Here is a 71615-nt window from a genome sequence, read left to right on the forward strand (position 1 = left end):
GAAGTAAACCTGAGTACTGTAGAGATGGTAAAGCCTCTACCATGAAATAAGTGTAACAATATATTAACATAAGGGTTTTGTTTTGCTTCCATAAGAAGCTCTTAGGCTATTATTTCCTTCTATTTCAAAAGCCTGGTAGGAGCCTATTGCTGTGGAGAAAACTAAACTATGCTGCCAAAAAGGCCACTCTAAGTTGCAGGAGTTGTACATTCTCCAATAGTGGCAGATTAAACCTGTTTTCAGGTATAAGAAAGATGGAGAGTCTATTTACAGGGGCATGTTGTGTCAGCACAAGGGAGAATGGTTTTAAACTGAAAGACAGTAGGTTTAGATTAGCTGATAGGAAAAAATTCCTCACTGTGAGGGTGATGAGGCACTGGAACACGTTGTCAAAAGGGTTGTGAATGCCCCATCTCTGGAAGTATACAAGGCCAGGTAGGATGGGGCTCTGAGCAACCTGGTCTAATGGAAGTTGTCCCTGCCCATGACAGGGATGTTGGAACTGGATGATTTTTAAGGTCCCTTTCAAAACAAACCCTTCTGTGATTCAACATTCTTGGTTCTCTCATTATGAGAATCTTTACCTCACTGAAGCAAAGCTTCAAGGTTTTGGCTTGGAACTTTCTGACTTCCTTTTCTCATACTAAACATGCTAATTCCTAGTTGCATATGATGCTTTTCATCTATATATGTTTCGACCCATTTTGAGAGCAGTTAAAAAGAAACAAAGGTTAGAAATAACTATTTATTATGAAAAAAATGTAAAAACATTTATCTGCTCCCTGAACTATCAAAATATACAACAAAGACTTAATTCTCTAGAAAACAAGGAAAAGTGCATGGCAGCAGACGAAACTGCTTGTGTAATATACATTTTTTGTATAAATATTAATAATCTTCAAAGTCTTGTTGAATATCATTCAGTGCATGTGTAAGTCGTCTTATTTTATTTTCCATGGCTTTTTTATTGCTTGCCATTTCTTGCAGAAGCTCCCGCATTTCTTCTTCAACAGAGTAGACCTGAAAGAGCACACAGAGATGAAGTAGAATTCTTGCTTTTCTTAATACACCTACACCCATATAATCTTGGCAATTTTTAACACTGATAAGCAATGTAAGATTATATGCTTAGGTTTGAATATGCAATGCATTACTCTTGATACTGTATGCAGAAGCAGAAATTTTTCTTTAAAAAAATATATTAATCTGCTAGGAGGTAGCAAGTACTGTATCAATACAGAAAACTTACTATGGAAAAAAGCACCAGTTGTCATGTTAAGGAAGAATGCAGTACACACAGAAACAGTAACAGTTAAGGTTGGCATAGGTGAGTTAAATGGATTATCTGGCATAGATAATCATTACTCTTGCCTGTATGGATAAGGAAATGTTTAGCTATTGATTCGTAACAGCTGCATAGCATGGAGCTTCACTTTGCTTGAATATAAAACATTACAATGGCACAAGTCTAGAGATTTTCTTGCTGTGCAAAGACTGAATACTAAATCAGGACTGTTTCCATCCAGTCAGCCTGATAGATTCAAACAGGAGGCTTCCAAGCACCACTCTTATAGCACCTGTAGAATAAAAATGGAAATATAATAAATGTATAAATTGCATGTTAAAATTACTTTTTCATTTGCTGCTTCAATTTGTTTTTCCTTTTCATTTTCCAGGTGCAAAAGTTCTTCCTGATGTGCTGCCAACACTGACTCAAGTTGTTTTCTGAAGGCATTATCCATTTTATGAAGCTTTTCCACAGCAATCCTAAAAAAATAATTGAAAAAAAAATCAAGGTCCTGCAAACAACTGAAGTGTTTTTGTTTGTCCAGTTCTGCCTTTGATAAGGTTTTAATAACTTAAGCATGAAGACGATTCTATATTGGCATCAGAAGTGCCCTGTTTTCTCAAGTACAAGTTCTAGCTTTATGCACTGTGTTTAGGACCTCTAGCATTCTCTAAGGAGAGGCATTTAATCCCTGGCAAAGGATATGAAGGTTAGGGCTTGCTACTGTCAACATGGACAAGAACTCTACCTATTTTCAAACATCTCCTATGCTTTTGGTTCCCAAGAAGTGAATGAACTGTGTGATCCTGTGAACAGCTTATGAGCCTGTGTCTCACAGAAATAGAGAAGTGTGTCCTTCACCATAAAGAAATGTTTCTTTAACTCCAAGCAAATTCTGCTTATAAAGGATAATTCTTAAATATGTGGGAACAAAATGCAAGGCAATTTTATACAATTAATTTGCAACAAAATTCTGAAACAAACCAGAATTATTTAGAACAAAAATTTCAGTTTCACAGTTGATCTTCTGACAGTTTCAAACCCCAATACTATTGACTATTTGAAGTAGTTAGTTTTGTTTGGCTTTTTATGTTATTGTTGTTTGCTGTTGATTTGTTGTAGTTCTGTTTTTTCTTTTTATACAGTCTTATTAACTAGCTGGTATTTTCTCAAGAATACTTGGGACAAAGGAACAAAAACATGAGAAGGGAGCCAAAGAATATAGTAAAAATCATCAGTTTAGCAAATTTCTCCATCATTCCAGAAGCATATGAATTAAGTTTTCAGTTTATGAGTACTTGTTTCTGTATCATCTCATACTAAACTACTAATTGATTGAAGAAATGAACAGTAAGAAGAACAAGAAAATAAATTTAAAATCTTACTATTTGTATGGGAAAAGAATGACAGTTAATTTAGAAACAGTCTGTCACAGACTGAAATAGTGATTAACAGACACCAAGTTGGGCAGGAATGTTGATCTGCTGGAGGGCAGGAAGGCTCTACAGAAGGGATCAGGGCAGGTTACACTGATGGGACAAGGCAAATTGTATGAGGTTATTTTCAAAGAAAATTAAAATAAAAAAGTTCAGATGCTGAATGATGTAACTGAATGCCAATTCCATGAAGTAAGTCACCTATAAAGCAAGAATTCCTTCTAGGCCCAGTTTGTACACCAGGTAGTTAAAAAGGTATTACACATTCTTTCACCACATAATCGAGCATTTCTGTGCAGTTATTAATAGTGCAACTCTACAGTAATTGAGTAGTCACAAAATAAACTATTGAAGTGGTCACCTTTGAGTTTGAAGACTTTTATTTCTCTCTTCTATCAGCTTCTTCTCTTTGAAATCAAAATTCTCCTTCATTTGTTTAACCTGCACCTCCAGCTGGCTTAATAGCTCTGCTTTACCTTGCCACCTCTTTTTCAGAGCACTGAAAATAAAATGCACATATTTACAATGAATGTAAATACCACTTCTTAGGAAGGCAGAAAAAGTTTCTCATACTTCCATTTTTCCTCATTTCTGTGGTTTTTAATAGCAAGCAAGAATAACTTCAGAGCAGTGTTCCATACAACGATCCCAAATAAATATTGTGATTTGTATGTATCACCTGTGTGCATTCTTAATGTCATCAAGTTCTACTTCTTTTTCTTCTAGCAGTTGCTTTAATTCCTCTTTTCTTTCATTTTGCCTTTCTAATTTTTTTATTAGCTTTTCACATTCAGCAGCTCTTTCATCCAACTCTATTTGAAGCAATTTCTGAGCTTCCCGATTTTCTTCATGGTGTTTTTTGATTTGTTTATCTTTTTCTTGTAAGCCCTTTAGAAGATAAATATTTTAGAATACACAAACTGGCTTAATTTTATTACTACCCCCTTAAGAGTATGTGTTTAGTCTATGATGGAATAAAGCAGAGAACAACATAAAAATTTACTCTTCTGAATATATGAAGAACACTTAGTAAAGCGATAGTCAGTTACTTAATCTTCACCTGAAAGAAGTCTGAATTTTAAAAATAGCCATCAAAACATAAATGTGAAGTTGAAAGCAAGATAAGAAAAAAGTTATTCTGAATCCTTATTCTACAAAAGAGTTAAATAAACAACTTATATGTAAGTCACTGAGCTCACAATCTGTGTAACAATGACTAATGCATCTAATTTTGACATAACATACTATAAAATTTTGATTATTAAGCTAAAGTTTTAGTCTGTAAATTAGATAAATGGAATTATTGGGACAAAACATATTACTTCTGCTGCCAAAATACTATTTTACAAGAACAAAATAAATTTTAAATATTTATGTTGTAAAATGAATGAGAGGCAGACTTTAAAATAAAAGGAAAAATAATTTTTAAAACACTCAAGAAGAATTATGCTATCCTAGTTTCAACTCTCTCACAATCATTATCAAGAATAAACTGAAGCAAGGCAAAGAGAAGAAAATCTGTACATAAATATGGCTCAGTGAGAGATTCAAAGAAGCATCACTGTGCATCTATTTAATAAAAAGCCCTCTTCTGCTCTCGGTGAAATGGATTGCCACTAACAGCCTGATTGTGATTTGCGAGTTGAAAAACTACAAGTGCAGACCCAGCTTTTATCAAAGGGTTTGTGACAGCCACAATTAAGACTTGCAATTAAAGTTAAGCACACAAATTGTTAGATATGGCACTTACTTCTTTTAGTCTCCTAATTGTTTCTGTCTGATCATCCACTATTTTGTTTTTAATTTTTATGGTATCACTGTCATGTTCCTTTTGCTTTTTTAATGTAACAATCTCATTTGTTAAAACTTCAATTTTTGCCTCCAGTTTCCCCCGATCTTGTGCAAGATGAGCTCCTGGACAAAATAGGATATTGATTTCAAGATGTGGAATGTTGGGAGATTGGGCTGGGGGAAGCAAAGGTAAGAATCTTACAAACAACAGGTTTGACTGTTTTGCCCATTAGAAACACTGTAGGGATTTAATCTGTGGGTAGGTAACACTTAAGAGGAAATGCAGAACTGAAGGTCTGTTTTATCCTTTTTGAAAACTTCTCTGAAAAATAGTTGACAATAATTCTTACAGACCTTTAAATACCATAACGAGGTGCTGAATCACAGGAATAGAGAACAATGCTCAAATTTTTTTTTCCCAGCATTTAACACTCTTTTAAGATATATACTGAAATTTCTATATTAGATTTCCCTGCTAGATAAGAAGCATTACATAACATTATTTACAGATCCTTGTTTTTCTAGTTTCACGTCTAAAAGTTCTTTGTATAACTTCATGGCATTTTCACATTTTCAGGAAACAGATAAACTGTATTCACAGCTGACTCCCACAGCTGCTGTTACAGATCCTCTATCAGACCATGTGCTATTTTTGCACAACATCTTTACAACTGGATAAGATCAGGAAGGCATCCAAGGACGTTGTCGGGATTAAAACTCTGTTGGGATGTTTATTTGAAACATAAGATACTGAACACCATTTTTACTGCAAAAGAAAAAACCCCACTATTTTACCCTGTTCTGCCAACTCCTGCCCCCATATTTTTCTTTCCATTTTTAATCCATCAATCACAGATTCCTGTGCAGTCAGCTGGGAAATAAGTTTTACATTTTCCTTTTTTAGAAGTTCAACTTGAACAGCCTTTTGTTTGTCTTCCTCAATCACAGCTTCAAGTTCTCCAGTTCGACACTGTACAAACAAACAGGAAAAGACAATAAGATCATTTACAAAAAGTGCAAAATTTCAAATCAATACTAAGGGGTTAGGAAACACCAAATATATACACCAAATTAAGTTAACTGAGAAATATCTTGCTAGCATTCAGGGCTCTATCTGCATCTCATTCCAGTTGTGAAACACAAATGTTTGATTCAAATAGATATACTCCAATCCCAGAAAACTGTAGAGATGACTTCCAAATACTGTAATCATAAAAATATGTCATTAATGTGATCATAAAAACCTGTTTAGAGTTATAAATGCACAAGTCAAGAAAAGCAAAAGATAAAGATATTTAAAAACTGAATCAGAAAACAACAGAAGCTGAAATGTACTTTCACTTCCAATGATAAATATGTATCTTTAATTATCCAAGCTACATTTTGTTTTACAGAGTACAGCCATTTAATATAGGTATTTTTCAATATTGTTCTTAAAAGTGTCACTGACTGGCAGAATCATATTCTGTAGAACAACAAAATGTTTGGGCACCCCAACAACAACATATAGAGGAGAGATTAGAAACAGCTGTGTAGGGGTTGTACCTCACCCAAGTTTTAGCACAAAGCTGGACTGGATCACACAACCATTTAAAAGTTATGCCCTTTAAATTTAAAACAATTATTTGTAGATAATAGACTAGTATTAGAATATGTTACCACAAAGCAACTGTGCCCACAGTACTGAAGATTAAAAACTGCCACACAGTAGACAATGAATAACGCTTCTAATATTATACAACTAGGAGATACTAAGCTAATAACTACACTGCATTATTTGTTCAATTACAGTTTTATCTTGTATAAGTGACCAATGCAGAAGCATGTTCTACTTCTTTGAATTTATAAGGGTCAGGGCTATTAATGTAGTTTTAATTGACCAACTGATATATACAAACTGCTACTGCTCACAGAGCAAGGAGTGCGCTTTCCAAAACATGAGTGAGTCAACATTTTTCTATATGGGGAGCAGTGTTTGTGAGAAATGGAAGTGCAAGATGCAAGAATAAAGGGCTAACACGCAGTACTGGGTTTTAGTGCAATAGGAAACCTGTGTCTTTTAGTTTATCAAGCTTGTATGGAGTCATTAACTTCTATAGATGAAACATCACAAAAAATAACCTATGTAGTTGAAATGTTTTGAAACAAATACCTTTAGGTTTGCTGTAGCTTCTTCGTTTGATTTTGTTAATTCTGCAATTTTTGCTTTCTGTTCTTCCACTAAATTTGTCAGGTCTTGGATCAGACTTGCCATGTCTTTTTCCCTTTGTTCCAACTCAAACAGGTCTTGTTTGTGTTCAGCTAGATCAGCAGAAGCTTTTTCAAACCCCTGTTTTACCTAAAATGTTATAAGACAAGACTTGAAAAATGCTAACATTTGGTAAAAAAATGTGCATATATAAACATAACTGACATTTAAATTTCAAGTGAAGACAAGAGAAATTAATCAACTCTATAGGAAATTAGTGAATATTTGAAACCAGTTTTCTCCTGGTTTGTTCATGAAACTGAAAATTTAAAACTGGTTCTACCCATCTGCATATTTGTAAAGAAAACCCAAACCCAGCAAAACATAACAAAAAGCTCCAAACAAACAAAAAAACCCTCCACACACAGAAAAAAAAGATCATGGCTGGGTGGGACAGAACGGAAAAACCATAATTGGGAGCTAAAAACAATGCCTTGATATAAATCTCATTGTTAAAACTGACATTAAAATTGCAAAAGAAAGAAAGTTAATTCCAGATTTTTTTTCTTGCAACAGAAAGATTTGAAGGGTAAAACCCCTGTCTTTTCTTTCCCCTCTCCTCCCATCTATTTAAAATCAAGTTTAAAGACAACCAAGTTTAAAGTGAAGAATTTAATATTTTATTTTACAGATAAAAAAATGTAAATACTAGCCACAGAAATAAATTCTCTAAGGAATTTAGCAAGCAAGTTTTGAATTTGAGTATCAAAATGTATATCCAAAATTAAATTTTGAAAATTTACACAATAAGGAACTATATACCAAATACACTTGTATAGATATTTAACAATAATCTTATCCTAACACAAACCAAAAAAGAGGTTTTAATGTAATTGAATATATTCTAATTGAAGGTCGACATAAAGGTCAACATATTTTAAAATAAATTAATAACATCAGATAGAAGGGGTTTGTTAAATTTCTTTTGATCAAGTTCTACATATGAACAAAAATGCTGGGCTTTTTGAATGCTGACTTGGCATTTGCTGTCATTGTTCTAATCACTGATATTTCAAACCTTTCTACCAGTATTTTTGCATGAATCCTTGGAGCAAAGACCATAGGGATAAAAACCAACCCAACAAAACACCAAAAACCACACCCAGAGTATCTGCCCAAACTCACACATTTAAGAGAACTACAACCCCTCCCAGTGTGAGATGAAATGTTCTCTTAGTCTTACTTCTTTAAACCTTTTTGCTTCGATAGTTAAAGCTAAACGAAATTCATCTTCTAACTCCCTGTACTTCTGGTTTGACAAGTCAATTTTCTCCTGCAATTCTCTAACACACTGTTCATGCCTCTGCTCCTCTTTAGCCACTTCTTTTGCCAAAGCATCTTGAAATTCAGGTCCATTTAAAGCAACTCGGGTTCCAAGTTCTTTCCTGAAATTACCAAGCATACACTTGAGACATGTACTGCAGGATGTCATAATGCTGTTTTAATTCATTTCCTTGGTCTCACTGCACAAGGATAATGAATTACATAATAAATTTAATAAATTCCTTCATCTCATAGATAGCCTTCAGTTTTCTCTGACAATGGCCCCATCATGAGGAAAATTCCATTGACTACTGTTAAAAACACCCAAAGGTATAGCCTTACTTTTCAATTCAAACATTTGTAGAAATTATTCAATTGTGCTTTTGCTGTGATTTAGCACTTGTTTGCTTTGCTGTTAATAAACATCTGGAAGTGACATTGGAATTGGAGAAAAGCCCTGTACAGCCAGACACCCACTTCTGTAATCAGTCATTCCTTTCACACTCACCCAACAACTGTAGCAGGGACCTAAAAGGACAATGTTGAAGCAAATGTACCCTGTATTTCAACACTACTCTGTTCATCTACTTTAAAGCAAAAAAATATAAAACAAAATATTCACTGTCCTTCACACTATATGTTTTGGAGCTTTATGAGGTAATTATTCAAAGTTCTCAAAACAAAGCTGTAAGAGTCTTCCCATCTAAACCTGCAATTTTCTTGGTAGCTGAATACATTTTCCCTTGTACAATTTAGCAAATGTAACCAGCTTATTTTATTAATAACCTTCCTTTACATATAGTATTATACTGTAGTATTATATAATGCTATACTTCATGGTATTCTTGATATAGTTTGCACACATATTTGATTGCATTAGCTGAACACCACAGAACTTAACCTCAGGTATTCTCCAAAAAAGGGAAATTTTCAAAGAGGAAAACAGCCAGGCAAGTAACTCACAATCCACCCAACAAGCAAGGTACTGCAGAGGCTGACCAATTTTTTTTAGCACTTTGTGTTATTGTAGCATATGCAGCTCTTCAGACAGTAATTAAAATATGATTTTATTTTTATCTGATTATTCCTGGGTTATGGATCAAGTATTTAAAATAAAGAATTCAGTCATACTATAAGATAAAAACTTTCACATGAAAGGCTGGAAGTTGCCTACATGAACTTATGAGTCAGGAATCTACAAGATATTTTTAAATATCTTGTAGAGATATTCTTAAATAGATATGCTTAAATATTCTTAGCAAGAAAATGTGTGGGAAGACATCTATGTTTTTAAAAAGACCACCTCTTCCACTAATCAAAAAATACCAAAACAGACCAAACCCAAACAAAATCACATCTGTACTTTAGAACACATTTTAAAAAAACATGTTGGTAACACAAGCATCTCTATTAACTTCTGAAAAGAAAATAATGACCCCATACCTTTGCTCTTGCTCTCTTAATACAAAAAGCTCATGTAGTTGTTTTACCTTCTCCTTTTGTTGTCGGACAGATATTCGAAGTAATTGTACTTCTCTTTCATTTGCTGATGCTTTAAGCTCTGCTTCTTGCACCTGTTTCATCTGTGTCATAAAGACAAGAGCAAGATTTCCTTAAAACTGTGATTTAATCTTCATGTTTTATACTAGAACACAAAGGAATAGGTGCTTTCTATGAGTTTTTTGTTTGGTGTTTTTTGCTTGTTTTTTTTTTTCTTAATATATTTTAACACTTGAAGAAATTTAAGACAAGTTTAAAATAAAGCCTTAACTTTCTACAACTCAAAAAGCAACCTGAATAAAGAACAAAGGGCACTTACTTAATTTGTAAAGAACTTCAAAGTGCCCTAAAGAAGTGGAAGAAATGCATTGGCAGAATGATTTCCTCAATTAGAGACTTTTACTGTAATACATTTTTAGATCATTCAACATTACCTTCATTTTTTTAACACTTCGCTTTATAAAAATCTGTCTTTCTGATTTGTACTGTTTAGAGCTGCTGAACGGAGCTGCTTTCTAATCATTTTACAAAAAATGTAGAATCAGTTTAAACACCAGATGGCATACTCCTCTTTTTCCATTCAATGCAAACTTTTATGAGTAATTCCCTTTTATAGACTTAAGCCTTTTAAATATTAAACTCTTTTCTGATTCAACATGAAGAAAATATATGAAAAAAGTTATAAAAAAGGTTTTGATTACTCATTAAATAGTAATTCAAAATCAGGACTCTTCAGAAGGCTAAGTTCTTATCTTCTATGTTAAGCGTTTTCATGAATAGTTTAATGAGTAAGTTTTAGACACATCACACTGTATTTCTTTGCTTTGTGGAAGAAATGAAGGAGTTCTCTCCTAAATTGAAGCACTTAAAAATGTCAAGCAAGAACATATTTTGACAAAAATGTCAAGAGAGAACAAGGGAGTAGGGTACACATTTAGATGCATAGTAAACTTAATCATCTTTAGTTCCTTCAAGAAGTCATCTAGTAATGCTGACTGAAGGCCTTAAATAGTGCTTGCTACATGGGGTAACCATAATTTAGCACTGAAAATAACTGCCAGGATATATAATGAGAAAGCTTTATGAAATAGTCTAGAATTTCTTAATCTAATCTTGGAATTGATAAAATAGGCCAAAGGTATATTAAATCTGAACATTGAAAAAGAGGATTTAATTTTGAGAACATCATGATTATTCTTTGAAACATAATTATTAAGGAGTATTTGCTACAGGATCTTAAAGACAGGAACGAAGACCTTCCCTTAATAAAAACAATGTTACTACCACCAAAGAGATTACTTATTTCCACAAACTCATTGAAGGAAAAATATAAGCCTCATACATCAGTAAGGTGTTTCCATTCTTACAGGACAGAAAAACCACACACATATGCAAATCCGACTCTCCTGCTCCCCAAATCACTAAATTTAGTACTTTTCAAACTGACAGGCAGATACCTGATTTAAACTGAAGGTCACCTGTACATTCTATAATAGCTCCAGGGTATCTACAGCTAAGGAAAAAATGGAAGAGCCACTCAAGTGCCCAAACAGGAGCCTAAAGTAGAAGGTGTCTTGGATGGTACTTTGCAGTTTGTCAGGACACTCCCAGATTTTCAATCCTTTCAGGGAACCTAAACAACAACACTTGCTAGAGTACCACACTATCAGTTCAAAGACTTTTCAGAATGGATGTGTTCAGATTCATTTTCTCTATGTTCAGTGACACAGTAACGGACTAACATAGGAATATAAACAAACAAAAGGAGTAGATATTGGAGGACACTGAAAATTCAGCAATTAATTTCTCAGAAAGAAAATAGCGGCAGTATCTGGTCCAGCATCTTGATCTTATATATTTTTACACTCAAAGAGCCTCTGACTACAAAAGCATCATTATCTTCTCCAGTTGTAAAAACAAAACCAAAAAATCCCAAACAAACACAAAACATCACACAAACTAACCAGAATCTTTAATGTTCTCAGCAATTACTGTTTTGTTCTGGTTGCAATTAAAAGCATTTAATTCTTCAGACCAGTGAAACAAACAGAACCACTACCTTTCCAGTCGTAAGATGTCTACTGATTTTAGCAACTTAAAAAATTTGCCTTTATCACTTTGTGCTTTCAGAAAATATCAACTCAGTGTTAAGTACACAGGACATGTTCTCCTTTATCTTAAGGCCACCATAAAATTTATATTCATATAATACATTAATTGACAAATAAAATGGATACCCATTTTTAACTACTACTACGCAGAAAAAAGCCCCAGGTTTTACTGTGAAAAAGTCAGACTCAATGTTGGTAAAATCTACTATTTCTTTGTATTCAGCACTATGGTAGCCACCCTGCTGCCATGGCATTATTTACTCATGAAAAAAATTTACCTCTGCTGCTCGTTGCTGCAATCTCTGAGTCTCCATCTTGGACAGTGTTTCTTCTAAAGCACGCATGGCCCTCTGATATTCTGCTTCTTTATTTTTTGCCTGATTTAGCTCATTAGTAAGTCTTTCAGTTTCACCTTTCAACTGTTGAACATCTGCTTGCAATCTTGCTTTGGCATTTCTCTCTTCCAATATCAATTCCTTTAACCTGAGAATAAACGTAATAATGTTGTATTATAAACATTTTACTTACAAGTTTCATGCCAAATAGATTGAGAAAAAGGCATTAGTAGCTGTTGTAGCAACATACCCTCTTTTTTACTGAGTTTTACTATTTATAGCAGTGTCACATTAAACTGTTTAAAAAGACGTAAACTATTACTTAAGTCATGTGTAGCATTACTATATGGAGATTCATTTAAAAAAATTTCAGATGGAGACAACCTCACAGATATATCTTTTAAGAAATGACATTCCAGTATTACTTTGCTTTACAGGAATGTCATAAGCCTCCTATAGAAGGCAGTATAAATGTAGATGGGCATAAAATTAAGGTTGGAAAAGTGAACCTAAAACAAAAAGGGAAAAAAGGGAAATATTCACAGTCAGTCATGGATGGTAACTCAGGAATCATGTAGCTTGGTTTTTCCTAAAATAAAGAAAATACAGCTTTGATAAATACAATACAGTTAAGAAAAAGCCAAATAGAGCAGACATCTCCAAAAATGACATCTTTTTTAAAAAAAGGCTGCTGCTCAGAACACACAAGGATGGTGACAGACAGCTCTCTGAAGATGTATTAGGCCTGCCCTGCACAATACATTGCCTATGGGGCAGCTCTAGCTTGCCACAAACATTTCTGTTCTAATGTGCTGTGCAGAAAAAAAGAAAGAATGCCTTAGGTGTATGTGGAAAGGGAGATCGGGACACAGAAGGCAGAAGTATGATATGGGACAGCTACTAGAGCTTGAACTGAAGGTATAGTTATGATACAGATTGTTTGGAAAGTAATGGCTAGAAATGGAGGAAAGTGGCATACTGATACTGTTCTATGACAAGAACAAGAAGAAAGCTGCAGAAGGGAATTTCACTTGGTAATACAGAGAGAAATTCTAGCACTGCTTCTTGATGCCATATTTTCCAAGTATTTTAAAGCTGTCCTTGTTTCTTAAGCTTATGAAATGAATTACTGGAAACTAAAAAAAAAACATAATAAACTCTTATATTATAGCATTATTTCCCTACCTGTCTCTAGTGAATACAGCCATACTCTGAATATTCTTTTCTTCTTTTGCATGCTCCTGTAGCTCACTGATATGCACTAATAATTTCTTCTCTGCTTGTTCTGCTTTCCATCTCCTTTCTTTCTCCTGATCCAGTTCTTGAATCAGTGCCTTCGCAAAAATGTGATAAGCATCTACTTACTAGGAAACGTTCAAACATAGCCAAAAATGACAAACAATATTTATAATTGTAGAATAAGACTTTTTTGTCTTTCTGGAATTCATGGATGACAAAAGAAAGTGCAAGTGACCAGGCCAAAAACTCCCATAAAAGTGAAATGAAATACATCCTCTCCCAGCTGGCACTACAAGAACTGCACTACTTTTGATACCATCTAAATGCAATTATTTTTGTCACCTCCAGTTTTAGTTTGACCAGGAGACATGCTTGGCTTCAGATGATGATATATTTAACTCGAAATGATGTAAAACCTACTTGGTATGTTGATTCCTCTATGTGATTTGAATTACATTCTTCTGCTTTTTCCATATTGCTCTGTCTTCCAGTTAGTATTTCAGCTTTTCTTCCCACTACTTTAAAATGTGAGTCATTCTGACTGGAGCATGGACACTTTGAAGAACTCTTCTTCTCTTCCCTATATGCAGAGTTTAAAGAATAACAGTGGACACTTTTAAATGAAAAAAGATTTACAGTTCAGTGCAACAGCTAAATACTAGAGAGTTCAAAATCATTTAGATAATAATTTGCAATCAGACCACAGAAACAGCTAAATTCAAATATTCAGCCCTAAAAAGAAACTTACAAATACTAGATGCTGCCTAAAACCATCTCATGATCACATAGACACAAAATAATTTTAGAAGAGTAGAGTAGCTATAGCACTGCAGTGGCCGACTGAACAAATATATTCCAACTTTTATTGTGTTCTACTCATGACTTCTGGTATTTACTATATAAATCAAACAAATCACTATGGCATCCTCAGCTTCATCAAGAATATATATTCTTAACCATTGTTCTGACACCATGAATATTTTATTTTTTAATTACTCAGTTCCATTTGCGGAGAATTCTTTTGCCACCACAATTTAAAATAAAGATGGAAATTCTGAAAGTGTTTGTTTTGGAATTCTCAGTTCAATTTCCTTTTCACCTTAAGAAAGAAATGGTTCATATGGAGAAACAACTGAAGGAAGCCTCATTGTATGTGGAAGCCTCATGAGTAGCTACTCATTTTCAGGGCATTATTAACTGAGCTGATTTACTCAACCTACCACTTTCAGTGAAATGCTTCAAGTTAAAACAATGTTCATGCTGACAATATTCAGTTGAATTCATTTTGGCTTTGTATAGTAAACACTGGGATACCTGACAGTTATTTTCTTCTTTAGATGACTTGCATGACCTTTTGTTGATAAGGCAGGTTTACGGTAAGTGGGGATCTTGCTTCCTTTCATGACCTTTCTGTTGTTCTCTTTTCCACTCTCATTTTCACTCTCAGAAGTTGGATCTGTGTCCCTCTTAGCTTTGAGAGCACTTGGAGCAGCTTCCTGTCTTGAACTATCAGATACCTAAGAAGAGATCAAAGTTTTAGATACAAATTTTACAATTTCTGATTAGCTAACACTTATTCAGGTGTAATTTTTAAAAAAATTCACACAAAATAATTTGGACAAAAACTAAACAATTGCTTCCAATTCTTTACTTTTACAATCCCTTCCCTCCTTGCTAAAATATTTTGTTGTTTTAATGCCAAAGTAAACCCAGGATGCTTGAGAACAGATAGTTGTTTCCTTTTGAAATACCTGAAGTTTGGTAAAATCCTTAGGCAGCTGGTGAAAAATGTAAAACAAACACAGCATTTATAACCAAAAAAGCCTTGCAAACACCAGTACCAAGCAAACCTGACAAACTTATGTTATGTATGTTAACAACACAAACTATATTGCATGACAAGCATATCAGACCAAGTTGACCTATTGGTGAAATTAATTTTCACCAACTGCATAATCCAGGCAATTTGGTGCATTTCATGCTTTACTCTGTTTCAGTTAGTACACTGATGGTTTCAGGATAAAAAAAAAAAAACAAACAAAAAACATAAAAAGAATTTTCTAATATAACATGATCAGATAGCTCTGCTAGTCCCATACATTACAATTTTTATTCTGTACAGAATGATTCGTGATACAAAGTTCAATCTTCAGTTTTAAAGACTTGTTTTTATTTTATTCCCATCTTCTCAAAATGATTAAGAACACATTAGCACAGTTAGTCCATAATACCACTAGAAATGCTCTAGTCTGATTCAGCAAATTTTTCATTATCAGAAAGGTACATCTTAACTTACAAACAAAACCTGCTGTGTAATCACAGAAAAATAAATCACCTTTTGCAGAATCTGTAAAATCTGTTCTTCTATTCTTTTAATCCTCATCTCACTGTGTATTTTATCAAGCTGGTTCTTCTCAGATTCAGAAGATGAGACAAGCTCTGTGGAGGAGCTGGTGGCACCTTGCACTGGTATCCTCGTACGCTGCCGAAACTGAGCCAGCGCCTGGTCAATGTGTGGTGTTGCCAGTGGCAAGGGAACGTTGTTCTATCAGAAGAAAAGACAACTCCTATAGCATTAATAAATTGCATGCAATATAGAAATAGCATGTGTCAATTTTAAAACCAGTACAGACAAATTATGGCACCTGATCTCGTGTGGAAGGGCACCCAGATGAAACCAAAGAGCCCAAAATGTCTTCAAAACACTGAAAATCTGAACAGTTTTCTTCTGCCGGGTCCACTGATTCACCAGAAATATTTCTTCCATCTAGAGCTGTTAGCTGGGGTAATGACTGAAGAACAGTTTCTCTATAACCTTGAGAGAAAGATCACATTTAAATTTAAATCAACCTTACAAGAAGATACCTGATATATTTTAAGTACCTCATCATCTTAAATGATTAATTGCATTTTTAATGTAAGAAAAAAAGTAGTGAGTTATCTACAATTGTCACACCTTTCCCCACCCAAGGCTTTCCAACAGACAACATTACAAATTAACTCACCTGGAAAGCTGCCTGCCTAGTCCTGATCTACACAGGGATTTCCCAGCCACCATCAGCACACTGCAATTGCACAGAAAACCTTTCAACATCAGCCTAGTGCACCCAAACAGTTGTAGCAAGTGGAAGGGCAGACAAATGTAATGGAAAAGCAAGTTCTGAAAAGGCTTAGTCAACTTCACCCTTTGTCAGTGAATGAAATAAAGCATTATGAAACTGTAAAGCACTGAAGTTAGCACTTTTAATTTATTAGAATTTGGGCTGCTGAACACTGCAGTTTTGAAAGTGCCACCACAGACACAGGGATGAAGAAGTACGCAAATACTCGCAGAAGAAAACTAGTGACATTTTCTAAGTTAATCAGATAACTTTAATAGTCCTGTTACTGTTTCTCTAGAGCCTGAATGTATTTGTAAAACATGATGAGTGCATTAAAAAAAAGTGCTTAAAACCTTATTTGGCTTTCCTCAGTAACACCTGATGTTTCTTTTTAACCATACATACATTACACCTGTATCAATTGTATGCCCATGATATGATTGCTATTTTGTATGGTTTTAATTCCTACTGTCCTACTCTGAAATTACCTTTGAACTCTTGCAAAAGCATCAATCCTCTACTTCCACCTTCTTGTAAGATTTTCATCTCTTACATACAAAGAAAATAAAAAAACCTACACCAATATAAAATGCTACAATTTAATTTTTTTTTGAACTTAAGAGTGTAACATTTTAATGGCCTGAAAAGCCTACCCCCAAACCAGAAGCTCAAATGCAACTGAAAGGGATGTATCCATATGTATTCTCCAACTTGTCTCCCAGCTGCCTAGTCAAACACCTGACACCTATTTGGATGACAATGCTAATTACTGCAGAAGACCCTAGAGTCTGCCACTGCTAACCAAAGCAGGGGGAAAAAAAGGAAAAGCTGTTACTGATCTTTCTCTTGCAGTCTCTATCAGTATCAGACTACCTACTTCCTGTGCCTGCCCTCTGCAAGTCCAGTATCTCTATGTACATTCTTTGAGTTCTCCACTTTTCCAGCTTATAAATATTAATACACCTGTCCTTCCACTAGACCACGTGGCTCAGATCCCCACCTGTCCTTGAACACTTCCAGGAAAGGGGTATCCACAACCACTTTAGGCAACCTGTTCCAGTGTGTCACCATCCTCACAGTAAAGAATTTTTTCCTAGTATCTAATCTAAACCTATTCCAGTTTGCAGCTATTCCTCCTTGTCCTGTCACTATATGCCCTTGGGAAGAGTCTCTCCCCTTCCTTCTTTTAGACTCCTCTCAGGTACTGCAAAGACAGAATTGGGTCACCCTGAAGCCTTCTCTTCTCCAGGTTGAACAATCCCAATTCTCTCAGCCTTTCCTTGTAGGAGAGGTGCTCCATCCCTCTAATCATGTTGGTGGCTCCTCTGGATTCATAAGTGAAATTGTTGAGCCTTATCAAAGTATACTATTTACAATTTTGAGAATATGCTGTTGGAAAAAAAAAGTATTTTTTAAAATGGAAAATTAATTCATTTTGACAGAATTTAGATTTCTGTGGGCTGACCAGTTTACACATGAATTTGCAAGCTTCAGAAAACGGCTCACAGCTTAAAGGGAATCACTGAGCTAATGAGCACAAATCATGTAGGCAATATCAGATCCATACCTGCTACGTGGCAAACTGGATTGGCTTTTCCGTTTCGTTCCAGTGTGAGGTTTGTCAAACAGCGCAGCCCTTTCGTGCACTGAAGCAAGTGATTAATATTGCTTACACAGTTGCTGTGAAGGTCAATGTGGCTGATCTTATGTCTGGTTCCATGAAGGGATCGAAATCCTGGCAATTTCAGGAAAAAAAGCAAACAACCACAAAATAATGTTTTCTGCTACAATCCTGTACTATGGGGTTTAGAACAAATGGCATCTTGTTGAAAAATATTCAGTAAATAATGTATCATAACTAAAAATGACGGAACAACATTTGTTCCATAACCTTGTCTACATGTTAATTACCTATGCTACTCTACCACCAAGTACAACACTTAAGCTACTATATGAGTTAACTTTAAAGAAACAGATTAATCTCCAGCTGTTAAAAAGCATGTAAAAATAAACCCTTGAAGTTTTATTTTATAAAACAAGCTCACTAACAAAATTGTTACTAATGTTCCTTTAATTTTCTATTACAAGTTCTCTTGATTTTGCAGCATGAAATTGTAAGAACCACTCACCATTTCAACAGAGATATACGAGAGAACTTACATATCATATGTAAAGTTGAAGTTTTGTTCTATAAAAATGAAAGATATAAGTATTTTGGAAGTAAGTATGAAATTTACTGTACTACTTTCTGAACAAGCTTGGCCTCACCAAACACAGAAGTATATATTCCAGTTCAGAAAAATCTTTGGTGTTAAAAACTTTACAGCTGAGAAGAGCAGAAATTGCCACCTATATTTGAATTATTTAGTGAATTGGCACTTGAAGTGCTAGAAACTTCTCAAAAGACACTTGGTCATTTTTTCAAAATTAAAGTGAGACAGATGCTTTGTATTCCACAGCACATGACAACATCACTTACCAGAGAGATCATGTATGCGATTATATGACAAGTTCAGCATAGTTAAATTAAAGAGTTTTTCCAGTCCTAAACAAAATGAGGAGAAAAAATAGAAACAGTAGGATTTTCAGAGAATGCTTTGCTTTCATGAAATTCAAAGCTTGCAAAGTGAACCTTTAAAGATCATAACTACAAATTATGACATTAATCTATAATCATATTATAAAAATCATGGTTTTATTCTAAATTAAGGCATTTTGCTCTGATAAGGCTTACAAAGACTATACATACTCATCTTAAAATTTACTTTATAAAATGGCTAGCATACTATCTCATACTAACTTGGTATAACCTTAATTATATTCAAGCATTCCGGAAGTAAACCTTAAGTCGACTCTTAGAAAACCTTTGTAACTTGCTAAATGGACAGAAATAAACACTGCAGACCCTCCACTTTGGTTAGCAGGTTGCAGGACAAGCTCAGGGTGCGCAGCTTAGCCAGGGAATCGAGCCCCTCGATGCGGCGGATCTGGTTTGATGAGAGATCCAAGTGCTGCAGATTCCGGAGGTGGTCGAGCCCTTGGATCCTGGCGATGAGGTTACAGTGGGCGTTGAGCGTGTGCAGGTCGGAGCTCAGGGACACATCCTTTAGGCTGCGGAGAGGAGCCCGTGGTCAGCCGGCAGCTCGGCCCTACGCCGCGGCCCCTCTCCCCGGCCCGGCCGCACTCACCTCTTAACGCCCTTATCCATGAGGCTGAGCTCGCCGGGCATCCCCGCCACCCCGCCGGGCCCCCGCGCTGACCGCATCTCGCTTCAATCCTCCCTCGTCTCCCACGGCAGCGCTGCCCGCCTTAGGCCGGGACAAAACGCCTCAAACGCCTCACGGCCCCGCCTCACGGCCCCGCCTCACGGCCGCGCCTCACGGCCCCGCCTCACGGCCCCGCCGCCGCCGCGTCCCGCTCCCGCCGCGCTCCGCCCCGGCCGCGTCCCGCTCCCGCCGCGGGCAGGCGGCGCTGCAGCGGCTCGCGGGGCGGCGGGGACGGGCCCGTGCCTCGCTGCGCTCCCGGCCGCTCCCCTGCCTGTCCCTGCCGCTCCCCTGCCTGTCCCGGCCGCTCCCCTGCCGCTCCCCTGCCTGTCCCGGCCGCTCTCCTGCCGCTCCCCTGCCTGTCCCGGCCGCTCCCCTGCCTGTCCCTGCCGCTCCCCTGCCTCTCCCTGCCTGTCCCTGCCGCTCCCCTGCCTGTCCCTGCCGCTCCCCTGCCTGTCCCTGCCGCTCCCCTGCCTGTCCCGGCCGCTCTCCTGCCGCTCCCCTGCCTGTCCCTGCCTGTCCCTGCCGCTCCCCTGCCTGTCCCTGCCGCTCTCCTGCCTGTCCCTGCCTGTCCCTGCCGCTCCCCTGCCTGTCCCTGCCGCTCCCCTGCCTGTCCCTGCCGCTCCCCTGCCTCTCCCTGCCTGTCCCTGCCGCTCCCCTGCCTGTCCCTGCCGCTCCCCTGCCTGTCCCTGCCGCTCCCCTGCCTGTCCCTGTCGCTCTCCTGCCTGTCCCTGCCGCTCCCCTGCCTGTCCCTGCCTGTCCCTGCCGCTCCCCTGCCGCTTCCTACCATGGGCCCAGGAAGGGGCCGGGTTTAGAGCCGGACTGCTTTGCATTCTTTCCGAGGGGACGCGGCGGGGGGCTTTGGTATTTTTCAGAGCTCACCCGGGGTTAAGAGTTTCAGAGAATCACAGAACATCCTGAGATGGAAGGAACACACCGGGATCATGGAAGGCCATCGCAAGAGTCGCACCGTGTGTCTGAAGCGCTGTGACCACCTTCTGGGGAGCCTGATGCCGTGCCCAGCCACCAAGGGATAATGTCACTGAGGTTTTCTGAGATGAGGCAGCTTTGTCAGAAATAAAAAAAAAGGTCCTTATTAAGATGCTGTTTGGGAGATTCTGTGAATTTTTTTTTGGTTTTTTTTGGTTTTTTTGGTACTAGAAACCGTACACTAGGATGATTACTGAAAAAAGTCAGTTGCATCTGTACTTCAAGATTGAATGTCCCATTGATTTGTTCTATGACAGTGATCCAAATCCAGCTGTACATGGCAGAATACAGAGAGCTGGAAGATTGCTGGATATCAAATAATATGTGTGCATTCACAGAGAAGGAGACTCAGAAAATAAAACAAGAAATTACTTATTTTAACCATGTAAAACATATGCCATGCTGAATTTCCCAATCATGAATACTAGGTAATTAATATTTTAATTATTAATTTTAATAATGAATGGGAAATGCATACTTAAATACATACTGCAATTTATGAAATTAATAAATGCAATTTAAAATGTATGCAAATTTTAGTAAGTAGATGTGTGCTTCTTGTAAAACTACAATTTTTGTAGTCTGTACAGTGAAGGTATTTAGTGAGTACTGCAAGGATTTGGAGAAAATGGAAGAATTTTCTTATTATTAGAAACTGCTCTGGGGCTGTAGATTCTGTCACTGACCAACCGTGCTGCAAAGCTTCTGTGTGGTGAAGGAAACCCATTTGAGGTCATTGAAACAATTAAAAGAACAGTCCGTGCACATGCCTATTTTAGCCAAAGGTTTCTTACATGACAACATATTATATAAACTAATTTTCAGGTGAATTTATATTGTATTTGAGTGGACATCCTGCTGTTCAAGACTGGTGTAAACCACTGTGTCTTTCAAGTTGACCCTGTAAAAGCATGAGTTTTGTTCACTGCACTGCTGAGCTTTGACTTGCAGGCCAAAACTGGTTCTGCAACTTAACTCACAAAAAGTAAGAACTTCACAGTTATGAGTCTGGGCACTTACACAACCAGTAGGGTCTATGCTGAGCTTCTTTTCAGTTAGTTTTCTTCTTTCTGCCCGTTTTTCTCTACATCTTTTAAACTAAACTATTGCATGTTTTGTACAAGAGTCATTTGTTTATGATACATTCACATCTGATTGAAGAGGAGCTCGTAACACAAAATATACAACAGATTGATAAGTATGTAGAAAAATCAGCAGCTGCACCTTAAAAGACATATGCCACATCAGTGTGAACTTCATCCTTCCTCTTTCTGTTCCACAGCCCCTGTGCAGAAATGAAAATTATGATACATCTTTCCCTCACAGCAGTGTCCAAAGATTAATGCCATCATCGGACATGCTTGAATACTAGTCTAACAATGAGTGCTCAGAAAAAAAACTAGGAATAAAACTTGTAATTTTCTTTCTAGGGTAGTATTTAATGAGTGAAGTATAAACAAGCTCTAATATACCCAGTGACTGATGAGATTTTGGCAAAACATACTAGTGAGCATTGGTTATCACTGTCCATTTTCTATATAGATGGTAGAAAAATAGTGCCAGGATGTCACTGCCAATAATATATGGAAGGTTGATTTCTTTCCTCATGCTGCCATATCATTCCTCTTTCCCTAGAGCTGATGTAGAAGTCACATTTACTCACCTTTGTGGTTGTCTCTGAAGATGTGCCTAAAATAAATTGAAATCTGTTGATGAAAATCGTCTGAGAAATGAGCATTTGTTGTGCATTAATTTTAATGTTGTTTTCTTTAGAAATACCTGCAGACCTTAATAATTTCTGAAGTACATATTAAACCAACATGTACATGATTTGCCAGAGTTTCTTGAAGTATTTGGTTAATTATCTTCACACAGGAGACATCAAAGCCCAAAGTATGCTCTCTTTTGCTGAATGATTAAGCCAAGCTTCCCATAACATTTCACCAGCAAGAAGGACGATGACAGACTGTTAACAACAAAGTAAAATCTGCTGTGGAAAAAAAAAATCACTAAAAAATGGGAAAAGAAGAAAACAATGACCCCAAAGATGTACAAAGAAAAGGAAAAGCCAAGATGCAACTCAAAAGAAATATAGGTTATTTTGATGGGGTAAGTTTTATTATAGGATCAATTGTCGGAGCAGGGATCTTTGTGTCTCCCACAGGGGTGTTAAAACATTCCTTACTCAATGTTGGTGTTGCTCTAACGATCTGGACCGCATCTGGACTGGTTTCTCTGATGGGTGCCCTCTGCTATGCAGAGCTGGGAACCACTCTGCCCTTCTCCGGAGGAGAATACAGCCATATTAAAAGAGGCCTTGGATCCCTACCCGCCTTCATGTTTATCTGGACATCAACATTCAACAAGCCAGCATCAAATGCTGCTCGAGCCTTGCTATTTGCTGAATATGCCACACAGCCGTTCTATGGCATTTGTCCTGCGCCAGATGTGCTGAAGAAGTGCTTGGCCTTGGCCGTTCTCTGGTCTCTGGGGATTTTGAATGGCCTCAGCGTCAAAATGTCTGTGTGGCTGCAAGCAGTTTTCACTCTGCTGAAGATGATGGCCTTGTCTGTGATTGCTGTCGGTGGCATAGTTCTCCTCGTTACCAGGCAAAAGGAGAGTCTGGCCAGGTTTGAGGACATGTTTGGCTCAGAGATCCCCAACACCTCACAGGTTGCCGAAGCCTTCTTCCAGGGGCTGTACGCGTACGGCGGCTGGTGGTCCCTCAACTACATGGCAGGTATTCTGCTCCTCTCCTTGAGATTTCGTTCTGCAGTGCTCATTCTTGTGTTCCTCAGCTTGTTTTTGGAGAACTTGACTCTGCTTCAAGACCACAGGGTCCTTCTCATTTAACATGAGTGCTTGTTGGAGCTAGTGGAAGACATGTTATTCCTCTCTAGGGAAAATTCCTGTGTTTTGTTCAGAAACAAGCTGAAACTTTCAAGGAAGTACAAGAGAAATCATAATAGTTAATTTTAAATCTCATGCATAAACAGAATGTTTCATACCTTAAAAATTTGCATTTACTATGGGTGCATAGATAATTTTGGTTTAAATATCTGTGCCTTAGCTGAGGTTATGCAGCTGGTTTGAACATGGACAAATTAATTTTGACTTTGGTTAGAATATAGTAATTTTATGGGACATATTTTCTGGGAAAATAGACTTTTGAAGTCTAATAGAAGGTAAAGAGAGGTCTATGGAAGATGATATAATTTTTTTCATAGAATTTGTACTCAGTTTTAACATTCAAAAGGTTTTTGAATATCTATTTACTTCCCTAATCTGTATCTGCTGACATGTGGTAGTAATAAATGAGTATTTTTTTCATGAAAGCTACAGAGAAGAAGTTCATAATGTTAGGTAGTCACATCACAAGTTAAATCAATAGAGTTTTATAATATCATAAGATTCATGAAATTACATTGTAAGCAAGTAGATATTGCTGTTATATCTTTAACCATTTGTATCTATTGACCTCTATCATGTAAAATATTAAATAAATGGAATGTGTTAAATGCATACCACAAAGTTCAATGGTGAGGATAGTGTGAAAATTTGGTTAATGTTTAAAAACCTGACTATTGTCTTTATAATCCAGGTACTCCAGCTTTAAAAATAGGCTGCAATTAAAAAAAAAATAAATCAGGGAAATATGGTTTTGAAAACTTGGAGATTCTGTAAAGACAAGCACTTGGCTTTGTATGCCTGAGAAAATACAAGACTTCTGGTAAAATACTTATTTATTCTGATCAGTTAGCAGTACTAATAAATGTCATACACTGGGCAGCACAGCTGTTTAGACAGATGTAACCTATGAAATAGTTCTGAACCGAATTGAGTTTCCTATGCTTCAACAATAACTTCATTTCTATGAGCTTCAGCTGATGGATCAGGTGCCAGCTGGCTGGCAAGACTGCAGTAAGCAACAAAACAAATGGAAAGAAATTTAAATTGGAAATTTTGGTGATTATCCTCTTCTGAGCTCAAAATTACTAAGTGTATTTTTTATATCTGAAATAAATCCCAAATTCTCTGATAGAATCTGAATTCCACTATTGTGGTCCTGTATTTTTTTCTCTATGCACTACAGCCAGCACAGGGATCATGGCTCAAGGCTGATGTCCTGAGCAGAAGATAGCAAGCACATGTGAAGGAGGAAGCAGATTTCTGTCTCTTAAAAAAGAGTTCAAATGAGCTGCACATTTCACTTTTCACTTCTTCCCTCTTATCAGTTATTTGCTGGTAATACTCAGGAAATTGTCTGTAAATGCTGAGGGAAGTGGGAAGTGGTAAGGGAACAAGAGGAAGGAGTGAAAGAAATGAAAAAGAACCTTTCTGATTGAGATGAGGGTGATTGAGATTAAGCTTCTGGAAACCAGCTCCATCTTTTGCTGGGACTATGAATGCCCAGGAATGTGTGACAGTGCCTGAGTTATTCACCTGCAAAATTTGTTTTTTTTTCTTATTTGATAATAGTAGTTCTAGGCTATCAGGCTTTGTACTAAACAGTTTTTCTCCACCATCTTTGGCCTGGAAAATATGATAATCATTAAAAAGGGGGGGGGCATCTGGGAATGGCCCCCTTTAAAGCCACTGCATTATTGCTCTTATGTCTATAGCTTCGGTCTTTTCTGATATAAGAGCAAAGAGAAAGGTTTTGAGTAGGAATAGGCAAATCAGCTCAATAAGTTTCAGATCAGGATTCATGAGGTGACATAAGAATAAATAATGTGACTTAAGAGTTTCATGTTTAAGCTAGTAATTTTCAAGTACAGCTACTTGAAAATTTTATACCAAATCACTTTTCTAATGTAAGTCAAATATGTGATTAATCAAATCAAAGGGAAATTATTACTCATTTTCTCATTTTGAGAATCAATCAGCTCTTCATCCGGCCCTCCTTCCAAAATAGTTAAAAATAGCTAAGTAAAAAAGTATTGTTTAAGAATCTTTGATATTAGCCTATTTGAGAACTGTAGGACTTCACAAGCAGAGAATTTAGCAGCCATGGTTAGGGATTGGGGCAGGACTTTGGTATCAGGCTTGTCAAACTCTGCACAGCTTCACTACTGAAAAACACTTGCAGAAGCTGCACTTTTTGCTTCATTTGTTGTTTTAAATTGTATTTTTCAGAGGAGATGAAACACCCCAGCAGAAATATCCCCTTAACTGTGATGACTGCTGTTCCTGCAGTAATTGTTTTTTATTTACTAGTGAACATCTCATATCTGACTGTCCTCACACCTAAGGAAATTGTATCCTCAGGTATGTATTTAATAATTTTTTAATTAAAAAGGACTGGCCCATTGACATATCCATATGATGTCAATGCCCTGGGTTACTTCTGCTCACCTAACTTCACAGTCCAGAAATTTGTGTTAATTTTCTTTTAACAGACAATTCTTTAATTTTACTGTATGACACAAATTGGATGAATGCAGGCAGATTGTTGAAATTGTTGGCTTTTCCCTGCACTGTCTGAAAATAAATCAGATGTGTATTAAAACCTGGAAAATAAGGTGAAAATCAGGTCCTAAATATAGAGACGATCTTTGTTTTCCTGTAGTTTTAATCTTATCTCCTCCTCCTCCTTTCTCTATCTTATTGAGTCTCAGACTAAAGCCATTACTCTTTAGGAGGTGGACTAGTCAAACATGTTCAGGAGTATAGAAAAGGCTATGGACACAAAAATGTATCGATTTTGGGTGTGTATTATTCATGATAAATATTGTGACCTCTCATAAGAGCCTATACAAAATTCCAGTGTGTGTATAAACCCTGTCTCAGATCCTGTACCAGTAAACTGGCCATGTAAAGCACCAAAGAGAACAGTATTTCTCCTGGATTGTCCAAGCAGAACATTTTAAATCCCACTGTAATGACACTGAGCTGTCAGACCTTGCCTACAGATCTGACAAAAACTAGACCTTATTTGGATGGATCAATATTTTTTTTCCTATGAAAAAAACTCACTAATATAAATTAGAACAGTGTACCTGTCACTCAGTAACCTCATATTATTGCTCAGCCATTGTCAGACTGTCTTCTGAGAGAGATGATCATTTGTATGCTACAATGAAGGAGGTAGCAAATACCAGACTATCCATGAGTAGCAGCTGCCAGCTGGCATGACCAGCTTCATGCATACCAGGGGAACTGTGTTTATCTATGCCAGCTGAGAAGATAACCTTAAAATTATAGCACTTTTTCAAACATTTCTTATTCCTTCACTACTTTTTTTTTTTTTTTTTTGGGGGGGGGTGGGAGGCACTGTTTTCCCCATCTCTAATAACTTCGTGTGCTGCACAGGACACTGCAAGACCTATGTTCCTTATGACATTTGGTCATAGACCCACTAAATATTGTCCTCATTACAATATCAGCTATAGCTAATTTCCAAGCAATATGGACTATCTCTTGTTTAGAAACAATCTTTCACATTTCCCAGTTCCACCCAAAGCAAAATCTCATTAATAGCACATTGTTGACTCATCTCTGAACGTAGATGTGCTCCTGTTGGCAAGTTTCCTGTAACAGCAGATTGCGCCGCCACCGTGGTCCTGCCAGGGATCAAGGAGTTAATTTTCTTTCCTTGCCCAGCTGCGTGTGTTTGTGATGCAGGACATGAGATGTGGCCTGCTGGGCAGTCCATGACTGTGGTATTGACCCCAGCAGGTTTCCCTGGCTCACTCTGGCAGGCAGCACTCCTTCTTGCTGTCATCCTCCCAGGACATGTTTAGCTTCTGAATGAAATACCCTTAGGATTGGATTAGTGTTTGACTACTGCAACGAAAAAGCAGGCATTGCTGTTAAATAGTAGGTGCTTCTTGTATTTTAAGTTTTGTTCCTGTTGAGTCTGTCAGTTATTCAGAACATAGTACTTGTACTACATTAATTCTTTGCTTTTTTGCAGTTGCTGTGGCAGTCACTTGGGCTGATCGAGTGATCCCCTCTGTTGCCTGGATCATTCCGCTCTCTGTTGCTGTCTCAATATTTGGTGCCCTCAACTGCAGCATGTTCACACTCAGTCGATTAAGCTATGCTGGAAGCCAGTCAGGACATTTACCTCTTTTAATATCCATGCTTAATGTCCACTCCTATACGCCAGCACCAGCCATGATTTTTTCAACCATCATTGCATCCATTTTTATCATCCCCTCTGACCTTATTATGTTAACAAATTACTTTGGATTTTCTGCCTGGCTTATGATTGGATTGACTTGTGCAAGCCTGATTGTACTTCGATACCGGGAACCTCATCTACACCGACCATACAAAGTAAATGGATCTAAGTTAAAAATATTTTTATAGGTTTTTTTTTGAGTCCTGGGTAGCATGCAGAAGTGCAAATCCAAAGTGGATAGTCACAAAAATACAAATAATTATCTCAATACTTAGAGCCTTATTTGAAAATTTTGCTTCACTACAAAAAGAAGAGAAACAAATAGATCTCTGTCCCAGAGAACTTGAAAACATGAAATGGCTCTTTGCAGAATGGGGGAGATGTGCAAACAATGTGGAACCATACCAGTGTGGAGCAGTAACAAAAACAGTATGGGACCCATTGCCATTCAGGTCATTAAAATTTGGTCTCCTCTCATCTTCCCTGACACAATCACAGGCATTAAGGATAGGCTGAATTTCCTCTTACTCCAGCAGTCAGAAAGCTGAGTTAGAAGTATATGCTTATTGTGAAGGCTTCTAGGCACCCAGCCCTGAGCGTCTTATAGGAACCCACAATATCATATGTGAACAAATGGATTTCCAATACTGATTGTCTCTCCCCCTTGACAAAAGAAGGAGCCTAAACAAATATTTTTTAAAAGATTCCTCTCTTATAGGCAATTTGAGTCAGATAACTCTTGTCCTGGGTGAATTTATGGTATCATGAGAAATAGTCCTGTACTGTGGCAACGAACACATTGGTACCCTAATGAATGAGGCAAAAAAATCACAGTTGGTTAATTTATTTCTTAAACCATTTTTTTTCTTTCTCTTACAGGTGTTTTTACCAGTTCCATTTATGATGGTGGCGATGTCTTTCTTCCTAGTTCTAGCTCCCATAGTCTGGTCTCCAAACATGCAATATGTTTACGCTTTCCTGTTTATGCTTGGAAGTCTTATTATTTATCTGCCTTTTATACATTTTAAATTGCATTTTGCATTTCTTGATAAAATTACTTGCCACTTACAGCTCCTGTTAGAAGTCTGTCCTGCTGATGGACCTGCTGAAGGCAAATGTGAATAATGGCAGATATTTAATCTCAGTACAACTAAGAGACAACAAAGGATTTTGTTTCACTGAGACTGTAAACAGTACAATTTAGATGTTGGTGTGATATATAGGTGTGTATGCATGCATATACGTATATAGATGTATACACATATATTGCAAACATGCACATATATGTATAGGCACAGAATCACAGAATCAACTAGGTTGGAAAAGGCCTTTAAGACCATTAAGTCCAGCCTATGACCAAACACCTCCTCATCAACTAAACCATGGCATTAGTATAATAAGTTGATATATATATATATATATATATGTTTGGTTTTGTTTGTATAAATACATAAATATATATGTATAATATTTTAATAGGTGCAAAAGATCTCTCTTAAACTTGCAAAATCTGTAAAATGCTTTCTCCTTCTCCTGAAAACACAGTTAAAATTTGCATAAAGTCTTGCAATAATAGAAATAAGACTCAATCACAGTGCAAACAACTACCAATATTATCATACTGTAAGTGAATAAATGCATAATAGCGTCATTATAAAAATACACTCACACTGAAATAAATTGTCTGGATTATTCTTAGTTTGCAGTAGCTCACTGATAAGAACTTCTGGTTTTAAAGACGATTTTTTTTTCATCTGCTACTTTTTTGTCATTAATTTGTTTTTAATAAAAGCCTTTGAAGTAAATTTGTAAATAAATAATGATGTAAATAAATTTGTCTGAGATCTTTTTAAATAGCAAGAAAATTGGACATGGTGCATCTTACCTATTTTAGAACAACACGTACAAATTCAAGGTGAAATCTCACAATGCATCAAGAAAAACAATAAGAATTATTTATCCTTTTCATCACAGAAATAAAAGCTAAAGATGTATATTCCTTTTCTAAATAATTTACATCTTAATATTAATATTACTTTATTCCTTGCTTTCTTTTTGGTGTTATTGAGAAGTAAGAGCTTTTTAAAGCCTCCTCCTCTCCATTTTTATTTTGTTTATGAAAGCAAGATACATTAATTCTTTTTTCTTCTGATAATTGGGCCATATAAAGTTCATGGAATATTTAATCTTAATAAAGTACATTAAAACCATCATATATGTAGGTGATTATTAATATATGCTGTTATTTTTATTATTACAATAGAATTACAAATATAAAATAATTTTCCAAATCTGGCAATGAAAGATCAGCAACACAACCAGCAGATGGCCCCAGCCAAACATGACTCTTACACCATGATCTGATGGATATTGTATTTGTGAAACTGTCTTACAGGGTAATACTGTGTATTATAACACACGGTAACATATAACACAGTAGAATGAAAAAAATCTTGTTACTAGTAGTCACATCAGTGAATACTCAATTCACTGATATATAACAATTTTAGAGATCGGAATTATAGATATAGAATTCTTCACAGCTACCCAAAGTTGAGGGTGACCATCAATAAAAGGTTTAAAAGGATTTGACTCTTACTGGAATGAGTCCCCAAATTAAAACAAATATATATAGCAAGTGGCTTTTCTCAAGGTGATAATGCACACAGAATGAAAATTTGAATAAAAAATTATACCTTTTAATAAGCTGTTTGAAGAGAAGTTCATACAAGTGAGGACTGCAGTATATACAGCTGAGCTGGAGACTGGATCCTGCTGAATGCAAGAAAGGAATCAATGTTTAATTTCACTTAATAGTGCTATTGGAAAAGCATTTCTTTTGCTGTTTAAATTCAAGATATCATGAGACTTATCACTGTAGAATAATTATATTTTAAGAACTGAACTGTAAATGGAAGAAATTATTTTACTGTGACCAAAGCATCCATCAGTGATTTGTAAATACAGGTGTGGCAGTGCCACAGACTTTCAACTATACTTTCAGGTAATTTATTTAAAGCTATATTTTAATATGTGAGAGAAAAGTGAAAGTTGTGAGGAAAATAAATTTTATGTAAAAATAATACTGTGTTGTAGACCAGATAATTAGGAAAAGCAAGCATCAGGGGGCAGTTGCTCAATTGGGTGTGTCGGAGCTCCGGCCTGGTTCAGGGGTTCTGTGTGGTGGTAAAGTCTCTCATCTAACTCGTGCTTCCAAAGAAAAACTCAGCAGCCTCTTGTTGTTCAGTCTCAAGGCAGTTTATTGTGAGTTATCTTAAAGATTGTCTTCTCTGGCTACTGCTGTTTGGTCAGCAGCTCATGCAGAGGCACACACACACCCTGACATCCTCTCTGTCTGCTGTCTTCCTCTTCTCTCCCCGCCCAGGGCTGCTGCTATTTTTTATATTGTATATTATATGTCACATATTTACAGTTTTTCCCCAATACCTACTACCTGTATTAAATGGTGCTTTTCTAGTCTAAACCAATCCATAAGTGCCAGCATCACCAAGAACATGGAGGCAAGGAAGAAGTAAAAGGAGGAACAGGACCGGCCTACATTCCTCCATCTTAAAACTTCTGACCCCCATGTACAAAGTAAAAACCCCCCTGTACAGGTGCTAAAACCCCCCTGTATGATGCTAAAAAATTCTCCCCTCTACTTTGTAACTATTTCTACTATAATATCTAAACTTTTGTGACTGCTTGTTCCACCTTCAAAGTTGGTAACTCATTCCATGGCTCAAACTCAAAATCACAGCTGTTTCCAGATTCCTGCCAGGGTCTAGAATGCTTCTGACCAGGGCCTGGAACCTCCAAAAATGTATGAGGGACATTTTGAGTTCCAACAGGGTGTGTTATTTCCATGTAATTTCTTGTCAGTGTGTCAACTATCTATTTAATTCCCTAATGAGTTGGGTACCTACTGATAACATATGTCATGATATGTTTGTGTAATTGGAGCCTGTATTTGTTAAGGATACAAACTTCAAATATAGAGGTTTAGCAGTTTCAACCAATCAGGGAACTCAAAAGTTCCAACTAAATGTAATAAGAAATCAATTGCATTTATGTATCTTTCTGGAATGTGAAGTAGATAATTTTTATTTTAACAAAAATGTAGGAAATGTAACATAAATGTATAAGATGAGAAGATTTAGAATAGGTCAGAATTAAAAATATCAATGCAAGCTTAAGCCCCCCTGCAAAGGCACCTTTCAATGGCCTTGCATTATCAGATCATAAACTCTTATTTCTATATACCCTTACCTCATTTATTGGAATGAATGGATGGTGCCAAATAATTCACTTTCATTTTCTCCCCATTTAATTTTGTTTACCACTCTCTGCTCAAATGCTGCTCTTCATAGACACTGTTGATATCTTACAGACTTTTCTATGGTGTTCCTCATGACAGCACCTAGGCACTTCACAACCAACCACTAACTTGTCTTCTCTTGACTCTCATGAGCTGTGTCAGTGGTATTATCTTTGCTTGCTGAAATTAAGCTGATGTGTACATTGCACAAGAAATCAGTTTTGTGATGTTCCCTGATATCCTTAAATTCACATCAAATACCTGCATGGAGATTTATGGAGATTCAAATCCAAGTATAGATGTTTATCTTAGAAGCAGGGGAATGAGCCAGTGAATTGGTGAGCATACACTATTCAGACACTATATACAGATTTCCATTTCCTTTCATTCCAGCTTTTAGATGGAAACAAAGGAAGTATGATCAAAATTGCTAACTAAATTTGGATGTCTAAGATGGAGTACCTTGGAGCTGATTTTTTTCATAATAATTAGTAGGTTCAGACTGCCTATAGTCCCCTGGAACTAAGTTCCAAGAATACTACAAAAAGGAAAATAGGACAAATTTTCACAGTCACTTTGGTTTAGATGAATAGCTGGTATGCTTTAGTTCAACTTCTGACTAACTGTGGGTAACTGCAATTCCTCTAAGACTTACAGTCTACTAAATGTTAAATTAGAACTATGATATTTTAAAATTCCACAAATCAAGCATAAGGATTTAAAGTTTGGTATAGAAAATGGGGAAAACAGAATTAATTGCCATTTTGAAAAATTATTATTTAAATTGGTTCAGTATGGCCATGGAATTTTATAGAAAAAGAGCAATGTGTCTTCTTTTGGACAATACTCAAATTCCTAAATCCAGCAACTGTTCTTCAAGTGCTACATGATTCATTACATCAAATTCCTCCTCTTCTACAGCAAATGAGGGATTGGCTGTCTCACATTTAGCATCTTCTTCAACACAAATGTTGACTTATTCCCAGATCTGAGAGAGACAGGATTTTCTGAAAAAGAATGCTCTCATTAAATGACCCCTGTTGGAAAGAGACTCACACAGCTGAGTTGAATGAGGATTAAAAAAGCAATCCCAGGTATGGTATTGCCCATCCCCTGAATATGAGTCACTGATGCTCTCTTAATGCAGACTTTCTTTGGCCTGAGTGTTTTAGAATGCTAAATCACAAATAAGCAAATATACTATTAAATTAATAAAGATTACTTATTGTTGCTGGATCATTTCACATCTCCAAGCAGTAAGCATAAAGGAATAGAATTCAAATTTATAACTCAGCTACTCTGGCCAAGAGCAATTCAATATTTTTACATTATAGCTTGCTTCAGTTGGTCTCAGCTGCTTTCCTACTTGAATATATCTCAGAAAATGCTATATGGAAGTGCAACTTTTATTACTAGACAATATCAGATATTTATTTACATTTTTAATTTTTTTTTGTCTTTGACTTTATAATTCTTTTATGCTTATGCATGCTTGCATATTTCAGAACTTCAGCCTTACAAGTAGTAAAGGCAGAATGTGGATAATTTTTTATCCATACTGTACTGACTGGTCCACTTTGACATGCAATCTCCCTATCTGTTTTTCTAGGTTTCTAACACAATATTTGTATGTATGTCTGCATTGCCCTTTTTTTGTCCTTTATCTCCTTAAAAAGACAATGTAAAATACAAAATTATTATCAGTATTATTTTAAAATTACTTGTAATTATATCTACATGTGCTGACTGCTTTACCAAAAAAAAAAAAAATTGTTCTGAGGCAAACCCCAGAAATTGTACAAAGAAAGAATGAAAAAACACAGCAATTATTTGTTTTACTTCCCTTTTCATAGTTAATGTTAACTGTTATTCTAATAAAAAGATGATCAGCTAATAATGAACAGCTGTACATGGCTTTTTGTGCTTTATGTGGTGATATTTAGTTGGCACCTCTGGATTAATAGGGGAGGATATATGAGGAGCTGCCTGGAGCTCTTAGGCCATGAGTTGTTCAGACCTCCTGACTTCTGCTCTTATGTTTGCTACATGCACTGTGGATACTGCTAAGGTTCCCTGCATCTCAGTTTCCACATATGCCAATCCAGAAACACCTGTGTTTTAAAAACTAACAGGTCAAAGAGCACTCACTTACAGTGTTCTCCTCTGTATCACAGTTAGAAGCTACTCGTGTCATTGTCCTCTATAACTTACTTCAAAAGAGGAGGGATCCTGGGCATTCCTATTGTTACTGGTTTAATTTGGAGGTATAAGAGCTGTATCTGCTTCAGGAGCTATTTTTACTTTGGAACAGGAAATGAAACATTTTTAACTTACCAGGTTTGGACAAGCTGTATCCTGCAGGTTTAGAAGCCCTGTTGAAGAGTTGGACTGTCAATGATGATTTTCAGTAACTCTTCCGACGTGAGAAATTTCAGGAGTGCAAAGGAAAGATAACATGCCAATATTTAAACAGAAAAAAAGAAATTAACCAGGAAATTATAGACTTGTCAGTGTCACATAATTCCTTGGAAAAAGTAATGGAACAGATAACATGAAACTGAATTAATAATGAATTAAAAGCAAGTAGTAGCCAGTTCATTTGTATTTCTGGAAAATAATCCTATTAAACCAGTTTCACATTATACTTCCTGTAGTATGGGTTGGGATAAAAGCTGAAGAAAAAGTGATTTTGAGGTCCACCAAAGCTGCAGACTTCACAAAGTAGTTACACCACTACAAATCAATGTTTTGTTTAGCAAATTTAAAAGTGATTAGAGTTTTTCATCATTTTGCAAAGCTACTTAAATGAGCCCTATTAGCAAGGCTTTATGCATAATATTGGCTAGGGATTTTCTCTTCTTTTGACAACAGGAAAAGGTATTGTTCCTGGAAGCAAGAGATAAATGTGTTTAGGCTGAGACTTTCCTACGTGCCACCACCACACACACAGTGGGTCTTTAGTGTGAGGGCGGTGAGGCACTGAACAGGCGCCCACAGAAGTTGTGGATGCTCCATTGTAGGCCAGCTTGGATGGGCCGCTTGGTCTACTGAAAGGGGTCCCTGCTCACGGCAGAGGGCTTGAAATCAAATGATCTTTAAAGGCTCCCACCAACCCAAACCATCCCATGATTCTGTAATTGCGAAGTTCTAGGCTCCAAGTGGGAATTTCCAGAACGGAGCTGCACCAGGGCGGGGTGTGGCCAAGGCTGGAACTGTGGCGAGGGGCTGTTGCTGTTGCTCAGCAACCTCGCCGCCTTTCTGTCAACATTCCATCGCAGCTGGCACTAGGGTCCTCTCTTTAACTCTGCCTGCATGGGTACGTCCTGTCATTATTGTTAAAGTGCTACTTTACATAAAGAGCTGGCCTTTGTACTTTGCAGCCGTGCTCTTAAACCTGAGGTTTTTTTTGGCAACAGGTTCTTGAGGTTGTTTAAGACTTCAGAATACGTTCAGAAGGATGTGTTTGACAGGTGTTTCATGTGTAAAGAATTTGGGCACAGCTTAAATTAGTTACTGGTGTCCTCATTTTGGGATTGCCTGTTGCAGAGAGATCATCACACCTGAGCTTTTGTTATGTGTGGGCTTGTTCTTGTGCTCCAAAACAGTCACTTTATGTTGTGACTTTCAGTAGATTTAACTTTTCCTCTAAATCAGTTTTCTTGTATCAGAAGCACCTTGATGTTTAGTAATTTTTCTTTCCTGCTTAAAACTAATTTTGTAATGCCAGGTCGAGTTGAGACGTGGTGGTAAATGGGATACAAAGTAAAGAAGTCCTAGTGTTTCTGTCTGTGTCTGTATCTTAATTCTCTCTGTGAAGGCCACACTGATAATGTTTTCTGAAAGGTTTGCAAAGTGTAACAGCAACGAGATGTTTTTTCTACCATATACAATCATAGAAAATCGGTGCAAGACCTTCATTCCAGTTACAAGAAGAATGAGCAATATTAAGAATTGAAGTTGATGGTTGTCACTTCCTTCCAACACACTCTGCGAGTCTGTTGTCTGAGGAAGGCTGTGAACTAAAAATTACTTAATGTTACCATGCAGAGCAACCTAAGTGTGATGACAAACTTCCATAATTTCTTTCTCTTATCTTAATATGATCTTCAGAATTCATTTTTTAATTACTAAATTAGATTTTTTATTACAATCAGCAAGAGGGGAAAATAAACCTGAAAATGGTGTATGTTTGCAAATGCTTTACCACTTGTTCTTAAATGTCTCTGTAAAAAAGTAAACTTTTTGACCTAATTCTTAAGTAGTGTTGAAAAGTTGTCTGGAGGTCAATGACTTGCTTTGTGCACACTGCATTGAAATGTCATACTTTGTGTGCTGGTTACAATGAAGTTTTTTGTACCTGCCTATCTTTGCTCTTACATATCAGCTCTATGTCTTAGTACTTTAGAAGTAGTCTGGCAAAAAAGTGGATGATGGGGAGAACATTTGTAGGGTATTTTACATAGAGGAATTATTTAGTTGTATTTTTAATTTAGCTCAACAAACTTTTTCAAAAGCATAGTTTATTCTAGAAAACTATTTATTTATTGCTCTCCAATTATAGTTTAATACCTTACGGTCATATCACATCTTCAGTCTAAGGGTGGAGGAATATCTTCTTCAGAAGAAATTCAAAAATAGCAGTGAAATGCTGCAATACATGCCATAAACTATGCTTTCTGCATTGCCTTATGACTTTTGAATGGACTCTACTTATAAATAGCTGTTCCAGGGCTTGAGTTTTCACTTCAAATCATACTAAAACTGATGAGCTTTCTCTGTGTTTGTTTTTTTTTTTTTTGCCAGCCTTGCCTGTGAGCTCAAGTAGTCATCTGTTGTGAGAGGAAGTCATATTAAAATTATATTCAGCAGCCAAAGTCCCTCTTAGTTTTCATCTGTTGAGTTAGTCCACTGTCCTTTTGAATGACAAGTGCTTTGTTTTTTGAACATCTTCATAGCCTGCTTTGATAGGTCATTTTTGTTTAGATCTGAATTACTTTATGTTTTCTTTGGTTTGTTTGTTTGTTTGTTTTTTAATGAAATCATATTTTTCCATACTTTGTTTATCATCTCCCAAAGGCCAGGATGATTTTTTTTTTTTTTGTCTGCCAGGAATTGCTTTGTCCTAGGTTCTGCTACACTCTTGGATTATTTACCTGGGATTAATTGATGCACTCTTGTTTGCATCTGGTGAAGTGTTTAACTATCACATGTACTAAACCGTACTTTAGAGAAAAAATACTTGTTATCAATCCTGGGTACCAGAGAGATGCTCCCATTTTCTTCTCCTGTGCCTAATTTAATCTTTTGTGTATATGGACTGCCTTGAAAATATTCCTATATAAGTACCAAATAATGTATCTTAAGGCAAATTTTTGCTCATCCCTTGTCATGTAATAATAAATGAATATTCTGGAGGTTGTTTTACTGAGGGTCCCTTTGAAATGTAGAACAAGTGAGATAACTCAGAAACACTTTCACCTTCCAATACAAGGATATTTTCTAAACATAAAAATGTTCAAAAATAAAATTTCACATAAAACAAGATAAAATACAAAGGAATGGTTTTTTTGTATTTCTGACTGATCTTTCTTGAGGAAAGCCTCAATATGGGAAGAACTAACAATAAAAAGCCCAATGATCCAGGTAGCATTGTAGGCTATTTCTGCTTTAAATTTTCTTGGCCACACTCTAGCCAAAAGCCTTGACTTTAACAACTGAGATGGGCTGAACTACTTGTTCTTTTTCATCTATTAAAGAATTTATGTTGCCAATGCCATTACAAGCTTTAAGCTCTAGAGCTGTACTGTAGTGAGCTCTGAACAGGTAGCCAGAAGAAAAAAAATCCATGTTCTTACAAAATGCTAACAAAGACAAAAAGTTGTGGACGGGTGGGAATATGTCATGTCATGTGTTTTGAATACATCACATTTGCAACAGTACTTACACAACTTAACATTGTGTTGATGTGCAATGGTTTCACCAGAAGGAAACGAAGGAAAAGACAGCAATGGCCTGCGTCGCTCCTTCCGGCAGAGGAAAGCTGTTGAGCGCTACCAGTCTCCATTGGAAAGTAGGTGTGCTGGGCAGCCCTGTGCTCACCAAGCTGCTCTACCACCCCTGCTTCTCAGCTGAGCTGGGGAGAGACAATAAGATGGAAGACAACTTGAAGGTTAAGGCAGTTCACCGAAGCAAAAGAAAAAGTTGTGCACAAAGAAAAAAAAGAGGCTTTGTTTTCTACTTCCTATCAGCAAGTGATGTCTGGCTGCTTCCCAGGAAGCAGGGCTTCAGCATGTGTAGCTATTGCTCCAGAATGCAAACATTTTAGAAAAAGAAATGCCCCACCTTCCTCCTACTCTTCTTAATTTTTATAGCAAAGCTGATTCATATGCCATGGAAAATCCCTTTGGTTAATTTGGGTCAGCTATCCTAGCTGTGTCCTCTCCTAGGATCTTGCCAGCCTACTGCTTGGGAGTGGAAATTTGGGGAGACAGTGCTGATGCTGTGCCAGCACTGCTCAGCAGTAACCAAAACATTGGTGTGATATCAACACCTTTCCAGCTACCAAGGCACAGAATAGCACTGTGATGGCTGCTGTGGGGAAAATTAACTCCAAATCATCCAGACCCAAAAAGAGTACATTCTACAATACTATATATTATACAGTTTCTCTTGAGAGCTAATTTATTGTATGAAAGTTGTTGGTTTAAGTTTTTTTTTTTTTTTTATGAAAATACATGCATACGAACCTTATATTTCTTACTCCATTCTGCCAGTAAATTTAATTGAATGCATGTATCCTGTGTGCATTCTATTTTTTCCTTGCCATTTGGCATCCTTATTGTTGGTTTTCAGTTTAAAAATTTACCTATCTACCCTTAAAATAATAGCAATTAAAGAGACTTAATAATCTTACTCTTGTGGTTTTCAATTTTTCTTAAAAATCAGGTGTGTGTATTTTTATTTCTATTGTGCACTGATTAATCCACTCAACATCCCCTCCTTGAAACTTTCCCTGAACTTAGAGATGGATAATATCTGTTCCATTTTCTGCCTTTGACCATCCTAGTTTCTCTCAAACTTGTTCACAAGAAATTCTAAATTCTTTGCTTTCAACAGATGTAAGAAAACGTAACCTAAGCCTGTCCAACCATACTTCATCTGTCAAAGAGAGAGGTTCAAGCAAAAAACCTAAAAGGTTGGTGTATGGTTTATGATAGTTCTCCTTTATAAGTGTGATGTTGATATCTGCTGATTTGTCTTGTGCTGTTCATATGACTGAATAATGCTTTCAAGGTTTTTTGAACTGGTGGTAATTAGAGATTAATATGATTGTATATTCCTACTGTGGTAGTCTGAGGGTATAAGAAAAACATACACTGCAGGGGAGGCCATCCTTTTTACTAGTCCTTAGATTGTATTTGAAAATGCTGTATTTTTGGTCACTGATATTTTTGGTGAGGAGGGCTGTGACTGCGATTGTGTAACTGAAATTTCATTTTTTCTGGAATGGAAGCCATAATGCCCCTCTGAAAATCTTAAACTTGAAGATGTGCAAATTAAGATTTAAGATTCAATCTTGAAGGGTAAAATTTATTAAAACTGAAGACAACTTACAGGGAGAGCCTGTATGGAAGTTTAAATGGCTTTTTAGTTCAATTACTCAGGAGAGTTCATGTTTCTCTATGAAACTATCCTTGAACAAGAAAAATGCCTAATGAAATTCTAAGTTATAAGTTGCAATACTCATATTTCTAAGTGCTAAGAGTTGTTAAACTCAGTTTAAAGTTCTTTATTTACTCATGGCCATTAAATGTGAAACAGCTAGAATGAATAACTATTTAGGAGGTTTATGTTCATTTATAAGGTCTTTTGAATTCACTTGCTATCATTAGGAAATCAAAAATCATCTAACTGCATCATAAATTAGAAAGCACTTTTTTCTGTCTCCTTAATTCAAATTAGGTCTCCCTCAGCCAACTTTCAGAATGATGACATAAAGGGAGCTTCAAACGATCACACGAACACTGAAGCAACTCAGAAAGGCAACTTAAATGAAGTTCAGAAGGATCACATGAGAATTGGAGCAAGCCTGGCTGGTGTGGAGGAAATGCAAATAGATGGTTCAGTAAGTATTTTTACTTCATGGTGTCAGTGAGACATTTGCAGTATTTATGGAAGCTTCCAGTAATGGGCCATCTACAGCTCCTTTGACTTACAGTTTTCTCTTAAATGATTTGCAAATTCCCACTAACATTTTCTTTGTGCTGCCATCTAATTTGTGATGGAACCTTATAGACACTGCAGCTTTCTTTAACACATGTTCTGTTGACTTCATTTTAGGCACAATTTCATGCTGTGGGTGGTCTCTCTGACCACATTTCAGCTTTAAAAGAGATGGTCATTTTGCCATTGCTTTATCCTGATGTCTTTGAGATATTGAAATTTAAACCTCCAAGGTAAGAGACAGCATTTAAAACAATAAGTTCTTAACTCAGTTCTTTCCAGGAGAATATTCAACTGGGGTATCAACATGTTTCCATGCTTCAACATTTTCAGCAGTGTTTATGGTTCTTTTTAGCACTAATCAAAAATAATTTAAAAAAAAGGATAAAATGCAGCATATATGTAGGTTCAGAGATTTACTGTGTGGCAAAACTAGCCTTTAAAAGGTGGAGTTGGAGATTTTTTTCTTTAGAGTCTGGCATGCAAGTGGACTTGATCAGTTTGTGAGTAGAAAGGCATTATCTACTGCTAGTTGACTGGTTTTTTTGGTTTGTGGAAGTCCAGTTTTGTCTTATACCAACTCTTTTTTTTTCCCAAGTATTTTCAGGTATTAGTTTTACAGTTGATGGGACTTGCAACTAGAACTTTGCAGTGTTTTTTTATGTTTGGGTTAAAATAGGAATCTGTCCCCTTCTTACACAGCTAAGCAAGTTCTGTGTTATGAAATTAAATTATTGGAGATTCATTCGCTTTATATATCCTTGGTCATGGTATATTGAAATATATTTATTTGCTTCCAATGAATTTAAAAGTATCACAAACAGAAGAAAATCTGTATTTTGTGTCTTTATTCATTGAAATTCTTTTTGAAACAGCAGTGCATTGGCTCTTCTAGTTGATGGAAATACAGAAATGCAGAATACCTTCCCAGTTTTCGACTACTTCCTCTTCCTTAATCACCAGCAAAGGGAGACCAAATCTAGTAACTCAAAGCTTTTTAAGGGAGAATGAAATGCTTTACTCTCAAACCTTGACTTTTTGAAGACAAGAATGAATATGCAGTTTATCATTGAAAAATGGACTGATGCTTCCTAAGTTAGTGCAGTCTCAGATTCTGCATTAGAAATTTGCTCTTGTTTTGCTCCACTCTACTGCAGCCATCTCTGTTGGTTTGTCAGAAATGGGATGCTACTATCTTTTTTCAAGATTTTGTATATGTGCATTACTCTATTCATTTTGTTTGCTGCCTTGCAGAATTTTGACTTTTGACTTTTCTCACACTTCAGTTGTTACTATTTTATCCATGAGGTTCAGCTTAGGAGAGCAGAGGTGTATATTTTAGGGATGGGGGTTATAATAGATTTCCATTACATTTCTCCTTATGTGAATTTTTTTAAAAAATTCTTTCTTTTAACTTGTAGAGGATGTTTATTCTATGGTCCACCAGGGACTGGAAAGACCCTGGTTGCTCGTGCACTTGCTAATGAATGTAGCAGAGGTGGCAGGAAAGTAACTTTTTTTATGAGAAGTGCTGCTGACTGCATGAGTAAATGGGTAGGAGAGTCTGAACGACAGCTTCGTTTAGTGTTTGAGCAGGTAAGCCATGTGGAATTATAGCTAACTTTTTATAGTCAAGAACTCACTCATTTTCATGTTTTGTAATCTCCTTCCACTGAAATGGGATTATCAGTGTTCCCTTTCTCAGTGGAGTTTCTTGAGATGTATTAAAAAGATTAGTAAAGCAAACAAGAAAATCACCACCACCATTCCCACTCTCAAAAAACCCTTCACCATACACACAACTAAGTCACAAAAATGGCCTAGAGAAGCAAGAGATGATAACTTTAGGTGAGAGGGAAACAGATGCAGAGTGAAAACATGTTAATTTAAATTAGTAATGGAAGGTAACTTCCAGAAACTTTGAGTCCTGTCTCCATTCTCATGGTTGCCAAATAGTAGTAAAAACTACTGGTATGATTTGTTTCCTGTCGCCCAGTCTCAGTGGGTTGACAGGCTGCTGTTTTCTGTTGACAAACTGCTGTTTCACATTAGGTTAATTAGTAGAGATACCTGATGCTAGTCTGAAAAATCTAGTTCCAGTGCCTTTCCAACCATAATGTCTTTCATGCATTTTCTGTTTCAAGTAGTGCTATTTTCCTGATGTCAGTGTTCCTGTGTTTTCTTTGTAGGCCTACCAGATGCGACCTTCAATTATTTTCTTTGATGAGATCGATGCTCTTGCTCCTGTACGGTCCAGCAAACAAGATCAGGTTCACAGGTAGGACATGTTTAATCTTTGTGAAAAGAAGACTACAACCTATTTATCTTGATGTGACACCTTAATTTAACCTGAAAACTAGTAATTCAGTGCTAGTGAATTTCAGATGATTTTAAAACAATAAATGGAAACAATTCACTAAGCTTGATATCAGTACAAGGTCTGTGTTACCTTATTTGTATTTTGCTATGTCTTAAAATAATTATTTCACTGATCAGTATCTTGTCAATAAAAACCTGTCCTTTTTGAAGGATCAGTAAAGAAGGTTATGTGGGACAGAAGAAAATTTACTAAACTTTTGAATGAAAATTATATTTTTCTGTTAGCTCTGTTGTGGGGACACTTCTGACACTTATGGATGGCTTAGCCAGCAGAGGAGAGGTTGTGGTGATAGGAGCCACCAACAGACTGGATTCCATCGATCCTGCTTTACGAAGACCTGGGCGCTTTGAACGAGAATTCCGCTTCAACTTGCCAAACAAAGAGGTCAGAACTTCAAATCAAACAGATGTGGCAAAGTCCATCTTTATGACAAAGCCCTGTAACAAGGCAGAATCGCAGAGCTCTGCGAGTTTCCATCTGTAGTGTACAGCTTGGACACAAGAGGGATATCTGGACACATTCCATTGTACTGTGAAGGTCAAACCTGGTGCTGAATATATATAGGAGTAAGATGCTTCAAGAAGTAGATGCTTCTCTCTTGGACAAAGATGTGAAGTACACTGCACAGGTGCAGCACTTCCGAGTTCAATGGCAATAGCTAAGCAGTGAAGAAATTTGTTTTATAGCAACCAAAAATACTGGTGTGGGGATGTTTGGGAGAGACATGGTGTGCAAAACTGTAACCCTGCTTTTGTGATTTTTCTCTGGCTATCACTGATATTTCTTGGCAATTTTTGGAGCAAAGATAAAAGGCTAATTGGATTGAAGCCTAGTAAGAGTGCACAAAACAGTGCATTTAGCACAAACATTTGTATCCAGTATTTATCTGCTCTCAGCAACAAGAGGCAAGGTGCCATGAAACAGATCTAATACACAATTCCCTGCTGTGGAAGAATTCTAGAATTGTGCCGTAATTAATCTGTGTACCAGGAGATACTTCACTGAAAATCCTCCTAAGGATCAGAGATGAGAATGGGAGATGTTTGATATCTTCTGGATGAGTGTCAGTAGTTTGAGTCATAGTTTTTGTTCTTGGTACTACTGTAGCAATTTTAAATGGACTAGGACTGTTTTCTTTGAATCAACTGGCAGAAAAGCAAATCTGATGAACTAGTGAAACTGTCACTGTGAAATTTTGCTAAATTTGAGAGAATTTTCTTTGACACAAAATGTCCATTTGCAGATGAGGCTTTTTACTACAATTTGTTCTTCAAAATCATTAAGTCTCATGCTTATACAACTCACTTTTTATAGAAGATGCACTTGCCTTTTATTTCACTGCATTCTCCACAAGAGTTTGATGTAAGAAGTTAAGAATTATTAAATTTCCTGCTTGAAGAAGAAGCGAGTGTATTAATAACAGACATTTAAATTATTTAGAAGTTTAACAGACGAAAGTATTTGTACTAGTGTGAGAGGTTTGGAGGTTTTGTGTTGTGATTGTTTTCTTAAGAGAAAACTTAAGGCAAACTAAAATGCAACCATTTTGTTTCTAGGCAAGATTAGAAATTTTCAAAATTCACACACGAGACTGGACCCTGAAGCCATCTGACAACTTACTTGAAGACCTGGCTGAGAAATGTGTTGGTGAGTTTGAAAGCAGTGTGGGTCCTTTTCTCCTGGGCAGCATTCAACCACTCTGCCCCCAGCCTGTAGCACTGCATGGGGCTGTGGCTGAAGTGCAGGAGCTGGCACCTGGCTTTGTTGAACCTCATACCCATTGATTTAGCCTGTCCAGATCCCCCTGCAGAGCCTTCCTGCTCTCCAGAAAATCAACACTCCCACCCGATGTAGTGTTGTCCACAATCTCACTGAGGGTGTACTCAATCCCCTTATCCACATTATTGATAAAAGCATTAAAAAGGACTGGACTGACCCTTGGAGAACACCACTAGTGAACCTTTTGCCAACTTGATATGGCATCATTCACTAACACTCTTGGCCAGGCCATCCAGACAGTTTTTAACCTATATAACACATATATATGTTGACGTAACACTTGGTTCTTGTTTTGTTTGTCAGGATTCTGTGGTGCTGATATTAAAGCCTTATGTGTTGAAGCTGGGCTCTGTGCTTTGCGCCGCCGCTATCCACAGATACACGAGAGTGACAAAAGACTGAAGATAGATGCCAGATCAATTAAAGTAACAGCAAAGGACTTCACCATGGCCATGCAAAAGATTGTTCCAGCATCACACAGAGCTGGGGCTTCACCTGGGAGAGCGCTACCATCTATTTCAAAGCCACTGTTAGAAAACACCCTGAAAAGAATTTTACAAGCTTTGGAGAGACCATTTCCCCATGCAAAGCTTGCACTGAAGAACCAAGGTATTACAATAACATCTAATTGTTATACTTTGCAGAGTATGCAGAGTGGGAGCTGTGTGTCAGTGGAGAACTGTGGGTTCTCTACTGGAGCCCCCTGTTACTGACAGTAGCTCACATCCTATTAATCATTTCAGAGATGGATTTGAGGTTTCACATATAAGGCACTTCTTTTCAAATTGTAGAATCATAGAATGATTTGCATTGGAGGGACCTTAAAGGTGATCTAGTTCCAACCCCCCTGCCTTGGACAGGGACACCTTCCACTAGACCAGGTTGCTCAGAGCTCCACCCAGCCTGGCTTTGAACATTTTCTGCGCATCTGTGACTTCTCTGGGCAACCTGTTTCAATGTCTCACCACTCTCACAGTAAAGATTTTTTTACTAATATCCAATCTAAACTTACTCTTTCCATCTGAACCCATTCCTCCTCATCCTCTCAGTACATGCTCTTGTAAGGAGTCTTTCTCAATCTTTCCTGTAGGTTTTCTTCAGGTACTGGAAATTCAAAAGTAGTTCACCCTGAAGCCTTGTCTTTTTGAGGCTAAACAAACCAAATTTTCCCAGCCTTTTCTCACAGGAGATGTGTTCCATCCGTCTCACCATCTTGGTGGCCCTCCTATGGACTTGCTTTAACAGGTCAATGTCCTTTCCGTGCTAGGACCCCAGAGCTGATGCAGCACTGCAGGTGGGGTCTCACCAGGAGAGAGCAGAGGGGCAGAATCCCCTCCCCTGGGCTGCTTTGGATGCAGCCCTGGACACAAATGGCTTTCTAGGTTGCAAGGGCACATTGCTGGGTCATGTCCAGACTCTCATCCATCAGCAGCCCTAAGTCATTCTCGCAGGGCTGCTCTTGGTCTGTTCATCCCCAGCCTGTGTTGATACTGGGGATCACCCTGACTTAGGTGCAGCACCTTGAACTTGGACCTGTTGAACCTCATGAGATTCCTATTGTCCCCCTTCTTGAGCTTGTCCAGGTCCCTCTGGATGGCATCCCATCCTTCAGGTGTGTCAACTGCATCACTCAGCTTGGTGTTATCTGAAAATTTATTGAGATTACACTTAATTCCTTAATCTAGGTCATTAATGAAGATATTAAATAATACTAGTCCCTGCAGGCATCCCTGAGGGACACCACTTATCACTGATGTCAATTGGAACTCTGAGCAATTGATTGTTACCCTCTGGATGTGACCATCCACCCACTTTCTTACCCATCTAACAGTCCACTCAACAAACCCATCTGTCTTCAATTTAAAGAGAAGGACACTGTGGGGGACCATATAAAAAACTTTACAGAAGTCCAGATAAATGATGTCTGTAACCCTTCCTTTGACCACTGATACAGTCAATAATTATTACAAATATAGTAAATAAATGCTTAAATGAGGGCAGAAAGTTTTTCTGGTATCTAGGCACTACAGAGGTAGTTCCTGGTCATCTTTATTCTAAAGAAAAACCTCCCAAGTGTTTGTCAATAGAGAGATAATACTTGATGCAAATCACAGAACATAGGACAGCTTAGTATATACCTGAGCTATCTCCTTAGATCTGTGGTAGGGTGTACTCTTCAGATAATAGCATTCAAATAACAAAATGCAAGGGAAATTTTTTCCAGCATTGATTTCAAAGGTGTATTAAAGCAAGAGCGAGATATGAACTATTCAGTAAAGATAACAAATTTCTCTTGTCTTTAAATCCTATTTCAGGGGATGATGGGATTGATAGTGATGATGACTCACCATCAGTCTCTGAAAAGAAGCCTGACAGCAAAAAGGCAGAATTCCACACTTTGAGCAGGTACATATTTGTCCTCTTTATGGTGACGTTTTTGAGAAGGCTGCATCTGTAAAATGTTATGTAAATATGTGAGGGCTACTAGATGAAGGAGTTAAGGGTGCATGTGGTGGTGATCAATATTTGCAGGAATTCAACTGTGAAGATCCAACTGGGTACTAGATCTAACGGTTCTGACTACACTGCCCTAACTCGTCAAACTGGTCAGCCCAGCCTTCTTTTACTAAGTCCAGCTGGTTCACAGACTATTAAAACATGTTTAATACATAGTATTCTTTCAAAGACTCAAGACCCAAAAAATGCTCATTCTGTCCTTTTAGCTTAAAAAACCTCTATGGATTTATGTAGCCATCTTTTACCCTTCTACGTTCCAAAATGTTTGTACCAGTAGCAAATTGTGTATCAGAAACAAAATCAAGAAGTGGTTTGTTAAATCACTATGAGAAAAATTTAAATGTCTCAATTTTTTACCTTTACTCTACTTATTTTTTGTTATCTTTTGACATTTTAATTGTGGAAGTCACATAGTCCAGTAGTTTTTAAAACAGATTATTGTCAGATATTTTTCTCCCTCCCTATGGCTGTGTTGGCCAGAAAATATGACTTGCTAGGCTTCACTAGGTTTCTAGGATCTTTTACTTCAGCAAGTAAAGGTTCAATAGTAATGTGGTGGGGAAATGCACAAACCTCTTCACAAGTGTATTTCACGCAAGTTAAGCAAGATGACTAGGAAATTATTGCTCAAGTCAAAGATGAAGCAACTAGAATGACTAAATGAACAAAATGAATGACTAATGAATAAAATGAATATAAATCTTACACATATCTAGTGTAGTGCTGTAATTTAAGCAATCAAGTCATATTCTTCTCCAGATACAAATAATGTGTTTCAGTGCCCACATAAGTTTTTTTTCCTAGAAATGTGGTTTTGCTCCTTTCTTCCCACCATCTCCAGGAGAGCTGTGGCCGAATTTTAGGTAAATTTGATAGGTGTAGAGATCTCACTTGAAGTCAAGATGAGCTGAAAATGATTGTGTATGGACAGTAAAGAGACCCAGACTGGTTTGAACAGTAAGAATTGATATTTTGCCCTGTTATCAGGTTGCAGACCAGCTGTTTGATGTGTATTTGCCTGGATATTCACCCTGTGGGATTTAAGAATTGTTATTTAACCCAGCCATAGTAGACATGCTGGGAACTACCAGGATTTTTTTTTAGCAGAGGAGTGATACCAGCTTTTAAGAAAATAGACTTTGATAAATAAACTGGTCTTCTTGATCACAGAATCACAGACCATCTTACTATTTAGTAGAACATGGAGCATATTTACAAAAAAAAAAAAAAAAGTATGGGAAAAATATTTAACATCTGTGTGCCTCTTCATCACTCTTTTTCAAACATGTTTTCTTTTTATTGTTGTAGAAATCCTTCTTACCAGCCAACATCTTTCAGGCCACGGTTCTTACTAGTTGAAGAGCCAGGATGTGGGCAGGCTTTTGATTTGGCACCTGCCATATTACATGCCCTGGAAAAGTTTCCAGCTTATACACTAGATCTACCCGCCTTGTTTGTTAGCAGCTCATCACAAGAAGAAACATGTTCACAGGTATCTTTTTTTGTTGCTGTTGTTGTTCTCATAGGATTCTTGAACTGTATATAAATCAGTGAAATAAGCACAAATCACTGTTAATGGAGTTGGCCTGATTTGAAATTGCTGTTATATGTTTACTTTTGTCTGAAAATTCACTTTTCTTGTAGATGGAATGATGCAGAATAAGGACATTTGTACATAGACAAGTTTAATTTCTATTTGAAATGAAAGAGAGAGGATGTTGCTAGCAGCTTGGGAAGATGGGAGGTGCTGCTAATAAGCCTCTCTTTGTGGCAAGTAATCTTGCTGGCCTTGATGGGATCCAGAAAAGTTGGTTTTGATACTTCTTCAATCTCTGTGCTGCCTGTAGTTGGTTCTGCATCTGCCTGATGGCATCATGCACTTTTTGTAACCTTATTTTTTATTGTATTTGTAGGGCAGCCAAAGTTTTTGTGAAAAGAAGTTTTTTGAATATACATATACAGTTTGTACTGCTGCAGTGAAATGCAATGAAAGCATTGCAATTAATGGAATGTTTAAATGTGCAAACTGATGTGTGTCTCTTAACCAGAAAAAATAAATATAAGCAGATTACTGCAGTTTTGATTTTTTACTTCTAGGCAGGAAATCAATTTAATTATTTGGCATCGCTGTATTAAAATATTTTTATCTTTATTAGCAGTGTTTTAGAGCTCTACAAGTCAGGACAGACACATCATGTGACTGGATACTAATTTGCCACACAGGAGGAGCAATTCTCTTTTTGTTATGTCATGGTTGCACTATGGCTATATAAATACCATGTCTACATGTTTGTGACAGGAACTCCCTGCATATTACTCTGAAATTTGCCATGTGAAAGGACTGCTGCTGTTTCCCTCATACAGTAGATTCATGTCCTCTTCTATGCCTGAAGTGCCATCTGTAGGCAGTGGTTTGTGGTCTTTCAAACCACATCATCTGGTCTGATGGAAACTTAGATAATGAGAGGAATGAGAGGCTCTGAGTGATTTAGCTCCTCAGACAGGCTAAGGACTTGTCATCTCTTATAAAATGTTCTTGAAATTATGATTTGTGACCAGGCTTCTTTTACTGTGTTAGCCCTCATCTTTTCACATAGGTCTTTGTCCAGGCTGTGCTCCAGTCTAACGTGGGTATGGGCCCACATTGAACTGGAGTGGTGCAGTCACAGTTGTGTAATGATTTCTGCAGGCTGACACATCTTGCTGAAGAGTTAGTCTTGATTTTTCAGGCACATCACCACATCATCTGAGTTTTGACGCTCTTTAGGAGTTACCTTACCCCTAAGTAGTTTTGAAATCTGATTCAGTTCTGTTTCTGTCTGCATAGCAATGTCAATGTTTGAGTCAAAGTGAAAATGTCACCTTATTGTTAAGGAATTGTTCATTTATTGGTTTGTCTTGATGTCTTGGCTTTATGCACTCCTATTTCACAAGATAGTCTGACTGATACGTAGTTACTTAGTGACCTGTTCTACATGATGCAATTTTCTTATCCAAGCTTTCATTTTACCAGTTGCTACGAGAAGCTCAAAGAACTGCACCAAGTATCATTTATATCCCACAAATCGCTTCGTGGTGGGAGGCTGTTGGACCTACACTGAAAGCTGCTTTTACAGGATTGCTGAATAACATTCCATACTTTGCTCCAGTTTTGCTCCTTGCAACATCTGATGTGCCACATGAAGATCTCCCTGAAGAGGTATTTCCATCAATACTTTTCTTTCTTTGTTACTCAGATTCTTGTTAACTTACAACATTGGAGTACTTTGCTGCTTTTAAGCAGATTTATGCTTTTATTACTAAGGCACCAGAACCCTGTCTCTTAAAATTTGCTGATATTAGGCAATGCTGAAAGCATTGGTCCGAAGTGTTTTCTGAGAAGAGAGATTGACTATGGCTCAACTTTTTCTCCCTTCTCAAACACTTGTGAGACTTGTGAGACAGACATATAGAAGCACGTCAGACAACCAGTTCAGTAGCTTCAGGATGGTTTGGTACATACTTAGCTGGGAAAAAGAGTGTTTTTCTGAAAACATTTTTACTGAAAAAGTACTGTGGTCACACTGTTAGTGATAGAATGTAATTTCTAATTTAAATTATTTCACAAAAAAATCAATTTCTTCATCTAGGTGGAAACTTGGCAAATTAGAAACCTAAGGAATAACTTCTGTTTAAGCAACTTGGAAATCAATATTTAGTTGTATTTCGTAATAATATTAATTAAGAATGTGATTTCTAGAATCTGAGAGTGTTCATTAAAGGAAGGTGTTTAAAATATTAATATGCTGCTCTGATTATTTTGTCTAAGTAGCAAAGTTTTTATGAAATTAATAAGTGCCTTCTAAAATAAAAAAGAAAAACTAAAAAAAAACCCAAAAAACAAAGCAAAAAAAAAAACCCAAACAAACAAACAAAAAAAAAACACATTACCAAAAAGTAGGCATTTGTCTTCTGAGCCCTGCCTCTTCCCTCTGTAGCTGCCATAAATATTCAAGTTAAAGGACATCAAGCTGGGTAAATGTACAATAAGCAGTATTTGGGGTAGTAAATGTCACCCCTTTCTGATTGGTTTATCATAATTTTCTCATGGATCTTAAACTCAAGAAGGTTGTTTAGAGAAGGTATTTTAGCCTGCAGTGCTATGGAAATCTAGCCTTTTAAGGCCAAGAAGTTAACTTTTAATAGCTTGTGTTATCTAGATGAGTATTCAGTGTAATTTAGAGATGCACTCATCTGTTTGGAATAAAAAATAAAAGAAATTTGTTTTCTGAAAATTTTTGTTATCTGAAAATCTCTTTTCTTCTCATGGTCTAGATAAAAACATTGTTTAATCCTAATCGTGAAGAAGTTTTCACTATCCCGCGGCCTACCTGTGCTGAAAGAAAAGGGTTTTATGAGGACTTGATTATGAAGCAAGCTGCTGAACCCCCTGCATCAAAAAACAATGCAGGTAAGGATTTTCTACATATAAAATTTTGTTACTATAAGTTAACAGCTAATACAGTACTTGATTTGGTGATAATTCTCTGTCAATCATCTTTCATGTACTTGCAATTAAGCACCATGAATTGACTAAAATTTTTCAATGTTATTTCAGAGAGGTCCCCTATTTCAGGTACAGGATATTTAGCAAACACTCTGTTCCACAATAAGAGAAATCCTGACTTAAATTTGCATCATTCCAGATTCACAGGCACACCCTCTTGCAGGATGTTCTCAGGAGGATGGGCAACCACAAGTATTGGACAAGAAAGCAATCAAAATTAAAAAACGAGGAGTGTTTGTGGATTACTCTGAGCTCAGAGTAAGTATAACTTCAATTTTGTTAATACTGAAGTAGGACATTTTCTTTATGGTCGTAAATTAATTTGGTTGTTAACCAATGCCAGTGCAAACAATTTATGAGAGGAATATATAGCTTGTGAAAAAACTAATCCTGTAAAGGACAATGACAGTTTTTTCTGCAGCTGGTGTAAACTGCTGCTCTTGCTGTATTTTAGAAGGTAGGGTTCTTTTCCTAATTTTTAATGTAAAAGGGCTTGTTAAATTTTAAAATAGCCCAATGATAACCTTCTAGTACTGTTAGTTATTAATGCAGTTTTTACGATGGATTGGGGTAGGGTTGTTTTGCTTTCCTGTTTGCATGTTTTCATGTATTAAGAACCAAAAAAGGAACTTGTTTTTTAGCTGTTATGTCTTTAAACCCGAAATTAGCAAGTTGAACAAAGCACATCCTGGATAAAATACTAATACCTGTTTTTCCAAAATTTTTTCAAAATCCAGTGTTAGAATTTTACATCCATACAGTTACAGTGTTATAAGTTTTTTCTAATCCCCTGTCTGCAGGGGGTTAAAGGTTCCTTTGCTTGAATTGGAGAAGGTATAAAATAAGGACCTGACTTTCAGGGAATATTGTTTGGACAAAAATTTGGGAAGTTGCTAGCTGAAGTCCTGGAGTTTGGTCAAAGCAGAATAGGCTGCTGTTTATCTGTTGAGAAAGGAAGTATTATTTTGAAGTTTTCTCTGTATGTGAAGAATATGACCAGAGTGGAATCCTCTCTGAAGAGGACTGTCCACACAATTTCTGTCACACTTTTAAGCTGTGACATAATTTGTAGAAGTGAAACTAACTTTCTAAGGCTGGTGTCCTAAGGAAGCATTTTTTGGAGGGTTTTGTTGTTCACATCTACCTGCATATGGAGAGAAACCACATAGGTTTTTCTAGAGTCAGAGTGCTAATAACATGTGCTCCAAAGTTATTTCCAGCTGAAGAAATGGTATGGTAGAGTCCTTATAGATGTTTCAGTGTCTATATTTTTCAGCTGTGAGGAGAAAGCTACAGTCATGAAACTTTAGAAAACTTACTTAGAAACTGTTTAGAAAACTTATTTCCTTAACATGAGTGTCACTGGAACTTGGCACTTGTACCTGAGAACTTTATCGGAACTTTCCTGAAGTCAATAGTCTGGGTAACCCTCCAAAATATATCTACTTGGTTTTGTACGGGATAGGTTTTTATTATTTGTTTGGGTTTGTTAAGCTGGTTTGATATTTGTTTATTTGCTTGGCATAGAACTTGATGAACAAATAGAAAAACATGCACTCACCTATGTGGCAGCAATTAGAAGGTATTTCACTGGGGATGTTGGCCATGCACCTCTGTCATGTCCTATGTGTTGTGTTTGCAGCAGCTGGAAACACACTGTGTGAGTTTTGTGCCTCTTAGCTTCACGTTGGATAGAAGGAAGTTCAGGGAAATACTCAAATGTGCTAACTGATCTGAGCAGGGCTGAATTAATGGCAAGGAGCTGTGAGGCAGTAATATTTTCATTTGGTGCAGCTGCTTTCTTAAGCTATATCTTCACAACCTCATACAGAGTTACTGGACAGCAGTGGTGCCACTAGCTTGCAAGTGTTGCATTTCACAGATTATCACATTCACATCTCAACAGAAGGGACTGTGTGACAGATTGGTAATTTGCTACAGGTGGTCATCCACTCCAGAGTTGAAAAGTAGGAGCTAGCTGGTGTTTGGCACAGTAACATCCAGCTAATGGGTAGAGGTGAGCACCTAAGGAGCTTCTGTTTCCAGCTGGCACAGCTATATCTGGAAGATCTGTAGCCTGGCTTCCAAAGACATATTTTTCAGGGTCCTGTATTGCATTTGTAAGTAAATACAACCATGGCTTTTCAGTTGCATCTACTCTCTAACAAAGCAGATTGTGTCATTCCCCACTGTTCTGGTGGAGGCAGTTGATGTCATAGACTGATGAGTAAGAAAATATTGTCTGACCTTTAAACCTTCCTTTTGTCTGAAGTGTGATAAATTGTTTTCTCCAGTTAAATCTTGTGAGATATTTAATCTCCGAAGTACCACTTTTATTTAACAATATACAAAAGTAGGACATAACTTTTCCTATTCTGAATTGTAGTTTCCACTTTTTTTCTTCTTCAGAAAGTGTTAGATGCTGTTGTCGCAGCAACTGAGAACGTCAGTATATCAAGCATGGCAAAACTATATTCTGTTCTTAGTATGTGCATTTACCAAGAGCGGGAAAATCCAGACAAAACCAAATTAGTGGAGGTAATTTTTTTGTCTTATAGCACTTTCTGTCACATGGTATTATGTGTATGTATATTATGCATATGTATGTGGTTATTTATCACTCTTTACTGTTTAGTTGCCCGTGTTACAAGACTTTCATTTCAGGATAGAAGACATCTACTTGTTGCAAACCCATTATTGAATTTGGAATAATTGTTGGCAGTTTTGGCAGAAAAAGGCAATGCATCCACCTACACAGGCCTCTCAAACCAGTTAATCTGTCTGTCACTAGTCCTTCTGAAGAACTTTTCTGGGGTGGGGGGGGGCTCTGAAAAGAGAGCACTTTTCTCAGTCTGCCACTTCCTATTTCTTCCTTTGCAGGCAGGCACACATGGTAACACTTGGATAGCACACATTCCATTCTTGATAAGGAATTAAATATGAAACATTTCAAGAATTTCAGGCTTTTCTGTAGGCTCACTAGACTTTCTTTTTAACTTGGCATGGCGCAAGCATCTTTGGTATGACATGGGAGCTTTCTGCCTATGATGGTTTGATGCTAATGAGTCCAGCTCTCTAATATTCTCCTCTGAGAGAGGATTTCTGAGTTGTTGGAACTCAGCAGAAATCTTCCACAGGCACCCATGGTCCCAGGCAGGCCTTCTCAGTATTAAGTTGTTCTAGATAGACTGAGTATTCAGTCTTCAAGATCCTTGAATCCATTTGTCTTTCAGATGTTTATGCATGAAATTACATAAAATTCTTTATGCTTCTAAGTCTGCCTTAAAAAAAAGAGGAAGCCTCTTCTCTTTAATCAAGGAGGCTATTCCTGAAAAATGTGCCCTCCTCTCATTTAGCAAAATAATGTGTTTTAGCATGAGGAGGGATTTGTTTGTGTTATATCAGGGCTTGTGCCCTCTTGTGACTGGACTTGATTTTTTGGTTCATTTTCAGTGTCTACGTTTACCTTTAGTTCCAGCTTTCAGTAGTGGCTCTTCAGAAACTGTCTTCTTTTTTATTGTTGAAAACACCTTGATAGAGATCCATTGCTCCTTGAGATAGATTCTTGCAGTTTCTCTGGCCTACTCTCTGTTTTGGGTGCCTAAGAACGTGCTTGAAGCTAGTGGGGCTAGAAAGATGATGGTAGCACATGTATTGGCTAAATATTACTAATGCTTGTACAGATTCTTGATTCTTTTGATGAAGAAGTTATCATGGTTCTCAGGCTTGTATTCACACTGATTCTTAATTTGTCTCTTTTTTTTTCCTTATTAGGAAATGAATAAAGAAATTGCAGCCCTCAGTTGGCTGTGATATTTGATTTCAGTATACTTGACATATTCTAAGGTATGGCTCCCAAATAGATAAGTTATATTTAGCATGTCTCACTAATTGTAGCAGCTATTGGAAAAAAGAACAGAAGAAAGAAGCTAAGTACATAACTGAAATCAGACAGAACAGAGCGACACTTGGTGAAATGACCAATATAATGCCACATTAAGAAGAACTAAACAAGGCAAACTTATTAAATTAGGCATTCCAGAAGTAGATCATACTCACTGGATCAAGAAAGGATCTGTCTGAAGAAGGGAAGGCATCTGCTGAAGAAAAGTGGGCACCAGCTTGAAAGAAGATGGAGCACGTGGGCAAATTAGCATATGAAGCAAGAGAATCATTCAACCAATAGAAGATTGAATATTAATTAAGAGGAAGACTGTGTAATTGGGAGCCAATCAACATTAGTGCCTGGAAAGTTTTGATAGTTAGTGCCAGCTTTGTGGATTTACTGCCTACCACCCTTTTCTGCACAGAACTGAAAATAAATCCAATACCTCTACTTTGTATGCTCAGCCTTTTGCACACTGGGTGAAAGAACCTATTTTGGGACAACAATGTTTTCTTTTCAAGAGAACAGCATCATGGAACTCTTCTAAACTGTAATGATTCTGATTCCTGCTTCCAAACATTGTTTTATTGTTGGAAGACACTGGAACTGCCTTTTTTAGTTTATTTTTAATGAAGAGGAGCTGAGAGACCAGGAGTAGGACACAGGGCGCCATTCCTGCCTGTGGCTCTGGCTGCCCCATCGCCTCACGGGGAAGGGTTGGGAGGCACCTGAGTGCCCCAGGGTACAAGGGCAGGCAGGGTGGGGTGGCACCACCACCTCATAGGCAACTGTGGTATGGCAACCTCCAGGGCTCCAGCTCTGAGTTTGTCCCCTTGGATCCTCCTCCCTCACTAGCTGACACATCTGGACATGCTGTTTGGCTGGTTTATTTGTTCTTCCTGTTTGATTCAGTTTCTTACCTGTAAAGTTATCTTATGAAGATTAATTTAGACACTGCTTTGGTTTTATTTTAGTAATGGTCACAAAGAGAGTGCCCATATTTTGATGACAAAAAGGCATCAGGATCAGCGCTCGACACAGAACATACATAACCTCTGAGTGCAGTTTAGTTGGCCTGCAGTACCTGTGAAATACTCTTTAGTCAAGTGTTTATATGTTCTACTTTAGATGCTTTAAAAACAAAAATCTCTTTAGAAATTTGGACTCATTTGTGCTTAATTAAAACTCATAATCCAAGATGGTGAAAATGTTACTTAAACTTTTTATAATCTTGGTCTACCTTAATAAAAAAGAGACAACATACATGACTGTAAAGCATGCCATGTAGCCCACGCTTTCTGCATCTCAGTGTCACTACTTCAATGACTGAATCATTCAACTTGCAGGACTTCAGGGTTTTTAACATAGTTTTCAAAAGCTTAAATTCCTCTCTTATCTTTCCAAGTCAGGCTCTTCTTTCCAGACTGTCTTGCATTTTCATGGGAAACACAGACCAAATCCAACTTGGGCAGAAATGGTCTGCCCTGCCTTGGAGTGAGGCTTGTCATGGACTCTGTTTCCTTCCCAAGGAACACTTCCAGGAGTTTCAGCTGCATGGATTAGGGATTTTTTTTGGGGGGGGGGTTTCTTTATCCATCAGTTTCAAAACTACTGAGTTAAGAAAGAAGAAATCCTCAGGGTGTTAGAGTGATGTCTTTTGGGTTTTTTTTTCCCTTGCAAAGGATTGTGAAGTCTGCTTTAAAATTGCTACTTTGTTTCTACAGTTTAAGCCATAAGCAGGCAGTGACAATTTCTTTTGGAGAATGCCATGGGAGACAGTATAAAAGATTTTAATAATGTCCATGTAGAAAATATTCACAACCCTCCCCTCATCCACCAATCAGGAACACCACGTTGTAAAAGGAGATAAAGCTCATCAAGCAGCACCTACCTTTCATAAACCCATGCTGGCTGAGACTGAGCCCATGGTTGTCTTGTTTGTTCCATGTGATGGCACTCAAGATCCTCTGGACCATGACCCTCCCTAACACCAAGATCAGACTGACAGGCCTGTAGTTTCTGGGATGCTCTTTCCAACCCTGCTTGTAGATGGATGTTACATTTGTCTACTTCCAGTCAAGTGCAGTTAATCAGAACTGCTGGTAAATTATTGAAAGTAACTTGTCAAGTTCTTCTACCAGATCCCTCAGTACCCTTGGGTGGATCCCATTAGAGCCCATAGATTTATGGGTGTTTTAAGTGGTGTAGCAGATTACTACCATTGCTTCCTGGACTATATGGGCTGTATACTACTTCCAGTCCCTGTCTTCCAGCGCAGGGGGCGAGTACCCTGAGGTCTGCTGTCTCTATGTTTTCTTTTGTGTCAAGTAAAGGATGAAGATTCTCCACAGCTCTCATTTTGTTGGTGATATATTTGTAAAAACATTTTCTCTTGCCTTTTATGGCTCTAGCGAGAATAAGTTGTATTTGAAACTTGGCCTTTTAATTTCTCCCTGTATAACCTCCTCACATCTTTGTAGTCCTCGTGTACTTCTTTGTGGTAGTCTGTTATTTTACAGTTTGTTCTTCTGTAGTAGGTTTTAAATATTACTGTTATAAGTTTGTAATGGTTCATTCCATGTACCCCATTTGGCTTCCCTAATGGTTCAGTCATGAGTTGTTTACCCCAAGATTCTCTGCCAAGCATATGTCAATCTCCCTGTTAGTCTCCTTGTACCTCCCTTGTTCCTTTCTGGAATGTTCCCTGTCCTTCATCCCTTCCTCAAAGCAAGATTGGGTTGCAAGGTTTGCTCCTTCCCCTTGGTGGCTTCTATTGGAGAGCCCTTACCCTGCACCCCTCCCCTAATGCCTTCCTATTGGTAAAGGGCTGTGTCCTCCCCTTACTCCCACCCCGCCTTAAAAGCAGTTTTTTTGTCCTCAGCTATTGTCACTTGGCCCTGGCCCCTGTGGGGAAGTGAACCTTCCTTGGAGCTCACAGAGGTGGCCCCTCTCTATTCCTTGGCCTGGTTCCTGGCGCTGTGCTGTGCCCCCACGCCAGCGGCTGCTGCAGGGAGCTGCGAGCCGCTGCCCGCCCCGGCACCGGGGGAGCTCAGCAGAGATCCGGGGCGGCCGCGCTGGTGACTGCACCGGCCTGGGGAGGGAGCTGGCCGGGGAGCAGCTCCCTGTGACCGCAGCACGCAGTTACACTTCTTCACTTCTTCACACTTCTGCCATCTCCATCGCTGACTTACGTCTTAGTACCATTGCCATGGAGAGGTAGAAGAATCTACTCTGGTTTCTGCCACTTTCAGCATGAGATTTACTTTGGTGTACTTGTTATGTTGTATGTTTGGATTCTAAACTGAACAAGACCTGTCCCATGGCCATCAGAGATTTTCTCACACAGTAAATGTGAACAGTATCATTCTCCTTGCAGAAACACAGATAGGAACAAGATCAACAGCTGTGAAAAAGTCATATCTTCAGTTCCCTTTGGGTTTCTGTGGGTAAATGGCATCCTTCTGAAAGAAAGCTTTTACTGTGCCTCTCAATGGTGTTATAAATGGAAGAGATATAGGAGAAAATCTCTCCTAATTAGACTTTACTCCTAGGAGTAGAGGTGTTTTTCTGCTGCATTAAGAGTATAGAACTTTGGCAGAACACAGACACCCCTGTGTCCTAGCTGGTCCTCAGAGGGGCTGGGTATGGCTGGACTTAAATTCTGGTTAGAGTCAATATACATTGTTCACATAAATATGATCTTGGTTCTTTTCCTAGGAGTTTTTCTCTGACAACATTGAATTTTTCAGTGAACACTGTCTAAGGTTAATGAGAAAAACATGGCAACAGTTTTATACTCTAGCTTTGACAAAAGCGTGGAAATACTAAGGGGAAAATGTCAGTTGATGTTTCTATGTGTTCAGTTCCTGTTCAATTGATGCAATAAAAAGAGAAAGCATGCATTATGAGTCATGTCATGGCAAATCTACAGCTAAAAGTCTGCAGGGGAATATGAGCATGTTAATGTCAGTACCAGTGCCTTAAAACCAGAATCACTCTTCTTAATAAAAGACTGCTTGCATGAAACCTTATGTATTTTTTCACAGCTCCTTTGAGATCTCCCCTCCTCTTTGGTTACTGAGATACTAGTTGCCCTATGGAGCATCAAGGTTATGGTTAGGAAATGTCTGTCCTTTGAGAACTGTGTGTGTATGGTATGCAGCAAACTCAGAGCCTGGGTCCTCCTTGGGGTCCACAGGCTTCTCTTTGCATGATGTAGAGCACCAGATTATAAACCTGGTAAGCCTCCCCAGTCTTGGGGAAGTGTACAAGGCAATGCAATGTAAGCTTTGTGTACAATACTTTTAATTCAGCAATTATTTTCTCCATTCCTCTGTCCTCTTCCTTAATGTAGCCATCTGGCAAAACCAAAATTGGATTCGAAAAAAGAAGAATATAAAGGGAAATATTAGTAATATCTTAGGTGTCCCTTTTAGCCTGGTTTCTGAGTATTGCATTTGGTCACTTTGTCTATTTAACTTGGCTCCAAAAACTTCCAAGCTCATCAGTCAAATTCAGATGAAGTTTTGAGGATACCACAAACATAATGAATTTCCTTGGAGTTTTATGAAACTATGTTGGTGCAAACAGAAGGTGATGCTATTGATTCTTTTAATGGTTAGGAAGAATACAGTGTGAATTCCTGCCTGCTCTTAGCAGTAGAGAATCTGTTCTTTAGCTCAGGTTTCTTTGTGACATGGATTTTTTTTATTTTTTGGAGTCAGGACAAAGATTAATTGTAAATCATTCTTGAAGAATGAGGAAATACTGCAGTATTGTAACACATGTGAAAATTAATTTGGTCATAAGATGCACAAACCCACTGATGTGGGGAAGTTCAACATATTACCCTGGAACCAAATTGCTGTGCTGAGTACACAAGCAGGCTTGGTGCCATGAGGCTGCTTGTTGGAAGCTGGGAAAATCCAGTAGCTCCAGGCAGCATCCTGTCAATCATAGGCTGAATGTGGAAAGGGGCCTGAAATGCCCTTTATGTATAGTAACTCAAGCTCTGTTTGTGCAATATAAATTGTTATTTACTGAGCTCACAATTAGTTTTATATTTGGGATTATAATATCAAAGCCTAGCTGCACTTAAACTAATACAGTTATGTGTCTATTACTTTGTTGTTTCCACTTTTTCTGAGAGAAGTAACTGGAATAAATTTGACCCTACATGGAACAGAAGTTGGGTGTTGTAATCAGATTGGCTTTCCAGTCTATTAAAAAGTTGCTGGACAAGTTAGGCTTTTAAATAGGTAGTTTAAGCTTAAGTACTTTAAGTTGAATGATGTGGTCATGACAATGACTTTCAATTCAGTATTTAAAGAAAAAAAACTCCACTCACTGTAGATATTTTTACATTTTACTAGAGCAACAGTCAAATAAAGGGAATAACATACTTTCTATCTCAAAGACTTTGTACAGCATTATACTTTAGTCACCAGAACACTGAAGACCAGAGCTATCACAAAAGCTACAGGAAAAGATATATTCACAAAACAGGAGAATAACTTATTTGTCCCATTTTTCCTTAGTCCCTTTTTGCAGCAAGTAAGTTGCAGACTTTGACATTCTTTCCAACAGAAATTTCTGTAGAAACTGTTTCTGTTAATCTTTAGACCTTTCTTTTATGCTCCATTTTTTTACCTGAATTGTCTAATAATATCAATTTATGGTCTTGAGCTCATTCTAAGGGGGGCAAAAAAAAATTATGGCATTGTTTTGAATTGACTTCCAGAAGCTGTTGAGGGAAAAACACATCTGCCAAAATGTGAGTTTTATCATTTCAGTCTTTCCTCATCTGCAGTTTATCCTTGTTGCAGTCAGTGGCTAGACTAATTCAGCAGAATTGCTGCAGCAAGTACATGCAAAATATCAAAATGTCACCCAAATGTGGAAACATTCAAAACATTGAATTATGGTCTTTAGCTTTGTCTGCAGTATAAGTTTTCAAATTTGATGTCAGAAATGGCATCTTCTTTGTGTGTTCATTGCCATGCTTGCTATCTTATACTTGCTGCTTGTTCATTGTTCCACTATTAGACAGGCCTTAGTATGTGTTCTGATGTCTAAAAATGCATTTCTAAAAGTATTTCATCTCTGAATTAATCTCCCTTCACTTTCTGGATTGATTGTGCCTTTTTCTTTATTTTCTGTTATTGAGTTTCTGTTCACCATATATATTTTATTAGACTGACCAAGACATTTCAAAGCCTGCCCTGGTCCCAAGGGATATCTTCACTAAAATTAAGGGGTTTTAAAGTGTGTTTAATGTGATTCTTTCTTCATTTTCTCTTAAGTGACCTCTATCGGCATTCTCTGAGGACAGTGAAACTGGACTTAATATCTGAAATGCAATCATACAAAAGAAGTAGTGCAGATTTCTTGTATGGAGAAATGGAGAATTTTCATTTGGACCACATAAATTATATTCCAAGTTAGGCCACAGTGTCACTCTAAGGAGTTATTCTCAGTCTCTTGTTTGCCAAGGCTTCTAGCACCTGTTCCAAAGCAGTAATTTCCAGACTTCTAAGACCTGGAGATGACTTGCATTTCTTGTTTTGGATGGGTAATACAAAAATTCATATTTCATTTTTTGAGTCCAGAGTATTCAATGTGCCTTGTAGCAGCTGATATCAGGTTCATAGCCTTAACTGGGACCTCGCTGAAGTGCATCCAGCCATTGATAATGTCACAGTATTTCTTCTAAAAATATTGATCATGTAATGCAGACATGAGAATGAGTTTTTGGAAATGTATCTCAGCATCATGTGGAGATGCCTGAAAAAGTTTTAAATTACCTGTCATCATGATTTCTGTATGGTCAATGGTGCCATTTAGCCATCTTCCACTGAAAGCCACAGAAACCAGCACTTCAGGTAAAGGGTGTGAGCAGCAAACCTCAAAGGCAAGGGTATGTCTCAGATCACAGTTCCTTTGTTGTCTGGTCCAGTGGAAGCATCACCCATGGTTAATAAAACAGTTTTTGATTAAATGCTGAAAGTCTGTCATCAGAAAAGTCCTTTAACAATTAGGTAAGGGTAGAAGAGAAAGTCACTTTTAAGCTGTCCTGGGAGCAGAGAAGCCTCCCTTTCTCTCTGATATCTCTCTTCACCAGTACAAAAGACCACTGATTTATATATTAGTCTTGCAGCATTTAGCTGTGCTTTAGTCTAAGTGCTCTAGACACTTAATACACAGGTAAAAGACAGAGTTACTACTTCTCCAACCTCCCCATGCCTTTCCAGCCACTTCAGCTGAAATTTGGGTGGGTACTGGTATTGGCATCTTCCTTACCAGTGACTTTGAGGCAGCATTCATCTGCACCAAGATGGGAGTGGAGCCCTCTGAGAGGGTTTTTCCTCACACCAGTGAAAGGATCAGGAACCAACAGCTCCAGGTAATCACTGCCATCACCGTGGCTGATCACATCCCCTGTGCACTTATTATAAGAAATATAATTTTCCTGTTTGTGCTTTAACATCAGCTGAGGTGCTCTGACAGGCTGACAAATGGAAGGTTAATTCCTTCAGAGCCAGAAGGCTTTTATGCTCCAGACCCAAGGTGGAGTAAGGTGAGTTATATACTGTATATGGTGAATTATATACTATATTATGAACGGTGTACTAGCAGTACAAAACAGAGATCAGTGTTGTGGCAGAGGAACAGGCAGAAATAAACCTGCAGGTAGCTGCAGAGTGATGCTGATCAGTGAATAGCTGTCTGTGAGATGATCTGAAGCACATGAAAATGGAGAAACAGGGAGATGAGAAAGGAAGCAGCATTCATTTTGTCTGCTGAAATTCAATGCAGCTTAAGAAATCTTCCTCAAATAAAAAAGTACTAATTTGAGTTTGCAAATCAAACTTTAAATTAAAGTAGGACTATAATGAGGCTTGCTGCAATCCCAGTGAAAGAAGTGGCTCCCATTAACATAGCAGGGTTTTATTTCTCTATTGGCTTGAATCATATATAAGATTGAAGGGTCTTGTTTGAACTTTCATTTCACATAAATGTTAATGCCTTTAAGAACATCCCGCCTACATTTTAACTCCTTGAAGATCCTTTGAGTGTGATTTTCTTAAATTCCCCACATGTTCTTATTACATTTATTAAAATGCATCTCTTAGAACATATTTACATGTAAAAAAGAAACACTTGTCCCTTTACACTGTATTGATCCAAATGACATTATTTAAAATTAATCTATTGCTGTAGTCTTTTTAACACCAAAACTGATCCCTTTAAAATTTCCCTTAATGTATTTTTCTGAAATTTTTCAGCTTTTTCCCTCTTACTGTACTTGCATGTAACATCTTTTCTTTCCAGTCTCTTTCTTTGTGCGCTGAAAACCCTCAGTAACTGCTGCAGTATTTAGTACTCTGCCACTGCTCTTGCACATCCTCATGCTATCAGTAGCTGCAGTCATCTGCTCTTCTGGATAAAAAATGGGAATTTTCAAGCATCCTGCATGTTCTCCCAAAACAAGGGAACTGTGCAACAGCATAGGAGTCTCAGGAGGAGCTGAAAGTCTGTGAAAAAACACATCAATCAATACAACTAGGAAGTGGGAATGATTTTTTTTTTTTCTCCCATGGCCTCTCTCATTGTATCAGCAGCCTGTGTTGGAAATGAAGGAGCAGATTTATCTGAGTTTTCCTTTGTCCCAGAATTTGGTATCTTTTCAGCCCCTTAAGTGTCCATTGCAGGTGCATCACTGTTTCATTGCTGTAAAGCAGATGGAAGTTTGCTGCTAAGGGAGATGACACTTCTGCCATACAGGGCACAGCCTCTGGTAAAAGAGCTGAATGCACTAGTTTTACATCATCCACTCCCCGTGTCTCTTCTCTTTGGAGAAGAGAGTGAAACAGAAGCTTTGGTGTGGCTCTGATGGCCCCATACATGCTTGTAGGTCAGTCCAATGCATCTTCCCTGGGTGTGCCTGACACTGAAGATCTCCCTTTACAGTGGCTCAGCCTGTACCTACTTTTCTCCAGAAACACTTGCAAAGGCTGGTTCCTAGCTTTTGTTTTAATCTCCATCACTGTCACCATTGAAGATGTGATGCTGTCCTGTAAAAGGGGCCAGGCTTGGCTTTGTATTGCTGGTAACTGATGCCTCCAACAGGAATTTTTTTTTTTTAGGGAGTGGTGGAAGTAGAGAAATGACCTCTCCAAGACACTGGGTGAGATGGCTGGTCTGTTACAGCTACACAATTTTGGCCTTTCTACTTGACAAGAGACAAAGAAGGAAGTCACTCTTCTCTTTCAATGTTTTCTCTTTCAATGTGATTTTTTGCAATATCAATTTCCCTTCCTTAGTTGCATCGCTGGCCACCAATGTATGCTGGCATGGGCTTTCACATCATCTCACTGCTGTCTGAGATAGTGCAGCTAGCGTAAAACTAGCTAGTGAAAATTATGCTGAGGGCCTGTCACAACCCAGAAGCAGCAGTGGTACTCATAGTAAATTCTTGTTCAGTTGAACAAAAGACACCAATCTTCACATCAGGGAACTCTTATGCCTTATGACTATCTTAATTCTGGCATCTAGCCCAGTATTTTTTCTTGGTTTGCCTGTGTCTCAACTAAGGGCTTCTGCTTGGATTAGTCCAGACACAACTTCCACTCCTATTAAAATATATTTTTTGCCTTCAGATTTGTTAAAAGGACTGGTATAATTAATTTACCATATTTACCCAAATCCTCTCTTGTTCTTCAGGTTTAGGGGTGGATCATGCAAGGGGTGGTAGTCCAGGCACAAGTGGCACTGACTGCACTCTGAAATGGTGCCGAGTAGTACCACTGGTACTACCATGGTAGTACCGAGTTCTCAGCTTGCTGACCTTCCCTGAACAAATTGTTTGTTCTGGAGTGCCTTGCTTCATGTGGAACATCTCCAGTAGTGTCTCCCACTTGGCTCTGTTGACAAGGGAGATTATCCTTTCTGTCCTTGTCTGGGGTAATTGCCACTGCAAGACATGTAAGAGAGTAAACTTTATTATTGAGGAGTAGACTGGGTTATCCCCATTTTGATATGCAGCAATCCACTCCACATATTGGTCTTTCTTTCAGGCAAGATTTCCTCTCACTTATTTTTGCCATGATAGAAGTCAATTCACTTCTTTTTCATTTTACTCCCAGAAAGGGAACCATTCTGTGCATCCCTACAACACTGCATAAAAATCAATATGGACGTACTGGGGGGTCAATGTTTTCAGCTTAATTCTTTATAGAACTCCACACTGCTATGGATTTGCCCACCTAGATAGTCCCTTCCCACTCTGTGGTTAACCTATCCCATGCAGAACAACTGCTCACTATTTCTTTATTTTGCCTTCTCTTTTGGAGGAGCCATCAGTATACCATAGGTTTTTCATCTGGAAGCTAAATAGGGGAATTGTTTCTGTGGGGGAATTTACACTGAGCCCATCAGGGTCAGTTTAGTACTCCCTGTATTGGAAGGTCTTTTGGTGGGCTTTTTTTAACATCATGGTCATGACAATGGAGTTTTATCTGCACATACCACTTTGTGAGAGTTTCACATTAGGCCACCCCTGGAGTGGGTGGAGTACCTGCTGTCAGTGCTTTTAACACCTGAAACACAATGGGTTGGCATTTAAATATTTTGTCTGCCTCCTGTAAAGCTATGCCTACTACAGATAACCCTGAGGTGAATATAATTTTTCTACATTTTTGAAGCTTTTGGAATGGAATTCAATAGGTTGTCTAGGCCTTTTGGGTCCTTATTGCTACATATGAATTGATAACCCATGAATGCCAAAACCCCATTCAATATTGTCATGGTTTGACATTGGCACAATGCTAGCACTCCCATGAAAATGTAACTTATTAATTGAATGTTGTGAAATGAAATTTAGAACAGAGTAAAGCAGGCTAAACTTAATAACAAGGGGGGAAAACTTTATTATACAGACCACAACAAATATGCAAGGGGTCTGTGGGATATTTGGGACCTAGAGCTTGGTATATCCATTTCAAAGTCTCCTCATGGACTTGTGTCCAATCTCAAACAGCTCTTTTCTTTGTCAGATCATAAAGGGAATAACTCCATGAATTATGGAACAGTCAAGAATGTGTTTTCTTCAAAATAGTAATAGTTGTATGGCATGTTGCAGTTTTTTTTTTTTTATTTCCTAGCATCCCGATCTAGCATTCCAGGCATTCCTAGCATCTTTATCCAGAGTGCTAATGTCTCAGGGTGAATGCCTGTTGTTCAGCCTTTACACCAGATTCCTAAGAATTTTACCTCACAGGAAGGCAGATGAATCTTCTCTGTCAGGATGTGGCGTCCCAAACCCTCCAAATGAGCAATTATCTTTGTCTAAGTCTGGTCCACTGCCTCCACCTCTAGGCAACCAGTTAGCACATCATCAGTATATTGGCAAATCTTGACCTGCTCTCCTGGACCAATCTGGGACAGTTCTTGAGCTGGAGCATAAAAGGCAAGGGTGGCTGAATGCCAGTATCCCTGGGGAAGTTGAGTAGAGGTGTACTGCTCTCCTTCCCTGCCGATGCAAATCGTTCTTGACTGATTCTTTTAGCAGGACTATAAAAAATACATATTTCATGTTGATGGTTTCCAGAAACAGGGTGATCTTGTTCCTGGATAGCCAAAGTAGACCATATTACGAGCTGCAGCAGTTAAAGGGTCTGTGTTTTCTTGCAGATGCTGGTAGCCAGTGGTCCGCTGCCACTTCCTTAGTGACTTAGATTTACACCCACTGGCAAGAGGAGTCTGACTAGGGCTAATTATCCCCCTAAGTCACTAATGACAGGGTTAATCCTTTCCTTTGCTCCTGAGGGTAAGATACAAGTTTCACATTTGTTATCTTAGAGGGAGGCGAGAATGGTGCTGCTTGTATTAGTCAGACTGCAGCAGGGGCAAGTCCAAACACCCATCTCCTTCCCCTCGAATCAGTCCGTGCCTTCCCCTTCAAAAATAGTCATAGGTATATCCCCTGTTAATTCCTGTGGGGAAATTTTCTCTTGGAAGCTTCTGGAAGTCAGCACTTCACCTTGAATTCCCAAATTTGCCATGAATTTCCAAAAAACATCAATAATTTGAATTTGTTTAGGGCTGGGTTTAATGCCCCATCTTGTGGTTTCCTTATTGTGGAGAGCAGACACCTGTCCATGTCAGTGTCACTGAAGTCTTACACTTTATTTTTTATTCATCTTAACTCTGCAAACTAGCCCACTATTTAGTCTCAGAAGTATTGGCTAACAAGGTAGCAACTTTTACAACTAACTTTAATAAGCTCCCAACTCCCACAACAAGCTTCAGGTGTGGAGTAAGTGGTAGAATATGATTGCTGCATTTGCCAGGATAAAGCAAAAGAGGAGAGAAATAAAGAAGGAAGAGAGAAAGGTAAGAGGAAAAAGAACCAGCTGTTAGATCCTGCATTGAGCCTGATGCTGGGAGTAGTCTGGATCTGGGGTCGGCAAGGAGAGAGACAAAAAGAGAGCAAGGGGCACTGATCATTTTACCATTTATCTGGTACACACCACTTATGTAAAATAGATTTTCCATGCCATTTTTCCACTCCTTCCTGTCACAGCACTAAGAGTGTCTGAGACAAAACATGCTCAAGTGCCTGTGCCTGGTCTTCCACAGGGCTGTTGCAGCCTCTATTACTTGCAAAATGGTAGAATTTGTCATTGAGATGCTTCAGTTTACAATAGCTTTCCTCCATTTTGCAGAAATATAAAAGCATAACAGGTCAGTAAAGTTCTTACTTTTGCCAGTGCCCTTTACTTTGTATTGTTTAAGTATTTACTTTTATCTAAAGGTAGTCCATGAATTCAAGGTTACAGAGGAATTGCATCATGTTTTCATTTTTGTGTAAATAATTTCTTATCTTGTTTCTATTTGAGCTGGTTTTGCATTTCCTTTGTATATCTGGCAAGTGAACTGTGTGCTAAACAACTAATTTAAAGCAAAGGTTGTAGTGTTTAATAAATTAATTCAGTAAATTAATTTTGAATTTTCTACTATTTCTGTGGACACCAAAAACCTAATTTTAAAGGTTATCATAATCAAGTTGGGTAATAAAATATACTATGGTCAGTCAAAAGCCTTAATATGATCTTTAAAATCTCTTTTTGAAAAGCAGTTTTAAGGACAAGGTTTGTTAAAACTTTGGAAATCAGTGTGGAAAAAGAAACCAAGAAAGGAGGAGAAAAAATTCAGTAAGAAAGCAGAAATTATTTATGTATTATTGACAATGAGTTATGGTTCTAGCAGTGAAATGCTATTCAATGCAAACAGGCACATGGCCTATATTGTGATTATTTTTCTTGGAAAATATTTACCTGTTGTGGTCAATACAATACATTGTGTTTTATTGTGTACTAGTGCAATATTTTTTTTTCCCTAACATAATATGAAGAGTTTTACACTTAAAAAAAAAATTTAATTGCATATTTCATGTGTATCACAAACTTAAATGCAATTATTTTTGATCATATACTTTGCACTATTTCCTATAAAATTTTATTTCCTTATACTAATATTTAGAGCAGTTGGTTTTCACTAATGTAAACCAGAACTAAGATTGTTTGCCTTGACACTTGAATTTATGCTAGAAATGCTTTTCTAGTAATTTCTTTAATGCATTAGGAATTAGAATAGAAGCAATAAGGATAAGACAGAAAAATAAATTTTATACTTTAAGACAAAAGAAAACCAATTGAGAAGTCTGATTACTGGGAATAAACCTGATATATTACTGTCTCTTTTCTTCAGTTCTATAAGGAAACAGTTATTTCTAAATCATGAGTTTATGGAACTTATTAAATGCAATATAAACTCTTGGGAAAGAGTTGATGGAAAAATATTTGAATATTTAAAAATTTGAGACCTACTTACTCCTATTTCATCTCTCACTGAAGGTTTTCAGTATCTCCTATGCTTGTAGCACATTGAATCAGCCAGTGAAGGGGATCAGGATCCCTTGATCTGCCTGGCTGCTTGAATCACATTGTATGAGCTATCCCCATCAATCTCAGTGGCCAAGTGCTAGAGACATACTTTCTTTTAAGGGCTTTCCTTTTTGAAGATGCAAAGAAACAAATGATGTTAGATGAATATTTTTAAAATATGTAAAATATTAGGGATGAATAATTGTCAATTCAAACAAATTTTTACTGCAACTATGAAAACTCTATGTCCATAGATCAGGGATTTATCTTTTTAAAGCCACTGTCAAAACTACAGACATCTAATTAGGCTGAATACTCATTAAGGTAGTCAGCTTTTCTACACCATTGACTCAAGAAACAGACTAGCAAGTATCATACATGAGAGTGAAAATGAAGTAATTCATTCACAGACTCACAGCCTTGTTGGCTGGGAGAGCCTCAGGCAATCATTGGTTCAGAGTGGGACCAGCACCAACACTAGACCAAGTCAGCTGTGACGATGTCTACGCATAAATCTCAAAAGCTTCCAAGCATGCAGATTTCACAGGATTTTTTTGAAAGATGCACTATATCCCCATTGAAAAAATTTTTCTACTGTCCAAACCCAGTCCCACTTGCTAGTGTTCGGCCCCTTGTTGTATCATTTGCCAGTGCCAAGAACCTGTGGGCTTTGTCACCTTTGCAGCCACCCTTCAAGCAACTGATGGTTGCTCTTGCAGCTTCTTCTCTTCACCCAACTCCTGCAGACTCTTCTCATGGTGCTCTTGGCCACTTGGGTGGTCTCTCCTGCCTCACCACTTTCTTGGAACCCTTAAGCTGGGGAGTCACAGAGTAGACCCAAACTAGAGCACAGCAACTTTCCTGGGTGAACTGGCCACAGACTGTAGACCAGAAGGTAGTTTGCTTTACATATGATAAGAATAATGAAATGGAAAAGAAATTACCCTTATTTTAAAATGTTGGGAAATAATGGGATATGAGCAGGCTTCAGAAAGTGACCTTGGGGTTAAAGCAAGTCCTTTTGATGAAACTACCATATCTGAGACCAGTAGCAGTGATTTAGTGAAGCAAGTACCATGCTAGAGGAATGATCAAAAAAGGAGCAGAGAACAACAGAGCACAGCGCCATGCCTTTTTGCAAGTTAAAACTAGTTTGTGTGGTTTCAGTCCTGTTTTAGAAGGACTTAGTAAAAGCAGAAAAGATAAAAGGGTTGCAAAGGTAAACAAGGACTGACTCTTTACTAGTCATAGATACAATGAGTAATTCAGAATTCATCAGCCTGATGCTCAATCAACTGAGTAAAGGCAAAATGAAGTTTGTAAAATTGTGAATGGCATGGATGAAAGGATTTTTCAAAACAATTGCTAGTAGAATCATATTAAAAATTGGCAGTAAAAGCAAAAACAAAAGCATTTTTAAGAAAATGAGTAGTTAGTCTGGAATTTCTTTCTTACCGCTGGATGTTTTGAATGCTGGAATTCTGCCATGAATCAAAACCAAAACCTGTAAGAATAAAGAAAAATCCATTGCAGATCATCAGAAGTCATATCTCTAGCTTGGTAAGTGCTAGTGCTGCATATTGCTAGAGATTGAGAAAGTACCCTGAGAACATATTCACTCCATGCCTGCTGTCCTAAATATCTTTTTATTAAGCATTTTCCACTGGCCAGTATTGGAAGCAGGACACTGGGAGCTAGAATTTACTTGGTAATCCCATGCAGCTGCTTGACATGGATGTTTTTCTGTTGTTCTGAAAATCATTATAATATTTTTTTTTTCTCTGCAGAAAGAGCACTTCTGTCCTGTTAATGCCAGTCCACCTCCTAAGCCCAGTGGTGTGAATGTAAAGATGTGAGCTGACTTTATTATGAAGTCCAGTGGGAATATGGTAACTGAGAAGCAGGCAATTTGGAAGTGAATTTACTACCCTGTCAAACATTTGTCATATCTGAATCCCCCTGACACCTCTCCTGCGGGGAAGTAAAATAATAAAAAACCTCTCTAGCCTTTTTGTTATTTTATGTGTATTGTTCCCAATTAGCAAGTTTTCCCTTCCATCTCTAGATGTCTAGGTTATGAGCTTTATTAAGTTAGAGACAAAGCTTCAAAGTAGCTGGTGACAGCTTTTGCTGGGACTGGAAAAGATTTCTTTGGAGACACTGTTTCTAATACTGAAAAAGAATGTGTTCTTCCTAAGATTAGTGCATACTTCAGTTTTTTACATCTGCTACAGTCCTCTTCAAAACTATGAGAGTGATTTTTTTTTTTTTTTGCTATCAACACAACAGTGAGATATTTGCTTTTCAGTGAAACCTAAATAAAAGTAGC

At 37.7% G+C, this 71615-nt stretch overlaps 3 protein-coding genes and 2 long non-coding RNA genes across 6 annotated transcripts; 3 read left to right on the forward strand and 2 right to left on the reverse strand.

Annotated features, from left to right (window-relative positions):
• Nucleotides 1–731: 731 nt before the first annotated feature.
• On the reverse strand, nucleotides 732–19691 carry LRRCC1 (leucine rich repeat and coiled-coil centrosomal protein 1). 2 transcript variants are annotated; one of them, XM_021550556.2, is made up of 19 exons: nucleotides 19501–19691; nucleotides 19218–19423; nucleotides 18792–18857; nucleotides 17880–18047; nucleotides 15857–16026; nucleotides 15547–15756; nucleotides 14526–14728; nucleotides 13632–13791; nucleotides 13158–13306; nucleotides 11916–12120; nucleotides 9470–9609; nucleotides 7947–8148; nucleotides 6668–6853; nucleotides 5311–5485; nucleotides 4475–4638; nucleotides 3404–3612; nucleotides 3086–3223; nucleotides 1632–1767; nucleotides 732–1020 (listed from the first exon to the last, which is right to left on the reverse strand). In XM_021550556.2, exons 1-19 carry the CDS (start codon nucleotides 19575–19577, stop codon nucleotides 889–891), a joined length of 3096 nt encoding a protein of 1031 aa, XP_021406231.2. In that variant the 5' UTR covers nucleotides 19578–19691; the 3' UTR covers nucleotides 732–888. The 2 variants fall into 2 exon arrangements, with proteins under 2 accessions (XP_021406231.2, XP_077639145.1); XM_077783019.1 differs by lacking the exon at nucleotides 7947–8148 and having other exon boundaries at nucleotides 9517–9609.
• Nucleotides 19692–20464: 773 nt separating this feature from the next.
• On the reverse strand, nucleotides 20465–22773 carry LOC144247059 (uncharacterized). The gene is made up of 4 exons (XR_013340748.1): nucleotides 22751–22773; nucleotides 22229–22254; nucleotides 21790–21850; nucleotides 20465–20641 (listed from the first exon to the last, which is right to left on the reverse strand). It is a non-coding gene; the product is annotated as an uncharacterized LOC144247059 (long non-coding RNA).
• On the forward strand, nucleotides 22531–28816 carry SLC7A13 (solute carrier family 7 member 13). The gene is made up of 4 exons (XM_021550573.3): nucleotides 22531–23305; nucleotides 25702–25833; nucleotides 27482–27846; nucleotides 28571–28816. Exons 1-4 carry the CDS (start codon nucleotides 22582–22584, stop codon nucleotides 28814–28816), a joined length of 1467 nt encoding a protein of 488 aa, XP_021406248.1. The 5' UTR covers nucleotides 22531–22581.
• Nucleotides 28817–38064: 9248 nt separating this feature from the next.
• LOC144247062 (uncharacterized) lies at nucleotides 38065–39994 on the forward strand. Its single transcript, XR_013340751.1, has 3 exons — nucleotides 38065–38079; nucleotides 39126–39204; nucleotides 39972–39994. It is a non-coding gene; the product is annotated as an uncharacterized LOC144247062 (long non-coding RNA).
• A 41-nt stretch (nucleotides 39995–40035) lies between these two features.
• LOC144245909 (ATPase family AAA domain-containing protein 2-like) lies at nucleotides 40036–58560 on the forward strand (the record flags this gene model as incomplete). The annotated part of the gene is made up of 14 exons (XM_077781401.1): nucleotides 40036–40134; nucleotides 40350–40465; nucleotides 41654–41828; nucleotides 42422–42510; nucleotides 42837–42996; nucleotides 44169–44259; nucleotides 44695–45000; nucleotides 46707–46797; nucleotides 48217–48400; nucleotides 49922–50107; nucleotides 51223–51358; nucleotides 51594–51712; nucleotides 53864–53992; nucleotides 58222–58560. Coding segments are annotated over 14 exons (2220 nt in total), but the record flags the coding sequence as incomplete, so codon positions are not given.
• Nucleotides 58561–71615: the final 13055 nt, after the last annotated feature.

Source organism: Lonchura striata, chromosome 1, assembly GCF_046129695.1.
Source record: "Lonchura striata isolate bLonStr1 chromosome 1, bLonStr1.mat, whole genome shotgun sequence".
Lineage (NCBI taxonomy): Eukaryota > Metazoa > Chordata > Aves > Passeriformes > Estrildidae > Lonchura > Lonchura striata.

What these genes read in the sequence shown, in the direction of transcription:
- LRRCC1 (XM_021550556.2), bottom strand. Translation starts at nt 19,577, where the DNA reads ATGCGGTCAGCGCGGGGGCCCGGCGGGGTGGCGGGGATGCCCGGCGAG. An exon ending in GCCCTTCCACACGAGATCAG is followed by an intron (nt 15,757 to 15,856) that starts GTGCCATAATTT and finishes TTCTTCTGATAG; the next exon opens with AACAACGTTCCCTTGCCACT. An exon ending in TGCAGCAACGAGCAGCAGAG is followed by an intron (nt 9,610 to 11,915) that starts GTAAATTTTTTT and finishes TTTATGACACAG; the next exon opens with ATGAAACAGGTGCAAGAAGC.
- SLC7A13 (XM_021550573.3), top strand. Translation starts at nt 22,582, where the DNA reads ATGGGAAAAGAAGAAAACAATGACCCCAAAGATGTACAAAGAAAAGGA. An exon ending in TAAGGAAATTGTATCCTCAG is followed by an intron (nt 25,834 to 27,481) that starts GTATGTATTTAA and finishes GCTTTTTTGCAG; the next exon opens with TTGCTGTGGCAGTCACTTGG. An exon ending in ATCTACACCGACCATACAAA is followed by an intron (nt 27,847 to 28,570) that starts GTAAATGGATCT and finishes TTTCTCTTACAG; the next exon opens with GTGTTTTTACCAGTTCCATT.